This window comes from Henckelia pumila, chromosome 1, assembly GCF_033568475.1.
Source record: "Henckelia pumila isolate YLH828 chromosome 1, ASM3356847v2, whole genome shotgun sequence".
Classification (NCBI taxonomy): domain Eukaryota; kingdom Viridiplantae; phylum Streptophyta; class Magnoliopsida; order Lamiales; family Gesneriaceae; genus Henckelia; species Henckelia pumila.
In genome coordinates, this window is record NC_133120.1 from 73,968,087 (window position 1) to 74,040,175 (window position 72,089).

Sequence of the window (72,089 nt, forward strand, 5' to 3'; positions counted from 1 at the left end):
TTTGGTCTAGTTGGTTAACATCCACTCAAACAGTCAAGTTTTTTTTTAAAAAAAATAAATTCACCCCTTCTACACACGTATTCGATCCCAACAAGTGGCATCAGAGCGAGTTTTCTCGACTTTTGATATCTATACTCTAATCACGACTTCATTCAACAAGATTTATGTGTTTTCTAAGGAAGAATATATGATGACTGAACAATACGTATGCAGACACATCTCTCTGCACAAGATGATGACATGTGGTATGTCACCACAGATGACCCCACGAAGATTTTTGAAGTTAATACTGTCGTTGATATATATCCAATGGTGAGCCTCAAATGTGGAGAAGCACATACGTGGACTATCGAGGACAAAAAAAAAAGGCGAACCTTGACAATTTTGTCAAGGATATCCTGTATCAAGGTTAGAGCCAATGATTTTATTTAGAAACATAAATGAATAGTAATAAAGTGATAGTAGGATATATAAATATTTAATTGGTTGGATATATTGACGAATGTGAGATATTTGAGGGGTGTGATAGTTGATGGATGGATTTGGATCTTCTGATGTTCAAACATAACAGCACTCTGTGTTGTGCAGTGAAACCGTTTCACTGCAATCTTTATTTTATTTTTTTTATGTTTTTGAATTGAGATGTTCGCGTGAACATCTTCCAAGATGTTTCAAGATATTCAGACGTACATCTCAATTCAAAACAAAAAAAATAAGATAACACGAGGTGTTGTTATGTTTGGACAGCAGATGATCCAAATCCTTGATGAATGATGTAGAGCAATAGACTCAAAAATATTATTTCTTAATATTTTGATTTCTCTCTCAAAACATTGTTAATAGTGATTGTAAGGGATAATTGCGGTTTTTCTTTAATATTCCTTTCAGTGATATTTTAAATTTGTTATATACGTGTTCTATCCGTCGTTAGCATTCCAAGAAACCATTGTTGTAACGTTTGGAGTTCGATAGAGCCCAAAAATGAATTGTTTTGGCCTTGCAAAAACAGTTTGATAGTGATTATGATTATAAATTGAAATATAATATTATTAGGTGGAAGCCCCACCGAACTTGGTGCAGCCCAAAACTAGAAGAAGAATTCATGACATCTGGTGAGTACATTTTTCTGCGTAAAATTTTCATTTTTGAATCATTTGCTAGGTCAAATCTCCCATCTTGCCCATTGGCATCGTTTCTCACGATGTGATTTGCTGTTAATTGTTATTTTGAATTTGTATTAGTCTACCTCTAATCCAAGAAATATAAATTAATTTAAGTTTATTATTCATATAACACTCTGTCTTCAATCTGATTTAGTATGAAATTTTTTTTATGTAGTTCATAACACACGTGAGAACTCAATGTATAGTCCTCATCATGATTTTAAAAAAAATCAATTTTTTTTTATGTAGTTCATATCAGTGTTTTCATAACCGGACCGTTGATCGAACCGGTTTACTTAAAAAAATGGTCCAACCGATCGGACCGTTTTAACCGGACGGTCGAACCGGAAAACCGTTTATATAAATTAATATAATAAATAATATATTTTGAAATTTTAAAAACTCAAAAATTATATAAATAGACATAAAATATATATTTAACATAGTTTGAAAGCTAAATAAATATGTAAATATATTTAAAATATCAATTATAGTTATAAATTATTTAAAAAATAAATTATTTATTTTTTAAAAAACCAATAATTATTAAAATATATTTTTCAAATGAAGTAGAAGTTTCAAATAATAATTTATTTATATATAAAAATATTAAATTTAAGGTTTAAAAATAAAAAAAATTAAATTTTCAAAAAAAAAATAAAAAAAATTCGAAAAACCGGTTCAACCGGTTCAACCGATTTTTCGGTTCTTGACCGGTCCAACCGGTTCTTGACCGATTTTGACCGTTTCTGACCGATTGGACCGGTTTTCCGATTTTTGGGGTCGGACCGGACCGGTCCGGCGACCGGTTCCCGGTCGAACCGGCCGGTCCGGTCCGGTTCCAAAAACACTGGTTCATATAAATTCTTTACCTCTATGGATTAAAAATATATATTTATTTGAATATCATCTCTTTATTCGACGAGATCCGAACATTCAGATACCAACATTTGTCGGATACTGGATCAAAAGAAAAAAAATGACTCTCCATTCTTATCGGAGCAGGGCCGGATTGTCTAGAAGGGTTACGGACTGGTCCCTACTGATCAGGGGTGGATCCAGGATTTCGATCATGGAGGGGCGCCCGCCTACAAGCTAGACACAAGATTAAAATAGAAAAGATAAATTACAGTACCGATTATATTCAGCTAATTAGGCATCAAATGTATGTTTCAAACAAAATATTTATACATTAAAGAAATTCGACGTGCATTAGAATTTTTATAGTTTCGATGATAACATCAATACAAATTTTTTTTAGCAATTTCTCTTTCAATACATCCAAAAAAAAATCATCTTCCATGTAATTTACTCATTCTCTTTTTTTTTATTTCAAATATGTTATTTTATTACTTTAATATATATATATATATATATATATATATATCATTTTATTTTATACTCAATCTGTGTCATATATATATATACTTATTTTTTTTTCACACACATATCAACAATTTTTTTTAGAATGTCAATTGAAAATAACTTTTCAAGTTTAATTTAATGAATACGTATATGGTGTAAAAAATTATTGAAAGTAATCTATATATTTAATGAAAGCTTAATTAATTATATGAGCATATTAATGAAAAAAAGAGGAAAAAATATTATTAATTATCGTAGTCTATATATTTTAGAAAAAATATGAAAAGTGATTATATATGAAACAAAGTGTAATTTTAGATGATAAATTTTAAAAATATCAATAAATATATAAATATTTTAGATATTTGGAATTTTTTTTCGATTAATATGATATTTTTTTATTTTACTTGTTATTATAATGTAATTATATTTTACAGAATAAATTTTAAAATTTTCAGTAAATAAATAATTTATTATTAGTTAAATAATAATAATAATTTAGATATATTTTGTGACATAAGGAAGAAGAGGGAAATAAAAAAAAAAGATGTGAGAGAAGAAGGAGTTTAAACAAAAGAGAGAAAATAAAATAAAATTCTGAGAGCAGGAGGATTCGAACCTGGTACATAAAAATAATAAAGGAGCTTTTTACCACTAAGCTACAAAAGCTTTCATTCATTGTTGGAGGAGCCGTTGGTATATATATTTAATTTCATAAAAATAATAGTTATATAATACTAAAAAAAAATTAATTTTTGAGGGAACCGTGACCCCGGGTCCTATGATGGATCCGCCCTTGCTACTGATCCCACCCCTGATGTAAAAGTAGAAGTTGAATTTATTTTTTTATTTTTGAGTGAAGAAGTTGAATTTAATGTTGTGTTGGACAAGAATGATAATTTAGGGTGGTTGTGTTTAACAGTTTGGCATATCTCGAGAATTTTATGGATATTTTCTTTTTTTGATGGGAATTTTATGGGTATTTTCAATTATTCGCGAGATATGTAGATTTCGACATTTCTCAAGGTAGATATATGGCAATGAGGCCTTTTCCATTTCCGTTAGGGTGTAAAAAACTAAATTGAGCCGAATATCAATAAAAAATTAAGGCTCGAAATCGGTTTGAGTTGAGTATATTCGAGTTCGAACTCGATTCAAAAATCGAAAATTATATTTGAAATTTTGGCTCAAAATGAAGTTGGAATTCAAATTCGGCTCGAAATGTTTCGAACTTATTCACTAGTTATTTGAACATTAAGATTTAGAAATGAAGGTCTAGAAGCTCGAAAGACTTGAACGCTCAAAATGTATATAATTATATTATATTCATAAAATACTAAGACACGTGAATTATTGAACAAAATAAATTTGACTCGAGTTTGGCTCGAAAAAAATTCGAACATATTCAAGTTCGGTTTGAGTTCAATAATTTCAAATTCGAATCAAATATGTATCGAGCCAGGTTTAAAAACTCGCGAACTGGCTCAATTCATTTGCGGCGTTATCTTGTCCCAAATCTAAAATACATTCTCATCCCCGCCCCAATCACTGCCTTTTCTAATCGAGGTCTTCCAGTTGTTTAACTGGTAAACGTGTCATTGACGATAACCACTTATGACTTGGGCACACACATTCCTTCATATACTGATGTGAGTGATAAATCCATAGCTTAACCCAGAGATGGAGCTAAAAATTTTAATTAAGAAGGACAAAAATTATTTTTATCTGACGCAGGGTTGGAAGGTACGTAACATATTATAGATGAGACAACGTTGAGGGGAGGCGGTGCAACCACCGGTTCCCCCTTGACTCCGTCCCTGGCGTAACTTCCTTAGCTTCAAATAAAAGCGCTTTTGGCACCATCGGTCTTGTAATGATCACATGGACATAACGTGCTATTCATTGTACCTGTGTTAGCCATCAGGGAGTATTTGGTTGACACGATCATTGCTGGTTTATGGATTTATGCACATAGAACTGGAACTAATGTGAGTCGAGGGAATCCATCACCTCAGACCCAAGCTTAAAAGAGGACCCAAAAAATTTTAGCTATTAGGTATTGCATGTTTGTTACTGCTCCTCAACATTTATGATAAAAATCATTTCAAGTACATTTAAAAAAATTTCTTATGATGATTTTCATGAAATAATATATTGTTTCAGAGTAGTTTTTTGGATATCAAACGGATTTCCTCCCTCTTGTTTGTTTTTGGTAAAAATATGACATCTTAATAATTAATAGTTCGTTGTACACTTGTATTATTTGATTTTGTCAATAATAGCTTGGTGCACAACAACATTATCTATATTTTATATGTTTCAGATCTATTTAGTTACTTTTGAGGGGAAAAAGAAAGCATTTAAAATTGTAGAATATACACAAGAGCGAACAAAAAGAAAATAAAAAACAGGGAGAACAAAATAAAAGAACATGTATACACACAAAATTTTGTCTGGTATATATATAGTTAGGGGTGAGAAAAAATATCGAAATACCGAAATATCGGAAAACTGTATCGAAATTTTTGGTATCGGTATCGGTATGGTAAATTTTTTTTTTCGGTATAACGGTATATACCGAAATATCGAAAAATATTTTTTTTTAAAAAAATATATATATGAAAATTTTCGGTATACCGATTTTTTTTTCGGTATATCGAATTTTTTTTGAATTCGGTATCGGTACACGATATAGATTTTCGCCATACCGAAAATTCGATATATTCGATATACGATACGGTATCGGTATGAAAAAATTACATATCGATTTTTTCGGTATGGTATATGGTATCCGATTTTCGGTACGGTATACCGTACCGACCCACCCCTATATATAGTCAATAAACAACACCCATAAATTATTGATTCTTTAAACTAGTTCAACGCATTATAAATTTAGTTTAAAAATCCTATTTAATCCAAAGGAATTAAAAAATTACTTTATTGTCTTGAGGTTCGATTTTTAATATTCGACTCAGGCCTTGAAAATATCAAGTTTGGCTTTATGATACTGTATGCATATATTGACATCCAAATTTATTTTTCGCATTGTTGATAAGATTTAGTTATCATGTTTTATACATAGTACTTTACAATTTTAATAACTTTTAATCGGGGACGTGACCACGTGCAACTAACAACTTTTTTCCTCTTTTTTTTTTTTTAACGCTCTCATATTCTTTAACAATTGTTCAGACAATCCCACCGCCTAGTATAAATTCCTTTTGAAATTTTGGTCACCCAGAAAGTGCATGCAGTGTGTGGCGGCATGAAAAAGATATCCGAATCCACTTTTTTTTTTTTTTTATTTAAATCCCTTTCTTCCATAATTTTCTTTCGGACATTAGATAGTATTAACATATACAAGCACACGTATTAATGAACCTTTGAAGTTTTTGATGTCTTTATACTTGTTGTGTGATACTTAATTAGTAGGTATTCTGAAAGACGATTTCACGAATATTCTATACCCGTGAGACGTATCGATCTCATCCAGATCGATATAGTGAAAAATATTACTTTTGACATAAAAAGTCAAGTGTAGTTGTCTTGTAATGCGGTCTCACGAATTTATATTTTCTAGACGGGTCGATCGATCTGTCAAAGTAATAAATTTGCTATAAAAAATAATACTTTTTCATAAGTCGGCTCGGGATATGTCTCACAAATGGACTTATTAGAGTTTTTGTGAAAAATAATACTTTTTAATGAGTGGAGTGAAGTCGAATCGGTTTAATATATGTTTCAAAAAATTAACTAGTGAAACGATCTAATATAAGTTTGTGTGATACTTGTTTATCGTCATATTGTCACACGAATACTTATTGAGCAACTTCTCAAATTAATAAGTCATTATGGTTTTTTTTCTTTAGAAATTTGTTAATAATTTATAATAACTTATTTTTATAATTAGAAACACTAAATCTAAAGAATGAAACTCATCTCCAATAAAGTTCGAAAATTATTAAAAAAAATTTGACTTACACATTTAAAATAATGATATTATTATTATGGTTATTACCTTTAATTTTACATTATCCGTGGAGGACATGGTAGCTTACAATTCACGTCGAGGCTGAAAGGCGGTGTATGCATTATTATTAGATCAGTATTCGCAAACGATGTAATGTAGTTCACGGAACTAAATATGGATAAATGCAAAAATAATGAAATCAAGAATTTTCCTTTCTGAGATTGCAGCAAATTCAGGGTTAATTATTGGTTATATTTATAGGAAAAAAATTGTAATTTTGATATACTTTTTGGTACTTATGTTTATGTACTCAGATTTTAGTATTATTCATTTTTTTGATAGACCTACACAGGTTAGAACTATGTTAGGGTTATATCCAAAAAAGACTAAAATTGAAAAATAATACAAGATTCACATTGAAAATTGACGATATAGAAAATCAAAATAGCATAACTATTGTTGATATACAGGCTATAATATTCCTTATTTTTATTTGTAAAAGGCAATGAAAATCTAACGAGTGATTAAGATAAGGGGTTTGAATAGCTAATTAGTATGGCGTGCACCCAATTAAGTAGCAACTAGAATTGGATTTTTAAAATTCTCCGGATATCCATATTCTATAATGCATATTCACGTCTTCGAGTAATCCACAATATTTCATATTTTAATGCGTTTATTTAGTGGGATGAGATTACACGTGAATAAATCATATTAGGATTATTAAAATGATTTTGAACGATTTAAAATAATGATGGATAAACAGTAACATGTTTACTTCGAGTTATTAATTTTGGGATTGAAATAATGATTGAAGGATGAAAGACAGTTTTACCTTCCACTTATGATATACAATCTTATGCTTAATTTTGTATTCATATAATTTGGATTGAGTTATTTTTGAACTAAATTATTATTGATTCACACGGAGTTATTTTTATTTATCAAAATTATTAAGTATAAAAATATATATTTTTTCAAAAATAATAAAATTGATAAATTGAGTTATAAAAAAAATGAGAGACAGAAAGAAATTGAGAGGGAAACAAAATAATTGAAAGAGGGTAGATTATGATTTATAGGTATTTTTTCCACAAATATGGGTTAGGATATGTTATTCCTTGTGTAATTAAGGATGTCTAATACCATGAATTAGGGTTGAATGATGGGACTCGAGATTTGAGATATTTGATTTTTTTTGCAAGTAAACAATGGATGAAATTGGATTAATAAGCTTATCATATTGTTATCAAGCCAAGTAAACACACCCCCTTAACTAAAATATCAAATGTAAATATTTCAAGAGCAGTTCTTTTGTATTACGATCTTATGGATCTACGTTCATGAGAGTGGACAATGATCCGATTTATATATGCAATGAAAACTAATAGCACTTTCGATATAAGAAAACATTATTTTTTTCTTGAGTTGAATTGGGTAGTCTGAGCCATATTTCACAAAATTGACCAATGAGATGATTTCATAAGAGGTTTTTTTTATGATATATCCAGCAATTCATGCATAGATTAGTCACATGCCTAAACTTTCACGAAGTGTAAGAACTAATCTCAATCCATTAATTTTTCTTCATCAACCAAACCTTGAATCCAAAGATAAAAAAATCTCCAACACAAATCTATGTGTGTGTATAAATATATATATACATATACATATACATACATGTATATATATACATACACAAAAAGATCAAAGCATATTCCCCTAACCAACTAAATTGACCCCAAGCTCAATTTGTAGCCTGCCACCACCATTGACGTGTAAAAAGTAAAAATTACCAAACAAAGTGACCAAGTCGCCGCCCAATAATTGGTTTTTCTAGCTCCTTGCTAGTGAAGAAAGAATCCCACAAGCTATTACAAAGTTCATTTAACCAACTTTTATTCACACACACTACACACAATATGTGCGTGTATATATGTGGTGCATCTATATATTTACGTGAGTTGTGTATAGCACTGGATGATATTAATTCGTGTGAAATTATTAGAGATGGGAGTTTCGGGGACATTGGAGTACTTGTCTGAATTGGTTAGCCTCCCAAAGAAGAAGAAGAAGCAATTGAACACAGTAGCTGTTAAGATCAGAATGGATTGTGAAGGATGTGCTCAAAAAGTCAAGTCTGCACTCTCCGCTGTTAAAGGTACGTAACTACTCCATTTATTACACCACCTTTACATATTACATTCGCCAATTCATCGGAACGTATGCATGCATGCAGGAGCAAAATCAGTGGAAATAGATCTGAAAAATCAAAAAGCAACAGTGGATGGGTTTGTGGACGCTAAGAAGGTAATGGAAGCAGCCAAGTCAACCGGTAAGAAAGTCGAGCCATGGCCGTACGTACCTTACACGCTGATTGCGCACCCTTACGCCTCCGGAGTCTATGACAAGAAAGCCCCTCCGAATTTCGTGAGAGGGACTGATGAACCCGGAGTCGCAACGCTTAACCCTGATGAACAACGATACACACAAATGTTTAGTGACGATAACCCACACTCATGTTCTCTCATGTAATCCTCCCAACTTCATGCATGCCTCTGTTTTAAGATAAGTATATATAATAAAAAGAGAGATGTTACTCCAATAAATTTCATATATATATATATATATATATATATATATATATAATTAATATTATCGGAAGTTCTTATATAAAATAACAAAATATGGCCTATTGAAAGGAATAATACTGGAGAGTTTCCTGGCCTTTAGAATATGATCCATAGACCATATTATGATAATTAGGTAGAGGTTGCAAATACTACCTTAGACCAGCACAAGTAGTAGATTGGCAAGCCACACAAGACGCAGAGCGATATTAACGCTCAAACACATCTCCACACCCCAAACCCCAAGAATCAAATATCAGACAAAACTCGATTAGATGGCTAATGCTCAAATATTTATATGATCTTTTGTCTTTGAGAGGAACTAGGGAAAAAAGCTCGAAAACGACTTTCTGTATAATTTTACAATCACAAATTCCGAAACATAGATAATATGAAACCTATATCAGGTTACAATATGAAAGGTCAACGCATAATATGCATCCATGACTACAAGCCTCTTCAGTATTGTTTTTGTGAGGAAGAGTCCCCAATGTCCAGCAAGGCCGCATTCGTCCCTCGCCTTCAAATTTTATATTCTCCCGCAGCATTAATGCTTATTAAAACAGAGGAAGAAGGTTTGCTGTAAATAAAATTTTTCATTATTTAAGATGAAATACTGGGAAGTAAATATTGGGTAAAATACTAAAATAGAGAGAAAAATTAATAATACTTCACCGAAAAGTTTGAAGAAAACCCCTAGCAACCTGACCGTAACATCAAATTGAACAAAATATTACCAGTAATGAGGAATCGGATTAAGGAATTAGAACAGGAAAAATAGGTCGAGCAAAGAAAGGAAGTCTCTAGTGATTTCCCAGATTGGGTTATTTATTTTGCAAAACTTAAACCGATACCAGTCTCATATAAAAATGGGTGAGAGTTACGATCCCTCAAACCAGTATACAAGCACAGATATTCTTCCCTGCTACTTCCAATTTTATTACAGCTCGTCATAAAATTCGCAACAGAACGAACCCCTCTTTTGCAACGTATTACAAAGAAAAAATATCAAACATACATAATGACGATGAAAGAAGCATACCAGACACCTTAAAGATTTGTCATAATCACAAATACATCATTCATACATAATTTACATTGTTCATCCACTTCATGGTTTAAGGATTAGACGATTAGTAGCAAAAACCATAGCTTAAAAGCGGGCATTTAACAAGCTAACCTTAGTAATGTGAATTATCAAACACCCAAGGCTCCTGCTCAAAAAGCTCACGACCATTCATTTGAACCAAGCCTGCAGCTATATCCTCTGCACGCTTTCTTGCTGCTTCAGCTTTTCTGGCATAGGCATCAGCATCCTGTAACAAGTAACATAATGGTTCATCTTTACACACAGTTTCAACTATTGTATCAGAGCCTGCGCTTCATTTCTGACCTTAAGTGCGGGGAAAATTATGATGTTAGAATTCTGATTTTCATAGCAAAAAGTCATAGTTAAAGTTCATATTTGCCTTTAAGTGAAAAAAATAATAATAATTTAACTAAAAAACTGACATAACTTAAGAATAGATACAAATCTCCAATATTCAGAAATCAAAACAGCTAGTCATAGGTCATTTGGTACGTCCTAAAATGCCACTGCATCACATTTTGGAAGCATTGCTGGAATTTTTGCAAATTCATACTAAACCTTATTCCAGAATTATGGGTAACAAACATACGAGTAAAAAATATTCGCATTGAAAATCCAATTTTGCAATTTTCTGATAGAATCACAATCAATGGTTCCTGTTATTTTGATCGACTCCACAGGCACAAGTAACGCGAGTTTTATCATTTATGTGACAACAAAATATTTGAAATTAGAAACACAAGGTATTTTGCATCAAGACCCGCTGTGCTATGTAAAATGGACATAAATGATAAACCCCACATGCTTTTCCAACTTGCTGCTAAATCCCCCGATACAAAGATTTTTTATTTTTTCGTTTTTAAATCACATGTAACTACGCAACTGCGAATCAAAATATCTCAAGTAAGCGTGATTATTTTAATAACACTCAAAATCATATTTTTATTTTTGAGTATCCGAATTTCATAAGAAAAAATTGATGAACATGTACATGTATGCAATTCACACAACAAAAGCAGCTACCAGAACTGTAAAATCCCTGAAAAAGAAATCGAACCAAATGGAAAACCTCACCCGGTTTTCATAAATCACACCAATTACGATTCATATAGATTCTAAAAGAGCTGGAAATCGCGAAGTACCTTTCGGCGTTTCCAGGCGAGGAATTGGGATGCTGTGATGGAATTAGGGCTTGAATTTACGGCAGGGGTTGGATTTGATACACTTGTTTTAGCATCATTCTCAGTTTCCTCGCCCATTTTGGAGTCGTTGGGATTGGAGATATCAATTATCAAATATAAATCTCTGTATTTGTGTGCATGTGCAGAGACCGATGATTGGAGTTGCATATTGGGCTTGGGTTGGCCCAAAATAGTTGGTCCACAACCCAATTTACAGTATCTGGGTTCCCGATCCAAACCTAGATACTTGTTCGAACTCGACCTGTTGATAATTCGAAAGTCGTTTATAGATAATGTTTGGAATTGTTTTCAAAAAGTGTTTTTAAGCTTTTCATTTAAATTTTTTGATATAAAAAAATCTCAAAAGTAATTTTTGGAAGATAATTAGAAAGTGATTGCAAAAAAATATATAATGTTGTAGAAATGATAAAATATATAAATTCTGAAATGTTTGAATAGCGTGTGAAAATAAAAGTGAAAACTTGAAAATCAGAAGTAAGTAGTGCTTGATAAATAATTAAATATTTTTAGTATTAATTTGTTAGGTGAATCCAATGTTCAAAAAATTGCTACACGATAAACGGGTGGCCACCCACCCACCCGCCTAGCGCTTAAGTGGTCGTCTAAGCTTCGCCTATATGTGTTTTTTGTAAATATTTTAAATTAATTACTAAAAAATATTATAATTTTATAATATCTAATATTATTCAAAATATGCATAATTTTTTTTACACTTTCATTAATATTTTTTCAACCTTACTTATTAACATGCATAATTTTTTTATGTGACGTATATATTCAACAACACAAATTTGTTTAACAATTTATAAAGATTTTATTAAAAAAAATTTCAAAAATAAAAATTCATACTGAATAGGCAGTATTTTTACCTGTCTAGGCAAGTTTTGAGCCGCCTAGGCGGTATAATCATATTGCCTAGGAGGTCGATTTTTCCACTCATGCATAGAGATGCCGAGTGATCGTTCACGGCCTAAGCGACAACTTTTAGAATACTGCTAGAATCGAATCAGAATCACCAAGTGCAAACTTAATTTAAACATGAACCTAGTTTAAGAAAAAAAACACAAAGCTCATTTTTAAACTAAAATTAAGAATCATTTTTTCTGATGATTACAAACACTAATTACACAATAACTCAAATGCTTCTTATTATTCGTATATCAAAAGCCTTGTACTCTTTCTTGATTCCAAAAAGAAAAAAGAAAAAGAAAAAGCCTTTTATTCGGATACTCAAAAAATAATTAGTCTTGTACCGAGTCCCATCGAGAAATATTTTCTTGACCAACTAATGAAATAATTAGTCAATCAAGTATTTCATCGAGACAAAGATCGTGGACAGCCATTAGTCTTGCATCCAAAGTAAAGATCCAAACCTCCAAACTCCATGTATATATCTCCAAACATAGCAAATTCTCAAGACAACACCCTAAAATCCAATATACAATTCAATCATTAGCATAAATCCAACAAAAAAAAAAAAAACAGAAGAAGAAAAAAAAACATGCATGTATCAATGAGAAACAATACATGCACATTTAACAATTTGACTCAGTTACTGGTTCGACAGGTCCTGTGCATTTCTCCTTGTACAAGTCCTTTTATTGTGGCCAATTACTTTGCATATGTTGCAAGTGACATGAATGGATCTTTTTTGTTTTTTCGAGGCTTCATTTGGCTCCCTAGCTTCTTCTGCTAATTTGCAATCTACCTTGTTTAAACACTTTATTTGCTTTCTTAAGTATTGGAGGCTTCAGTGGAGGAATCTGAGAGTTCTCTGACCATTTTGATTCATCTGAAATTGCATTGATCATACCACTATAAGTCTTTAGGTATGCCTCGATAGTCAAATATATATGGGTCCACAAACTGTGTTGGATCATATCTCATATACAAAATGCAACTCATAACATGCTTACAAAGCACCCCACATACTTGCCACTCTCTAAATTGACAAATTTTGGTCATTAAGATTAACAATATATTTCATATTATCATACACTTCAAACATAAAGTCAGATGCCGTCATTACCAATAACTTCCTTCCTTCTCTTTGATTTTTTTTCCCACTTTTGCATTGACATTTGGTGGCAATTTGGTTTCCAATTTAAAGCTTTGATATATTGGATAAAAAAACCTCTTCATTATCTTTCTTCTGTACCACAAGAAATTTCAAAACCAGCTGAAAACCTATACACATAAAATAAAACATCATCCACAACACAAAGTCAGAAAATAAAATTTAATTCACATAAATGAGTAGCAATACAATAAACAATAGACATGATCAAAAGAATCCACATCCAAAAATATCTGAAGGCCGCAAGCCAAAGCCTTCATGTCTTTAACAATATTGAAAATAAAAATGCAAAAGTGGTGATATCACAACCTTATTAGGGAAAAAACGGTGATTAAAGTCAAAATACTCAAATGAATAGCAGCATCAAACTCTAAATTTTATGATTAATTCAACATAATTGTTCCTAAATCACATATAAAAAAATCGAAACTATTGTAAAATCATTAAAAATTATCTCAACAAATATTGGTAGAAGAGCAAGAACCTTGCATAGAAATCGTTCAAAGCATGAGAATATTAATCTGTTTAATTTTAGTGCGTGAAGACGTGAAGTGTAGGGTTTTTGCTCTTAATTTTTCTATTTGAATTGAAAATGGGACATTTTAATTTATTATATTATATAAAAATGAGAGTTTTAATTTAATTAAATTGTTTTAATTATTTATGATGAAAAATTACTAATATGACCCTGTTTTGGTAGGAAAGTGAGTTGAGAAGTGGGATCAGGGATGAAATTGAATTAGTTCAAAAGGTGAGGGATGAATTTGAATTCTAAATGAAACGCCAGGGATGAATTTAAATTTTTCCCATCGATTCACGGTATCGAATAACATGTACATATTACTTTCCGGTGATAACAAAGGCTTGAGACTTTATTATGATATTAAGGCCCCGTTTGGATTTGGTAGACATTTTTTAAAAAAAGCACTTTTTTAAGCTATAATTTTTGGCTTTTGAAAAAACTCTAATTTTGACTTAAAAAAGTGCTTATTTAAGCAATTTTTTAGTCAACCAAACACTTTATTAAATGAAAAGCACTTTAAAAAGTGCTTTTTTGGCCTAGCTTTTGAAATCAAAGGGGGCCTAAATAATCGATTCCAAGTTAGGTAATATTTGAAAGAGCTTCAAGGAAGCACTTATCAATTTTTATCTAGAAGCTCTCCCTAACACTATCTTAATTAGGGGTGAGCAAAATATCGGTCAAACCGAGAAAACTGATCGAACCGAAAAAAATCAAAAATTCGATTCGGTTTATTAGGTAGCTCGGTTATTTTTTTTAAAAAATTGGTTATTTTGGTTTATTCGGTTCAGGGCCGGTTTTTCGGAAAAAAATTCGGTTAAACCGAATAAATCGATAATTATTTATATGTATTTTAAAAAACTACAGATTAGGCATAACTTTGATCTCCAAGTCTGGTGTTTATTTCTGTTGGGCTTTAGGGATTATATAGCCAATTCGTCAGTATTTATTTTTGTTGGGCTTTCGGCTTTAGACTTATATATCCAATTTCATTTATTTTAAATATAGCCCAACTAGAATATAGATTTATACTACGAATCATTTTTTTTCATTTCTAGTTTTTCATTTTTTTCAAACGATTTGAGGTTTGTGAGGTTGCGGTGCCCTAATTACCAAAACCTCATAAACTCTTCAATATTCATGGAAATTTGTGGCCAAATCTTGGAAGATTCGAAGTAAAAGCAAGTCTTTCATACACGCACACAACATCAAACATCAACATCGGTAGGTCTTAAACCTTTCAATTTCTCCCTTACGTACGAACCTCAATAACAGTTTCTTGATTTTCTTAAAAGAGTCGATTGAAGAACGAGTCGGTTAGATTTCATAAATCATAAGTTCATTTCCATTTTCTAGATTTTGTGTTTTTCATGTTTACACGAATTTGTGGAGATGTTTCAAAAATTCAAGTCTCGATACAATTGTGCCGAAGTATCTTGAAAGTTGTGTGTTAATGTGATTGATTTTTTGAAATTTTATAGTTCGAAGGAATGCTTTTGATATAAGCTATACACCTAGACATTTGCAATTAGTTTTTTTTAGGAAAAATTGCAAATTTAGTCCTATATGTTTGTCATTTTGCGATTTTGGTTCTCTATGTTTTCACATTTCAGTTTTAGTCCTGCATGTTCTGATTTTTGGCAATTTCGGTCCTTTTCATTCGAAAATGCTTACGTGACACTGTACACATCAGCTCCACATCAGCACTAAATTGGTGCCACGTCAGCGCCACGTCAGGAAAAGAAGTAAAATTGCCAATAAAGATAGCGTACTAAAACTGAAATATGAAAATATAAAGGACTGAAATCGCAAAGTGACGAACATACATGACCAAAAAAGCAATTTTACCTTTTTTATTAATTCTTTATATTGCACTACACAAAAATGGGGCCAATCTATTTCTAAATTTTCATTCAGGAGCTTTTTCATTCAGAATATTTTTTATTCATTTTGTGCTAATTATGTGAAAATAAAATTGTTCTTATATTGTAGATATCAATGGAAGAAAATATATCAAACATAGATGTTGATGGCAGTTGTTCTGTACCACAACTTTCAACTGGAACATGTGCAGATTCAAAATCAAAGGCAACCAAGCGCAAACCTGTCCCATCAAGAAGTGAGGTATGGAATCATTTCAAAAAATTTACCAGTGAAGACAATTGAAAAAAAATCCAGATGCAATTATTGTGAGAAGGAATTTTTTGCTGATCCATACAAGAATAGGACTACAAAATTTACTGGATCTTTAGATGAAAATGAAAGTGTATGTACTTATTGACTCTTGAAGTCTCAGGATGTGGTTTCTGCCTACTTGAGCATGACAACATGAAGACTTGAAACTAGAAGTCTATGTTATTTGACATTTTAACATGTTTAATTATCTTTTGAATAGTTCAAACTTGTATAAAATTAAAGTATAATTCGTATTTGAACTTGTATGATTGTATTTCAGTAGACAGTCTTTTGATTGAAGACATCATGGTTATATTTTAATTCAGTTTCGTTTTTAAAGCAAAGAAGTATTTAACACCCAAAGTGAAAATGCCTTTTAAAATGTTTTTTTTTAAAAAAAATACAAAATCGGTTATAACCGAATATTAATCTGTTTGGTTTAATCGGTCGCGTTGAAAAATTCGATCGGTTCGGTTTTCTCGAAAATGTGATCGGTCGGTTCGATTTTTATAATTTCGGTTCGGTCGGTTCGGTTATAACCGATTGCGCACCCCTAAATTCTTAATTTCATGACATTGAATAATCCCCTTCCAGAAAAATTTATTAATTGTTCTTGCCAAGTTTATTCTCTCAAAATTTGGCAAGTTTGTATTAATGGAAAATTATATCATCTTGACGTGTGTATCATTTAAATTATTTATCATCTTCTCAAGGATCTAAGCTTAATTGGATATAGAGGTTTCCAACTAGCTCAAGGATGCAGCTGGCTATGGGATTCAAACACCTTATTCGCCTCAACTCATAATCAATATACACACACTTCAAATGTATTATCATAGATAATAAATTATTGGGAAAAGTTTACATTTTATATTCTTGACTGAGTTAAGCACACATTAAAACTTATATTACACACACAAACGCATAGATATATAACACAATATTACTAGTTTATTCCAAGATGATTAATGGAATAAAATGAGGGTTTAACTAACAATGATTGAGTGCATTGATCTTGAGGAAGATGGAAGCATCGACGGCATCTCCCACCGATAGGAAAATCCAGCCATCTCCGATTTTATCCACAAACTTTGAAGCCTTCATTTTGGTCATCACTTGCCACTTCGGATTTGTCACAGCCATCTGCCAAATCGATATTTCACACAAATATTTACTAACATAAAAACACGCACGGATGCACACGTACACGCACATGCACGTATATATAAGATGATACCAATTACCATATTTTGCCTATTAACCTTCAACGTTTCTTTAAGTAAATTAATAAAATGAAAATTTAGATCGAAAAATAAGGATAACATGCTTACATCTATCCCTCGGGAGACGAGGTCCCTATGGAGTTCTTCCAAAGCATGAATGGCTGAAGTGTCAATGTTCATCACATCTGCCAAAGTACAAATATAGTGAAATTGGCGCCTTATTTTGAATTGAAGGCTAATTCTGCTATGAATTTATAATAAGCTCTCTTTCTAATCAATGTCATGACGATGAAATTGACAATAAATATTAAGGTCATAAGAATTGCGAAGTGTGATGAGGGGACGAGGTCAAGCTTCAAGCTTTACTAATTTATGCAGATTTAGTACAAGATTAAGCGTGAAAAAACATTTTAATTTTTTACTATAATTTTATAATAGCAAGTAAATCAATAGATTAAAGAGCACATAAACATGTCACCATAGGCGTATCAGAGTTGGTGGAGTAGGTGAGCGTTTGATCAATGATCAGGAGTTCGATTCTCCCTACCAATTCTTCTCATGTAAACCTGTACTGTACAGGACTTGCCCAGTGTGGTTTAGTTAACTTTAAAAAACAAAAACCACCTAGGTGGTGCCTAGATTTTTTCCTTCACTCTTTTTAGAAAGCTGATAAATATCTTGTCATAGACCACAACTCTGAAACTAAAATTTCCATATGAAGACAGTAAGAAAGGCCGATGTCTAAATTAAGTTTGAGAAGACCATCACGACTCACGGAATCTCATCAATCGGATCAAATTAAACGTCTAAGAAGTTAATTAGTCGAGCCCGAGTAAGAGATGGTCCGGAACGACGTCCCTGATAAAGATGGCGGGGGACGATGTCACCAGCCATTGGTAGAGAAGACGATGTTATAAGCAAAGACAAGGGACGAAGACATCTAATTAATGACTGTATAATTTGAATTACTTCATCTAATTTAGTAATTTTATAAGTAAAATATATATAGGGTCTATGAATAAACTTTTTGTACGTACGTGTAACGTTTTCTTAACTAGGGCAAATAACATAACATTACTACTTACTGGTCAAGTCCAGTATCAACACGCGAAGCCCTCTCTTTGTATTTTCTTCTGTTCCGTTTTCCTCCTTCACCAGCTTCATAATTCTAAACACAATCAAAGCCACAAATACTAATTAAACATTAAATTTATATATGATGAGTGTAATTAAATAAGAAGACGATGAATTTGAGTTTCACTAAAACTAGCTCGAACAATATTATATCGGAGCAATGAAGTTAAGTTTTGTATAATTATGCATTGATACCTTTCTCGAATGAAATTAGCATTGGCAAAACAAAAGGTTCCGGAATTGATTCGAACAATTAGAATGCCTGGAATTTTGGTGGCCACAGGATATTGCAGCAGGTTGCAGAATACATTGTCCGCCCCTGGGATTTTTCCTATCTCTTCCACTCGAGGCCTTATGGAATTCAGAATTATCTTGCTAAATGAGATGCCTATCTGCATTAATAAATCTCAAACAATATATATCATGTTAGATTAGATATACATTTATTTTATTTATGCATATATATATATATATATATTTGTATTTTTCGAAATTATAAAACATCTAATAATATAATGTTACAAAGTCGGGAAAAAAAATCTTCTGCAACGTTATTCTTAATTATGATCAAGTCATAAGATCATATCGCGATACAAACTCACGGGATGGGAACCCAACATATATGATATTAGCTCCAAGCATCAATTATATGATTAAGAATATGTATTTATATAAAAAGATATGTTGTTGCCAACAATTAGGATAAATAACATTTTTTTTGTCTTGTAACTCGCATATTTTTCATATTTAATTTTATTAAGGAAAAATAAGTTTTTTGATCCAATAACTTTACCCCTTTTGAGTTTTGGTCCATTAACTTTTTCGATGTGGGTTTTGGTACACTAACTTTGCATTTTCAATGTTTTTTGGTCCAACTGCATACGTGTCAGCTTCTGATTGGTCCACGTCATCATTTTGGACCAATAAAAAATTGACACGTATGCAGTTGGACCAAAAAACACGGAAAATGCAAAGTTAGTGTACCAAAACCCACATCAAAAAAGTTAATGGACCAAAACCAAAACATGAACAAGTTAATGGACCAAAAAACTTATTTTCCCTTTTATTAACTTTCAATTCACGATTTTAGTCCAGTACTAACTTGTATTAAATTTTTTTTTTTCAGTTATAAATTAGAATCTTTTTCATCATAGTGCTGAAGACATGAAATCTTTGGTCATATAATATGCACATATTGTTTTCTTAAAAATAAAATAAAATAAAATCTGCGAATGTAATATTTTTGTCTACATCAAACTTAGACATTTATTCCCCCATCTATCATTTATCATACGATGAATTAAAATTATATGTGAGTCCTACATAAAATTCATGTAACGATTTATACGTAATAAAATTTATTTGGACTATGAAATTTTTTCACTCGAAATAAGATAGTCCATATTCCAAGTGCCAAGCTGGGACCAACAAGAATTAAAAATGTAAGAAGTTTGTATGATATTTATCTTCCTATGCTTTTCACCATCCAAAAGGTTGATTTAGGTTACCTTTATCGTATTCATTGAACATGTCAAAGGTTGATTTTATACTTTTATCAATTATTCATTGAACCTGGACATATATAATGTTAAAGATTCCTGAGTGAAAAGATGAGTTACTTGTCACATGCATGATCATTAATAATTATTATAAAGTTTTAATCTTTGTTGAATTTATTTTCATATCAATTTAACTACCACAAAAACTGTGGCGGTCTTCCAGGAGATCTACTCAATCAAGAAAATAATTATTTGAGTTTTCACTTACACTTTGAACAGAAAATACATGTTGATTGACGCATTGTGCCATGCACGGTTGACTACATGCATGCACCATCTTTAAACTATAATTTTAAACAATTGTATTGTTTTTATCATAAAGTTTTCATCATATGATTAGATTTGAAATTGTAGTAATATAAAAAGATTTAAACTGATCAATAAATCATTTTTTTGGTCTTTTATATTGTCAAATTTAAGTCTCAGTCAATTATTTTTGTTTTTCCAGTAATTATGTTAGACATTTTTGATATGGAGTTGATGTGATGCCGAAATTACATTGACGTGTAATGTCATACAAAACTCCAATAGAAAAAAAAAATAAAATTATCAAAAATCGAAAAATTTAATGTTAAGACTAAAATTTCATAAGATAGATGAAAAAAATATCGACATGAAAATAATTTTATTTACCATATATAACTTTTATGATTTTACAAAAGAGTCAAATATTATTCTTATTCCCATGTTAGACAAAAGTCACAACCCATAGTGAATATGCCTTTAGCTTATAAAGTGGTACTTCCTATTTGCAAGTCTTGGTAACTCCATTATACATGTCACACTCAGCTAGCTTAATTGTCCCAGCACCTTGCCTCCTTATATACATATATACATCAAACTCCACTATAATCATTTTTTTTAAAATGATGGGATCCCAATTCAATTCAAAGTCGGTAAGTCACTACACTTTTTGTATATGAACTTGTTTTGTCGAAAAAAACCATTACCGAACAATGTCCTGATTTGAGTTTCTTGGAACTCGAAATAGTTTAACTTAATTAAATTTTAAAAAAAAAACTATTGTGGGGATGAAATATATGTTAGCACGGGGCTCGTAATTAGGTCCCCATAAAATCACTATTGCATCATATTACCATATGAAAGTGACTGCTCATCCTAAATGCATCACTTGCACTAATGGATTTTGTATCCCACGCCAGTGGTAACAAAGCACATAATATATATCCGTACGTTAAAGACAAAATATGCATGATCACCACACATCAAGTAGACATAAAGCATGTTGCAAAGGCAAAACTAAATATGTATCACAGTAACACGTCGTCTTCGAATGAAAATGACTAAACGTGACAAGATGGACCAACTCATCGGAACGATATATATAGAGTTTCCTAAAACTCGACATATGAAATAATATAATCGCGAGCATTTCGATCTTGACTTAGATGTTATATAGCTTAGACCTTAATCATGCATGATGAAACCATAAAAGTTTTACGCCTTAATTAGGTCTTTCTAAATATCGAATAAATAACAACCAAGTCTTGCTTCTTTTGCATTAATAGGCCTATAAAGGGGTGTCTCAGCTGGACATTCGCTAAAGTAGAAGCTTTAAAGTAGGTTTTTAACTTCACAGTACTCCAAAATTTGCTAGAGGCCAGGTACGTAGTTGCTTTAGTTGGTGCCGTATTAAGTACATTAGACAACATTATTTTTTATCCTCTAAAAAAAGTATATTATACACCACTTAATATTCTCTCCATCTCAAAATGATCAGGACAAGATATAGCGAGAGATCATAGTCTAGATTATTCAGGTTAATTGCAAACACCATTCCAGTGAAACAACGAGATTAATTGTTAAAAACTCTCACGAAAAAACAATAATCTATAAAATCCTTATGTTTTGCAAATCTTGAGCACACGTACATAACGAATAATAAATATACATGCACATGCCATTAAAAATAGCTTATAGTAAAAATACATTTTTCTTTTTTTAACTGAACCTCTAGCAAAGAGAGTAACTTGAAATCATCGCATGCAAAACTGAATATTCAAAAATATTATAATTCACCGGGAATAGTACATTATATAGATTTAAAAAAAAAAGGGGGGGGGGGGGATCGAGGTGGGAAGTGAGATTCATGAATACATACCGCGACTAGGAGGCCGATCTCGACGGAGCCGAAAAGGACGCCGGAGAATGCACCTAGGCAGACCAAGAAATCCAACTTGTCCACCTTCCAAATATTGTAAGCTTCATTGAGATCAATGAGACCGGGGAGTGCAGAAAGGATGATGGAGGCAAGAATGGCAAGTGGGGTGTAATACAAAAGCTTGGTGAAGAGCAAAAGGGATATCAGCACTGTGATTGCCATTACAATATTGGACACTGCTGTTTCACACCCTGCACTGAAATTTACGGCTGTCCTCGAGAACGAACCTGCATGCATGCATGCCCACGGTATCATATCATATATATATGTATATCAGTTAAATTTTTATAAAAGTATATAACTTGGTTTTAGTGATCTTATATATGACTTTGCATTTGGTTAATTGGTTTGTTGTCTTATTTTCAATTTTATTCATTTTTCATCCGAACAAATTACATGACACTGCATGTATGTTTAAGTATCACGTTATTTCATTGTCACGTTGAAAAAATGTCTAAATTACATAATACGTATATACATCACTAAAATTGAAATATGACCAAATACATTATCAAGTTGAATGGCATGTAGTAATGTTGCATGGTTTGATAATATAACTAGTCTGCAAAATGGAAAACCTCCCAAAGAAATTTATTAGTACCTGTAGCCGTATAGCAGGAAGTCAAAGACCCAATTATGTTCATAAATCCCATGGCGGACATTTCTTTGTCCCCATCAAGGTGATACCCTTTAATTGTTGCAAATGATCTGCCAACCGCAATTGCTTCCTGACACAATAAAAAGAATAATTCGCCCATCAAAAACTTATTGGAAAATACCTTTTTTTTTTTTTAGGGGGTGGGTGGGGGGGCAGCTCAAAAAATTAAATAAGAACTTTGATAGCATTATTTTAAAAGAAACAGAACTATTGCACAAAAATTGGCCTGATTAATTTTGACTCGTGACGTGATGATGAAAATAAGAACTTTTAATATAAATTCGATTAATTTTGGTGGCACGCGATGATCAATACAAAATTAATATAGAGTGATGGATTATTTATCACCGTGAGGGCGATGAGTGCACAAATGAGTCCGATCTTTGCGGATTCTCCGAGATGTTCGCCACCAAAATTCAACTGATGAACTGAACTTGGATTGATCCCTCCTTTGAAATGCTTCACGATTTTGACGCCATGCTTCTCAGCTTTCGTCAAGTACACTATCAAAGTGGATAAAACCACTGAAAATAGAGGAGCCATGGCTGGTAACCAGAACAATTTCCGGTTCCTTTTTCCCTGAAATATATTTTTAATAATATTTCTAGAATAAAAACATCTAAAAAAACAACTGTAAATTAATTAGAATTATGTGCATATATACTTACAATGAACCGGGTGCATAGAATGAAGATCAGGAATGAACAGCCAAGGACAAAGTTGGTGGGATACCACTGTTACACAACACCATTAACTTTTTAATTAAAGAAATTATATTTACATGGTACGTAATAACACATAGTATATATAATTTGAAGTAAAAACACTTGACTCCTCTTAATAGTAAAGTTGCAACTATTGATTGCTCCCTAATTTTATTTAGTATAACCCTGTTTTTTTGCACCCCACCCTAAAAAAAAGAAATAATCGATTTCCTTCCCCCAAATATTTACTATAAAAATTGTTACACATATATACTAGTATTTTTAAAAAATAGTAGAAGCTAATTATCAAACTCATGTGAGGGCATGATCGCATGAATAACAAGTCGGCTAATTAAAAAAGTTGTTAAACTGTTGTGTGCAATGATTGTTTTTGTTGAGAGAGATCTTAATTTTATGCTTGATTTATGGTATAGTTTAAAAAATTTGATTTGCATCGTTACCTACCACTAGATGTATAAACTGTTTTAAAGTAATTTGTAATATGAAAATTATAATTTATGCTTTTTATTAATATGATGATAATTTTTAAGACTTTAACACAATTTTTTTTCTTTCGAAACATTCTTATTATTATTCATGTAACATATATATATATATACTTAGTTCAATTTGCTGGTACCTTATACCACATAAATATTTTAAAAGATTGCGTAAAATTAGAACATGTATATGCAAATATTTTGAAAATTTTATTGGAATGGGTACGTATTTCTTTCTAAAGATTTCAAATAAATAAAGGTGCAAATGAAAAATAACATACATGGCAAAATAGAATAATTCCTCGTCCTTATAAAATTAAAATCCAGCTTCATTTCCACGATTGAGAATATTAAACACAAAAAGCATCCGATGGATGAAAAAAATCAAGAAAATCAGTTTAATAATCTCAATCAATCACACACAAAAACATGTGATTAAATAGAAAACCACAAAAATTAAAAAAAAAATGGAATTAAAAAGCTTACTTCTTGACGAAGTGCTTTGACGACAGAGTGAAGCACAGAGACAACATCCGTATGAGAGCTCATATTTTTTATTCCCAATAATCCTTTCAACTGCTGCAGCCCGATAACAATGGCGGCGCCACCCATGAACCCAACTATTGCAGAATGCGACAGGAAATCCACAAGAAAACCCAACCTGAAGTTTTTGAATTAATCATGTTAAGTACATTAATAATTTCTCGAAAAACCCATGTTAGAAATTAAACTTGGATCTAACTCATCTCAAAAGTTAGCTCAAAAGGTGATGATTGCCCTTGTCTATATTAAGGGATCCCACTCTTCAAACGCCCAAAAATAAACATCTGGAACGCGGAGATATTAACGGGTGGCCTAACTATAAGCATTGGTAGGATAGAGTACTGGGATCCCTTAATATAGACAATGACAATCCTCACCTCTTCATCTAGTTTTTGAGTTGAGTTAGGTCCAAGTTTAATTTCTAACATGGTATCAGAGTCAGGTTCCACCGTTATGTGTTGGACGGCCCATAGTTGACTTCACCCGTCCCATAGTTGACCACCCTTTAATATCTTCACGCTCCAGTCGTTTCATTCCTGGGTATGTTGGTGTATTAATTTGTGTCCCACATCGGTTGACTAAATAACCTGGGGTGTGTTTAGTTTGTCCCACATCGGTTGGGTAAATAGTCTGAGAGTTTAATATATAGGCTTGGACAAACCTTCTCTCTTGAGTTAGATTTTGAGGTGAGTTAGATTTTGAGGTGAGTTAGGTCAAGTGTCATTTCTAATAACCCATGTAATGTAATTTCTTGGAGATTTTGATCATATAATTATGAGTAAAAAAATCACCTGAATAATCCAAACAGCGCCTGGAAAACACCGGTGAAGAAGGTGACAGTGAAAACCATTCTTCTGTAAGCTGTAGGATCAGCGGCAGGGTCTACTACTTTAGAGATTGTTGCAGACAAAAGAAGCGAAACCACTGCAACTGGCCCGATCGCTATCTCTCTTGAACTTCCCATTACAGCATATATCACTGGTGGCACCACACTCGTATCTGAAATTAATTAATTATGTTGTTTGAGACGCTGCAACAATATTTATAATACTGTTGATTAATGGTTATTTCGTTCACTTACATAGACCATATTGAGGATCAAGTTTCGCCAGATTAGCATATCCGATACTCTGCAAATTAATAACAATTCGTTTCAGTTTTCACAAGCAAAATTTGAATCTAAAAATTAACGCAGATAATGCACCTGAGGAATGCAGAGACTGGCAAGAGTAAGGCCAGCCATGAAATCGTTCTTGAACTTGGTAGCTTTGTAATTCTTTCCCCATTTTAGAATCGGAAACAGGTTTTGCAAGAAGAGGAAACAGCGATTCGGCCTCCCGGGTTCCTTCGCTTTGGCTCGAGGAAAAAGGGTCTCTTTCATGGAGATGTACAGCTCCTGCCATGGCGGAGGTGGGTTCGGAGAGGTGAGAAGCCATTTCGCTCTTTCCGACCAGCCGGAGACGGCGGCGGGGGCGGCGGTGAAGTCCAACTGCTGTAACTCCAGTGTGGAGTTTGTGGCAGATGGAGTACTGCTCATGGTTAATTCTTTGAAGTGTTTGGGTGAACTCCCGGGGAATTACCTTGTGTTGCGACTCTCGCTATATATATATATATATACAAGCAGAAACACAACTTTTCTGCTAAATTCTTATTGTTTCTTTGTGTAGTGCCTCTAAGGATCGAGAAAATTATAATATTTTCTTCTCATATATAACTTTCATGTTTTCTATTTTTGAGTTTGTCCTTTGTCAATTCCTGCTTTTGGATACTAATTTGTATTATTTTTACGATTTTATTTAATCTTTTTCTGCTAATTACTAACTTGATATTAGAACAGTCAAAAGTTGATTACGTGACATTTACCATTGTTGATACGTGTCAATACTAGTGAAAATTAAAGAACTTAAATTTAAAATGGTACAAATTCGTCGACTTATATATATATATAATTCTAAACTGGCAGAAAACAAGATAAAAACGGAAAATATGTAAGTTTAGCTAGATGACCAAAACTATATAATATTCTACTTTGCATGAAAATTAATTATATATATTTAATATTTTTATATTAAACAATTGTTTCGAAAAATATGTAAAGATCATGTTGAGAATTAAGTTTTGGTCTTTATAAGAGATAAACTGATGAGATAAACTAATTACGTGTTTTTTGCTAAACTGATCGGATTCAGTCTAGTGGTGCGACGTCAAACTGGCACGAGCTAAACTGAAGTGAGCTAAGCTGAAGATAAATTATAGGGCTACAATGTCTACAGTAGTGCGATTTTATGAGTAAATTCCTCTAACCGAGCCTTCAGGGAAAAGATCGATTTTATTAAGAAAAGAGTTAAACTGAAAAGCACGATTTGAATTGAATAAGGTTTTCTGTACCCTGCAGCGTAGTGCCGCGATCCAAGAGAATGTCGGCCTCAAAGTAATGTCGGTGAAAAAGACGAAGCAACGGGTATATTTCAAATTCTATCAGAGACATTTTAAATTAATGTCTGTTGAAATCCGAAGCCTATAAATAGGCATCTTGATCAGACGAAGAACAACTTTTGGCCAAACTCTTACTTTTGTGAATATTTAAACATTCAAGCCTTCAAGTCTGTGAAGTGTTTTGATCAAGAAACTCGAAGCACAACACTTAAACTGATACTTTGATCATTCAATGATCATTTTTGTGCAAGATAAAATCGAGTATTAAAATTTGTATTTTATGAGTCTAGGACTGAAACTGAGTTGTAAATAGGAGTTCTGAGATAGGCTGTCGTGTGTAAACATCTCACTGTGTTTTTCATCAGTTTACATACATGATACTATCAATCTTGCATACACATTTACATAAAGTGTTTAGAATCTTTATCTTGACATTTCCGCACATATATTGTTTGTCAACCTGCATTAGACATCAAGATAAATCTAGAATTCAATCACCAAACCAATTGAATTCTCTATCATCGCATTGAAACAATTTTAGAGTGTATTCACCCCTCTCTACACTTTAAACCAATCCTAACAGATCATATTAAAATTATGGATTACAATTATTTACTTTTTAATTGCTATATAATTATATAACTGGGATGATTTTTTTTTTATTTCTAAAAATTTACATTTTTTATAATAAATAATTATTTGATTTTTCAATATATATATATATATATATATATATATTTATATTGAGAAATCAAATAGTTATAGAGTTATTTGCATCAAATATCTATGTGAAATATTAAAAATTCACAATTCTCTCATGTGAAATTTTAATAAAAATATTTAACCTTACCTTTTATAAAATTAGCACACCCCTTCATATGAGAGATTGTTGCGCACGCATCCCTCATGCGACTGGAGAAACATTTTGATTTTTTTGGCATCAAATACCCCTATGAAATATTAAAATTACATATTTGACCCCTTGAAAATATAATTTTTAAATTTATTCAACCCATAAAATCCAATTATAAAATATTTATCAAACATTTACATTTTATTAATTTTTATTCTCATAATAAATTTATTATTATTAATTAATTTGTTTCTAAAAAAAATATTATTATTTTATCTTGATATCATTATTTTATTAAACTCGCTTTGTGCTTCCAACTTTTTCATTAAATATGAATTTATAAACAAGGATTTAAATACGTAAAAGTACCAAAATATTGAACTAATTAAAATGATAAGTTCAAACATATTACTTTTTCGATTTAGGACTATATAGTATTGAACCAAAATCTAAATTTTTTGAAAGATGCATTACACAATTTGCAATAAATAATGAAAAAAATAAAATGGTTAGATAGTGATAAAATTTACTATTAATTCTATATTTAATTGAATAAAATAACTCCCCGAGCCCAGGCCCGCGCCTGCGCGACTGCACACAATGGGCGCCTATAGCAACTACTTCGTATTCGTCCTCGCTTTACGAAAATGATTAACCCAAATTGTTATACAAGTCCATTGTAGCCCATTTTAAATTCATTTTAACCTTTCGTTTTTTCCATGTGGAACAGGGGCCTCACAATCACCTCTCCTTCAGAACGCGACGTCCTCGTCGCGACCTGACCTCTCGATCCACCAACACCGAGAATCTAGAGGTGGCTCCTACGGGTTCAAGAGGTGGCTCCCGTCATGTAGCACTTTGCCCTGCAGGTTCAAGTGATGGCTCCCACGCACGTAGCACTTTGTCCCGCATAGCACTTATTTCACGGGGTCTGCCGGCTGATGACCGTCTCTGATACCATGTTGTCACACCCCGTGCCCAGGCCCGCGCCTGCGCGACTGCACACAATGGGCGCCTATAGCAACTACTTCGTATCCGTCCTCGCTTCACTAAAAATATTAACCCAAGTTGCTATAGAAGTCCATTGTAGCCCATTTTAAATCCATTTTTAAACCTTTCATTTTTCTCATGTGGAAATATTTTTAATTAAATAAATATGAAAAATATTTGTTATTTTATCTTAGTATTAGTTATACGAAAAATATATTTTAATAGTAAATTTTATCATTATATAATCATTTTATTTTTTTTTTATTATTTACTACAAATTGTGCAATACATATTCTTGAACATTTTAGATTTTAGTTCAATACTATATAGTTTTAAATTGAAAAAGTAATATGTCTGAACTTATCATTTTGGTTCAATATTTTGGTACTTTTAGGTATTCAAATCCTTATTTATGAATAAATATTTAATGGAGAAGTTTGAAACACGAAGTGATTTAATAAAATAATGATAGTGAGATAAAATAATAATATATTATTTGTAGAAACAAATTAATTAAGCACAATAAATTTAAAATAAAAAAATTTAATAAAATTAAAAATGTTTGATAAATATTTTATAATTGAATCTTTATAAAAATTGTGTATTATCAGTTGAATAGATTTAAAAATTATACTCTCAACTAGTGTTTTAAAAAACTTGATTAAACCTCGTTTAATCTTGTTTAAGCTTGAAACTTCTTCAAAACGCCTTGTTTCGGGTAAAAAGGGTAAAAAAAACCTCGTTTCGGCTAAAAACGATCACACACATGTTGATCATATTAAGTGTCATTAAATACGCTTAAGTGAAATTTTTTAAAATACAAAAAATGATTAATAACACGAAGAAAGAACATGAATTATCAAATTTATTAGTAAGTAATGCTAGCAATGTAAAAATTGTACAATCTTGGATAGTTAAGTGTACCAATGATGAGTATATGCAGTACATATTGAAGAATATTAATACTAATATTTTAAAACAGTCAAGTTAAATTGAGTTTGTATTTAATCATAATTGATATAAAATGAATGATATAATAAATTGAATTAGACTTTGGCAAAAAATCAACGCATTCTAGTTAAATTTATTATATTTAGGAATTATTTACTCCATTAATTTGTGTTAGATATTTAAAATTTTATGTTTAAGCTCGTATTAATACCGCATACGTTTAATTACTTTCACGCTTCGATGTGTTTCGCTCTTTTTAGAACATATTATTAATTGATAATGAGTTTATTTTTATTATATTATTTTTTAGATGTGTAGAAAACTATTAATTAATATAATTTTAATACTTTTATGTTTTTAAGAACCTGAAATTTATTTATTTAATATTAAATTTATGGTAATTTTATCATTTTATTTATTATTTGAATTAATATAATTAAAGTTTTAATAAAAGTTGAATACGTTTTTTTGCGTTTAAACTCGTAGTAATCTCGTTTAAACTTGAAAAACTTGAAACTTGACCTTCACGTTTCGACGTGTTTTGCGTTTTCAGAACCTTGCTCTCAAGGGGTAAAATATGTATTTTTAATATTTCTCAGAGGGTATTTGGTGCCAAAAAAATCAGAATGTTTTCTCAGTCGAATGAGGGACGCGTGCGAAACAATCGCTCATATGAAAGGACACGCGTGCTAATTTTATAAAATTTCAGTGTTGAAGATGCCTATTAAAATTTCATAGTGGAAAATTGTACATTTTCAATATTTTACAGGGGTAATTGGTGGAAATAAATAAATAAATATATATATATATATATGAGTGATGTGATTGATAATTAATAATTTGTGAGCTTTTCATGACTGCGAAGTGGATTGTTACGCAACTTATTTGTATATTATAGTATAAATTATTATTGTTAATAATTATATATTATATTGTATTATTATTATTGGATAAAAGTTAAATCAAGGGTAATTTGCTCAAAAATCCCCAAATGCAAACATGGTTTGTTTTGGGGTCCCTAGTCATAATATGTGGTACAAAACAATACAAGATGTGGTACAAAACCATACAAGATGTGGTACAAATTAACAAAAAATATAGTACAAAAAAGTGGCTAGGGAGTGCAGAGCAAAACATGTTTGCATTGAGAATTTTTGAGCAATTTGCACTTAAATAAATCAATTGTTTCAAGTGAGTTGTCCATTTCAAAAAGAGCAAAGTGGGTTGTGAATGGAACCCTAAAAATGAATCCAATCCAATAAATACTTTTCTCTCGCCTAAATTCAAGCCGATGGTCAACTCACAACTTGGCAACAGGATTATTTGTAATCTTCATATTTTTCTTCGTTTTATTCTGATTTTTTTTCCCCCAGTTTCTTCCTAGCTACTTTATCTCAAAACTCACATTTATTATAAATATTTTAATAATATTTATTTCTTCAAATAATGAGATTATGATATATGAATTTATGTTTTATTCACTATTCTCACGCATTTTGTTGGATTTTTTTTTTAAAAATAAATAAAAGAACTCTGGACAAAATTATTCTGTTGTACTTCTATGTTAAATAATATGAAATATATCGATTATTAATTATAGAATTATGCGATGTTTTATATAAATTTTACATGAATTTAATAATTTCAAGAAGTGTGTTATTATAACTCTCAAGATTTAATAATTACGGTAGGTCTCCCGTGAGACGACGGTAAACTCGATTAATATATAGAATGAAAATTAATATTTTTAGCATAAAAAATAATATTTTTTTGTAGATTAATCGAGTAAGAGATTTATCTCATAAAATTAATACACGAAACTATCTCAAAAGGGTTTTTATGGATTTAATAATGTGCATCACATGAGATAAGACATCACTATATGTGACATACAAGGTAGAGTCACATGAGATTATATTCCAGTTACTTTTTTACTTTTTTTGGTTGGAAATCACGGTTGGTTCGATCCTTCGAATTTGTTTATTAGCTACTCTTGTTATAATTTCCATCTTATAATTCGATCGTTTTTCATTCTCTCGTCTTAAATTCAGTAATAATCCATTGGGCAATTTGCTAAAAAATTCCCAAATGCAAACATGTTTTGCTTTGGGGTCCCTAGTCATAAAATGTGGTACAAAACAATACAAGATGTGGTACAAAACCATACAAGATGTGGTATAAATTAACAAAAAATGTGGTACAAAAAAATGGCTAGGGAGTGCAGAGCAAAACATGTTTGTATTGGGGATTTTTGAGCAATTTGCACTAATCCATGGGCATTCATCAAACTAAACTAAGTTATAGAATTACATTGGTCACAGTTCATCTATTTGTAGACTGCTGTATCGAGTAATGAAAATTTGAATTATTTTAATTTCTTTGTCTTATTTGTTTATTATTAATTATAATAATGTACTAATATTAATAAAATATTAATAAATGTTTTTTAAATAAAATATATATTTGAGACGCTTATTTAAATATCGTAGCAAACTTTACAATGATTTAAGATAAACCGTCGCAAAAATTGCGACTTGCAAAGTTTGCAACGAAATTTTAATAAGCGTCGCAATATTTGCGACGATGTATAATAAAACGTCGCAATAATTTGCGACGTTTTGTTTTAAAAGCGTCGCAAAAAATGCAACGGTTTACAAATAACCGTCGCAATGGGTTGCGGGGATAGAAAATGCGACGCTATGACCAACCGTCGTAAAAGCGTTGCAAATACCAATTTGCGACGGTTGTTGCAATGCTACAACTGTCGCAAAAGCCAAAAATTTTTGTAGTGTTAGACGATCTCACGGATTTGTATCTCGTAAAGTGAATCGAATTGATCCATATTTGCAGTAAAAATTAGAGTAAATCTTCTGTGAAATGGTTTCACATATTTATGTTCATGAGATAGGTTGATCCAACTCATATATATCTACAATGAAAATTAAGTAATACTTTTTGCATAAGTAATATTTTTTATGGGTCATATCAAATAAGATATTTGCCTCACCAAAATTGGCACGTGAAACTATCTCATAAGATTTTTTTGTAATATATAATATTTTTTCATGAATTAAGTTCAGATCAGATATTCAACTCATAAAATTGACACGTGAGAAGGTCTCATTGAGATTTTTTTGTGTTATTTGAGTCAGATGTGAGGTAGAGTTGCACAGTTGTAGACTTGTAGTGGCTCAGCGAACTATTCAAAAATTTGCCATGAAATTCACTAATAGTACATGTGGTATTGTTAGGATACACCAAAATTTAAATTATCATTATTTTCAATCACACGTTAAGTTTAATTAGTTAAATAAATTTTTTATATATAAAACAATATTACAAATCAATTTTGTGAGACAAATCTTCTATTCACCAAATACCTATTCTTAGTTAAATTCGATGAATTGGTTTTACCCATAAAGCACTTAAGTATAGTAACTTGAAATATTATTATGATCGGTTCAATCAAAGAATTAAAATCAAAATTTTTTTATGCTAATTAATTATCATGTTATTTTAACTACTAACATGATGAATTAAATTTTTTTGTAATTTTCATTTAGTTTTCACCAAATTAATTGAAAATTAATTAGTATGACAATATACAGATTTATCTATATATATTGAAAAAATTCAAATTACAATCACGGGTGACTCCTAAAGTTGGGCTAAAATCTCGAATTCAAGACCATACAAAATTCTCTTCCCCAAATTCCAAAATTATAGTAACAATCATACCCATAAATTAAGCTCCCAAATCCCCACCTCAGCACCTAGTCCGACGTGACTACCACCAGTTTCGTGCGCTAGCTCCTTCGTGCAACACATCTTCTCAATAGTATAAACGTTCTGTTTGAGATTGTTTCTATATATAAAAAACACTTTTGAGCTTTTTGTTTACAAAATTTTGAAAATGTCGTGAAAACTAAAAAGCTTTTTTTAGAAGCAATCTCAGACCCTACCTAATTTTACAAACGATTCTAATTGTAACAATATTTATTTGAAAGTTGTTCTCCTAATCTTCCGCCTAGGCGGCTGACAAAACTCCTCCTAGGCAGACAAAAATTCGCCTAGACGGTTACTATTTTTTGTAAAAAAAAAATAATAATAAAAAACTAAAAGAGAGAGTGGCGACGCGAGAAACAAACATGGAAAGAAAGAAGAAGCGCAAAAAAAAAAGTCAAGCAAAAAATTAAATCTCATATTACATATGAAGACTTGATTTTTATTAATATTTATGTAATTGGTATTGTTGTTATTATTATTATTATTAATAAAATTTTATAAGAGTTTCGTACAAAAAATGAAAAACATAAGACATAAAATTTATATTTTATAGTAAAACTCATGAATATTTCAAATTATTTATTATTTAGGTTTAAAAATAAAAATCGTCTAGGCGACTAGGCGTTGGGTCGCCGCCCGCCTACTGCCTAGCGTTTTTTAGAACATTGGAATTAATGAACGTTCTTGATCGATCTTTGCGCGCGTTCGAAAATCATTGATGGAAGCCACACGTACGTATCGCCAAATCGAAAATTTTTTAGCTACTAGCTTCATCAACTCATGAGACGTTACACCAAGAACTCCATCACACATGGATGGTGGTTACGAGACCCAGTCAAAAAATGTCTCTCGCGTGTGTGCATAGGTCACTAGTAGTCGACATATTCCCCGTTGATAAGTCAGACTCCTAAAAGGAAAAAAAAAAGGAGAAGGAAAAGGCATACGCCACTAGTAAACACAACATGGGGGTGGGGATCTCTTCGTTTTGACGGGCCACACATTCCATCCGACGGTCCACGTTGCACAGATCATACATATCTTCTTTATTTCTGGTACACATACATAATCGGTAGGAAATTGGACTCGTTTTTTTTTTTCCCCTTTCATTTAATTAATTTTAAATGTGTACGTTTTGCGAAATTTGCAAACAATGCCAATTTGCTACAGCTTTGACTTATGATCCATCTATTTTAACTAGTTCGATACACTTTTTTTTTTTTTTTTTTTAAAATCCATGATGTGAACAACTTGATTTAATGCTAGCTTATCCGCAGCATATCGATTGCATTTAGGCGTGACCATATATAGTTCTAAAGTCGATAGTTTTGGTGCTGAAATTGCCGGTTTCGGCTGTAGTGGAAGGGTTTTTTATATATATATATAAAAAAAAAATTACGACCAAACTTGAAAATTTATTGAGTGAAATCGTTTGCTGTGACATTTATCAAACGTGAGAGAAACTTACCATTCACCCGTAAAGAATGAAGTATAGTAAGAAGCAAAACGAGCAATACCATGAGTTATAGTATTTAGGGGTGGGTTTGCGGTATATCGTACCAAAAATACCGGTATAAAAAAAATTCATACCGGTACCGATACCGAAATTCCGAAATTTTGGTATGGAAAAAATTCATAATGATACCGTACAGATACCGAAAAAATGTTTGTTTATTGAAAAGTTTCGGTACGGTATCCCGATAATTCGGTATTTTGGTACGGTATGTCATCCAATAAATAATATACCGTGATTGAGGAAAAAATTATTGTCCAATGAATTGGTAGAAACTAGATTTTGGTCATTTGATTAGTTAAAATTAGGCTATATTGCATTTAGTATTGATTTTGTTAGAGTGCTGATGAAGTTATACATATCTAACAATGATAGACGTTGTAGTAGCAATATCTGGCGTTATGTCTGAGTTCTAGCAAAGAAAGAGTAAAAGCGCAAAGGATCCAAATTATTGCATTTAAAACTATTGTTTTTGTAGAACATTAAAAAAAATAATTTTGACTAATTAATTAATTAACCAAATTCCTTTTTATGCTAACTTACTAGACCAACTTTATATGTTTGATTTTAAAACTTGCATCGTTTTTAAATTTTACTTCAATATTCATTTGTAAATGGTCTTTATATAAACACATTAGATTTGGTTCAACTTCTTTATATATATGTTACTAAAAAGTATGAGCCACATTACTGAAATTTAGTTCATAGTTGATATTTTATCTTATGCACATAGTATATATCCAGGTTATTGTTTTATTATGTTAAAATATATATGATAAATAAGTTAAATCTTATATATAAAAAACAAAAATGGGAATTCAAACCAATATCGAAAGATGCTAGCTATCTCTTATATATTTTGTGCTCGAAGATTTGACCTGATCCTATCTATCTCTGAAACCTTTTTTGAATAATAAATTGGCAACCATCCATCCACATCAAATGCCTTTTTCAGGACGAATATAATCAAATGATGAATTGATGGAACGAGAGAATGAGTGATATGATATTGTACATTTTTAGGGGTGAAAAAAGAATACACAAACTTGGATTTTTATTTCATCGCAAGGGCTTAAAAAATTTTGATATCAAGCAAGGAAGCGGATATAAGACACACACACATATATTTATCTATATATAATATATATTAGTAACTGTAGTAGTTAAATGCCTCGGTTTTCTTTATTGTTTCCTTACTGTTTCGATTGCTTAATGTTATATTATCGTATTGTTTCAAACACGTTAATCGTATACTGTTTCAATTCATTATATTGTATTATTCATTGTTTTACTTCTGTTTTTTTTAATCATTTTGGCTAACAAACTTAAAACAGATTCGTACTCATTAATTACATGAATTGTTTCAAAAATGTTTTCTGCTTCAAGTGAGACTACTTCTGTTGCCTCTCATGTCAATGTTCTACATCGTGTCGTTCCTCCTGTTTCCCCACGTGGTGCTGTTGTTCCATTGCTGAATTATTACCGTTGGTAATTATGGAGAAGTCATTCAGTTAGGATATGATGAGTTTGTTTATGGCAGAATATTACCATTTGAGGTGTTTTATCTTGTGTATAAATATTTGCCTAGCTTTTTATCTTTTTATCTTCTCATTATCCCTTCTAAATTTTTTTTGGGCTTCGTTTTTCTCTGTAAACCCTAACTCTCTCCACTCTCCAAATTTATTCTCAATGGCAGGTTTTAATCCTCAAGATATCTGAAGCGAGATGGGTTAAAAGGACCCCGAATAATGTTGCCCCAGTATTGCAACACCGAAAGTCCAATTTTCACCATCCACTCTGGCTATCGTTCCAATACTCGAAGAACCCATTACACTTGATGTTGTTTCTCTTGGTGAACCAGGGAGCGAGATTGATGTAGAGAATATTCCTGATTTTTCTGTTTTGAACCGGGTTCATCCTGCTCCGGTTATTGCTCGTCGATCAAAGAGGCAAGAAGGGTATAACCCTGATTTTACTCCATCAAAGATTTTTCGCAGAGGTGCTCGCCCTTATCTAGCCGATGACGATCACACCTCTGGTGATGATTCCGATGATGGGGATTACGAGCTGGTGGCTCGGAAGAAGCCCACTAACACTACTGTTCCCTCTGCATTCGCACCTGTTTTTGAATCTGCCTCTGAGAGCAGTGATTCAAGCTCCTTTGAAGAGGTTCCTCCTACTGCTAGAACCAAGAAGACAGATCCTGAGGATCTTGCTTTTTCTGACGAGGATGATACTTCATTGGCTCAAATCTTGGAGAGCCTCAAGCAAGGGAAGGGCACAACTTCTATACCTTCCTCTGCTCTCTCCAATGATGAGCCTGATGCTGAGATGATGGAATAATTTGCTACTAGTAGAGCACCAACATCTGATAGCTCATCCTATACATCCTCTGATGACAACTCCTCTGATAAAAGTGTTGAGATAGATGATGAGGACGATTTAGAAGGAGATTCGAGCAATGATGCTAATGATGAACCACTTAAGGACCAAGACACTCCTTCTATTGAAGCTGGTGTTGCGGTTGATGTTACCAACTGTAGTGACCCGCACCGTGATCACCTAGTAATAAGAAGCTTAAGCATGCAAAGAAACAATAAATAAACTTAATCAGAGAAACTGCGGAATTGAAAGGAACCATATACCAGCAAGTAAAGCCTAGTGGTCAACTCTGCCATCCAGCCTTGGTCACTACCTAAACTCCCTGACTTGAGGAATAACAACCTGCATATGCCCCATTGAATGGGGTAACCAGATAATATAAAATAACCGGAAGTGAGCCTAACACGCTCAGTACGAGAGTATTATTATACAATATTATATGCCCATTAATGCAAATGAACTGGGTACCAAGACACTCAGGTCAAGAAACTAGCTCATAGGCCGGGCCCAGAGTATATAGCACGCTGCGACGTTGCATCAGGAGGTGGCTCCTATACCCAGTGGATATGGTGACCTAATACTAGTACAAGTGTCCAACCATAATGGTGACCTGACACAAGACTTAAGTATCCAACCATCCACAAACTCGTAGGGTGAGCGCCCTACTACATGATACCTCTAAGGTAAAGGCTCAATATGCTCATGTATGCAACATATAGTCGTGACATGCTATATATAAAGACATATAAAACATGAAATCACATAATCCATCTAAACACATAATACATGCATACTCAATCTGGATATCTCAAATAATACTTTAGTGTCTTACTAAGGCAGATCCTATAAGCTCCTCTCTAGGTCCAAGCCTATCATGCAGCATTACAATGCATAAATACCATGCATTACTTAGCATTCCAAACATCACCTAACATGCTCTAAGGGTCTTAATTAAACCATAGTCTACTCCTTATTTACTATAGGGAACCAAAGCCATACATTCGTCCGTCGTCAGCCCGCTGATGTTGAATGCCCCAAAGCTTGGGCATAGCCTAGCTACAACCCCTGGACGTCTCGCCAGAGCTCCGCCACTCGACCGCTACTACGAACACTGTCCATTATATAAAAACTACTAACTACTCCAACTCTTAAAATAAGAGTACCCAAAGACTCTTAAAATTGAGCTAACATGGGCCAAGGAGAGGTGAAATGAGCATTTGAAAATGAGGCCTCAGACCCCTATTTATAGACGACGATCGGAAGCTCCAATCGCCTAATCGAAAGTTTTAACTTTGCATGCATGCAACGTGTCCATCGGCTACGATCGGAAGCTCCGATCTGCACTTCGGAGGTTCCGATCGTAGCCGATGGACACAAGTTTTAACTTTGCATGCATGCAACGTGTCCATCGGCTACGATCGGAAGCTCCGATCTGCACTTCGGAGGTTCCGATCTCCTGCATGCAGGGATTGATGTGTCTTCGTCTTCTTCCCAAAATCTTCCGCCTTCCGGTGTTCTCAAGCATTCCTCCTAGTTCCACCCGCCGTCCCTCATGATAAAAAATACGAAGACACATCAATCCGAGCGGCCATGCCAATGTCACGTGTGTGAATGTGATTAGTTGGATTCAATTTTGAAGCACCTATCAGTCAACACATTCTATCAACTTGTCACTTTTTTTTTTGCCAAAGTTTATTTGGTAAAATATTATTATAAGTATATGGTCCAGCCTAGACTTACTTCGAAAGACGGAAGATTTTGGGAAGAAGACGAAGACACATCAATCCGAGAACACCCGGAATCTAGAGTGTGCTGCGAGGATTATATGGACGTATGTTTCCCAGGATACAACATAGAAATCTTGTAGAAGCCTAGCACGAAGGAACTACACTGGCGAACAAAGATTGTACCTGAATTTTATCACTTCCACGAACTGGAAAATAGAAAAAAATAGAGTGCCAAAAAGAGAGGAGCTCGAATATTTTTTTTGTGTTTCTTGAAGGACCGGAGACTGCCTCTATTTATAGGCACTCAGGCTCCAATAGAGTAGTCACAGTCTGCTATCTGAAAGCCCAAAATTCTGGCCAGTAGAAGCACCAACAGTTTGGGAAGATGGAGCATGAACAGTCAGGCTGGAGCACTAGCAGTCTGGCAGGTGGAAGGTCATATCCAGAATGATCCATTTGAAATTAAAGGAATAATTTCAAAAATTAATAAAAGAAAATAGCAAAAGGTGGCCAACACTAGGTAGACAATTTTTGCCTTGATCGGTCCGACATTCGACGCACGTAGGTCGCGCTCGTATACTTGCACACAAGTCAAGCCTTTTTCTGTGAAAACCGGGCGCTTGATTTGCACCCCCCTGCGTAGGCTCGGGCGCGAGAGAGTCTCTTGACCATTCATTCTTATATCTTCATAAAGTGTAAAATAATATAAGCTCATCCATACCATGTTTTTTTTTCAATGTGGGACACTTTATTTACCCACTTAACCATCCACTTAACAAGCTCAATTGCTTGTCCAATTTTTCACTTACATTAAAGCCCAATTAAGCCTAAAGTTCAACAATTTCAAACCAGTTTGACTCAATGGATGAAGAAAAAAGGTCGTAAGAAGTTAGAGTTGATCTCCAAACTTATACTCTATAAGTTTGGTTGCAGGTCAGTTAGGCTTGTCATCCTGGCTGACTGAGAGTGCTGATAGTCCTAGCTAAGAGTGTCACTTCAGTTAGATTATATTTGTACAAGAAGATTATATAAATCAAAGTTTTCTAGTATTGAAAAATTCTGAAAATATAGGAAGGAAAGGCTACATATTTGGCCATTAAACAACTTTGTGAAACAAACTTTTACATTCGTTTATCTACGTTCATAACTAGTTTTGACGGACACTTACATACACACACATAATATCTTTTTCATGCTTTTTATATATCAGCTTGACCACAGTATTCGATGTATCAATTCGAATTATTTTCACTCTTAATAGCAATGATTGTCCCCACTATATAAGTGAGAGCAATTCAAATGTGGTTCTTGTTGCTATAAAAGTTTAAAATATATGAATTGTATGGTTAACACCAACAATAAATTTGGCTAAAACGATAAACATTTTGTTACTACAGTTTGTGTCAGATCCAACATCACATTTTTTTTTTATTTCAATGAGTTGCATGTGGAGCCATGGGCGGAGCCACCCCAAAGGCTGGGGTGGGGTTCAGCAGATTTTAAATTTTTTTTTTCGGTATTAGTAGTAATATATATATATATATATATATATATGTGTGTGTGTGTGTGTGTGTAATTGTTTAGGCCCAAAAATGATCATTAGCTCAGATTAAATTTTTATTTAGCCCAAGATTTGTTCAATCTAGGGGTGCAATCGAGTCGAGCCGATCATCATACTACTCGAGCTCGAGCTCGACTCATATTTGACTACTCGAACTCGAGCTCGATCGAGTAATTAATTTTGTACTCGAGCTCGAGCTCGACTATAGTTCGAGTTACTCGAGCTCGAAAAAAATAAATTTATATATATATAATATATGAATAAATAAATAAAATATTATATATATATATTAAATTATATTATATATATGATCGAGTAGCTCGCGAGCTACTCGATCACATACATTGAAAGCTCGAGCTTGAGCTCGATGTATGTTCGATCTACTCGAGCTCGAGTCGAGTTTTGACCGAGCTACTCGCGAGCTACTCACGAGTAGCTCGGCTCGTTTGCACCCCTAATCAATCTCATTTTTTAAAATATATTTATGTAGATTTGGTCGAGCTTATTTTCAGAAATATATTTGTGATCTTTCATTTAAAAAATTGGTTTTGAAAGAAAATAAAAGCAGATGAAGCACATCCCCTTCTTCACGTAATATTTCTATTTAGGTTACTTCTCATTCCCTCCAAAATTTCAAATTTTAACTGGATTTGTGTGTTTCTTTATTTTTTTTTAACCGCTTGATTTCATTTATGTGTGCCCTAGTGGGTTTCTTAAAATAATTGTGAAGTGACTTTCTGATAATTTTTTAAATTATTTTGTTTAGTTTCTATAATTTTTTATGAAAATTTTGGATTTCTCTTATTGAAAAATGTAAATAATATGTGTTTTTTGAGTGATTCTTTTGTATGGTTTATAAATATTACAAGTGATTCACTTGTATGGTTTTTGAGTGATTCACTTGTATGGTTTATAAATATGAAAATAGAAATTTTTGGATTTTAAAGTTCATTCACTTCTTTTATCAGAAATGAGGTGTTTTTTGAGTGACTCTCGTGTAATTTTTTTTATGAATGTGTTTTATTACTTGTAAAATATATATACATTTTTTACGTCATTGTTATAAAGATATATATTTAGCTATATAAGGATAAAATTTATATATTATATATGAAAAACTTATATTTTCTTACAACTATCGAGATTTTTCGAATTTAGCTCATGTGAAATATTATATCTTAAGTATTTATATTTTTTTCATGTCAGAATGTCATTTTATAGTTACCATTAAACGTTTTGCAAGTGATTATTGATTATAAATTAGTGTTATATTATATTTAAATTTTAAATATTTATTTTACATCATTTAATTTTTTTAACGGGATCAATCAACCCAGGGTTAAATTTTTTTCTGGCTATGTCTTGGAGTGTGGAGCTATTGTTGAGAGAGAGAGAGAGAGTGTGTGTGTGTGTGTGTTGCACAATATATAACAATCACCTCCTTCGTAAGACTGGTAAAAAGTGTGTCGCGAGGCTGATGTGAGGTTTAAAAAATTGGAAAAATATATTTTTTTGTCCATTAACTTGTACATGTTTTGGTTTTGGTCCATTAACATTTCAAAATTTGGTTTTGGTACACTAAATATTAAATTTCAGTTATTTTGGTCCAACAGCATACGTGTCAGCTAGACATTGGCACACGTCAGCATTTTCCAGGTGACGTGTGCCAATGTCTAGCTGACACGTATGCTGTCAGACCAAAATCACTGAAAATTAAAAGTTAGTGTATTGATAAGTGCATTTTGTATGCATTATTTTATGTTATTTTTATGTTTATTTTTTATACATTCGTATCATCTCATTGTGTTTTTATGTGTTTTATGTGATTTATTGCATATGTGTGCATTTCACTCTCCGGGTTAATTTTGTAGGAAAATGGATTTTTGAAAGAATGAATTACGGAGCAGCAATGGTCAAAAATTTATTTTTAACCATAAGAAACACCAAATCCGATCTTTACTGTTAAAATAAAGTTCAAGATGTTTTGAAATTTCTGTCCAAATTTCAGCTCCATCCGACGGTTAGATCTCAAGATATGAATTTTTCAAAAACACTGCGCGAGCTGGACACAAGCTAAAGCGCCCAAGCGCCTAAATCTAAGCGCTCCAATGCCCGACGTCTTTTTTTTCCAAGAAATTTTGATGTCGAGAAGCGCCCCAGCGCCTAAAGAGAAGCGCTCCAGCGCTGCCTGTACGAGAAACCAATAGAAGTTTTGGGAATTAAAAATCTTAACTTTTCGGGATTTATTTCGTGGGCTTTCAAAGACATATAAATAGGAGAGTTGAGATCAGATTAAGGGGTTCCAATCGCACGACATCAGAGAGAGGTGGCTACAGGCTCCAAGCTTGGGAGAAGATTTCTACACTTTTTCTTCTTCTGTTCTTTTTTATTTTTATTTATTGAATTATAATTTCAACTATTGAGTAGTTTTTCTTCAATCAAAACGGCGTGATTGAGCCGAACAAATTCATGTAGAAAACTTGGATATTTATTTGTGAGTTTTCAGGCTTGATTTTATTTTATTGATTGTTAGATCCATATTTATCTTGTGGATAGTCTGATCAATTGTTTGCTTGCACGTTAATCGGTTTCAATTCGATAGAGGAGGGATTGATTTTGATCACTTTAATAATCAACACAAGGTAAAACCGACTAGAAATAGAATTCGATTTTAGTGTGCGGTTTTAGGTGAAAACTGAATTTTTACAAATATTTAATGCACTCAAATTTGATTAGAATTACGAAAAATTAATCCGTCAATATTTAAGTAGGTTTGATTGTTCTAGAAATAGACCTTTGAAAAAGTTAGGAGAATTCCCGTACTTTAAGATTAAATCTGAATCTCGAATCGACTACATGTTACATGATTTTTTCGGTACCTACATGTGTCTTGATTGTTTCGTTTTAATTAAATTTTTCTTTCAACTATTTTAATTCTTATTTCTTAAGCAGTTTTTATTTTAAATTCTTATTTTATTTAAATCAAATTGATTTTTATGATTTTGTCTAGATTAAGTAAAATAATTAATTCTTGAGAATTGACAACAGTCCATGTGGGATCAATACTTAGACTCTCTGTTCACTTACTATTACTTGACCTAGTGCACTTACTAGTAAATACCGAATTAAGCGGTCAAGTTTTTGGCATCGTTGCCGGGGACTGTTTAGTTAATATTAGGATAGATTATTTGCTTGAGACTAGACATTTTTTTTTCTATCTTTTCGTTCCTTTGCTTAATTTTTAATTTTAATTTTATTCTCTTTTGCTTGTGAGGTTCTTGGAGATGGATCATCGACGGGTATTCACAAGTTTTGGCCAACAATACTCGGAGCCATTCTATGTTATTTGGGAGAGATTCAATTATTTGGCAGATAGATTTTGGTACCATGATTTTTCAAACTATACGCTAACTCAGATTTTTTATGGTGGTTTGGATGCGCCAACAATACATTTGGTAGATTATGGAGCTTTGGTCACTGGCAGCCACTTGTTTCAAAGAGATTACGATAGTGCTATGCACTTGTTAAATAATATGGCAGATTTCGAATACCATTGGCATTGTGATCCTTCATTGCAGGGTTGGAGTCACCAATATCCTCCAGATATCAACTCTAAAAATTTTGTGAATCAACCACCTGAGCATCAAGAAGAGTGTATAAGGCGTTCGGAAGATTATGTGGCTCAGTTGGAGAACATTGTGCGAAAACAAGCAGAGATAAATAAGTTCTTGGAAAGCCGCATCAACTTTTTGAGTTTCTTAGATGAGCGGATTGAGTGTTTTATAGAACCACTTTCTAAAATCTGTCCATAGAATGAAGTAATTGCGCCAAATCATGAAGAAATAGTTTTAGAAGAATTTTTAATTGAAGATGAGTCAAACGTGACAGTGGAGGAGGAAGAATATACAAGGTGACAGATTTGACCTCATCAATGATCTTTACATGCACACCATTAGAAGATCCTTTCTTGCCATTGTAAGGCCTGGGATTAATTAATATTAATCCGAATTTATTTAATTTTAATCCGCGTATATTTAATTTGGAAATATTTAGAGTTTTGATTTAAATTCTAATATTCTTAAATTATTTTAAATTGAAATTGAAGTAGAATGAAGGCCGAGGACTGAATTGCAAATTATGATGTTGCCAGGGGTTAAATTGCAAATATTTATGAAGCTATCCGAATTACTATTATTAGATAGCATGTGATACGTGTAATATGTTAGAGGAAATCAGAATTTCTGAAGCAGAGTCGTTCTTCTTCATTTTGCCATTTGAAGTTATGAATTTGATTTGTCATAACTTTGGCTACGGTTGTCCGATTTCGATTCCGTAAATTGTTCTGGAATCCTTACGATGAGGGCTTCGATCTCGTGTAAGTTTTATGATGTTTTATATGGGTTTCAAAATCAGTTATTGAGCAGAGATCAGATTTTATGTTCTTGTTATATTCTTAACATGCTATCGATTGTATATGCGCTACCAGATCGAAGTTGGATGGTTGAATGTTTTGGTTATGACTTCTAGCATGTATATCGATGCGTATAGCTGCTGATATGATGTTTTGTTACTGAGTTTTATAAGATATATGCTGATATATGAATTTGAGTTACAAGTTTCGAAGTCGGGGTTTACGTCGATTACCGATTTTGAGTCGCTACGTTGTTTAATCAAGTTTTGGAACTGTTTTGATTGCCGATTTCTGAGTTTAAGGTGTTGTTGAGATGTTATGAATGTTATGGTATTTTTCTTATTCAGTTTCAGTTAAGTTTGAAGGCTAAACGACACAAGACGCCGACTTGAACTAACGAAAAAAGAGTTGAGGTTTGAAATGCGATTGATTGATGAATTCTTGATGGTTTTGACTCATTTCTGAAATGATAGATTGATATGGAGTTTGATATATGTATTTTGATTATATCTTACAGATTTGAAGAGTTCAGAACCTTAATAAAAGAAGGTATAATGACGACATCGCGAAGTAGGGACTTTGAAACTCAAGAATGACTAACCTTGCGTTGGCCCGCATAAACCACATACTTGTTTATGTTTTTGATTTGATTGTGGTGTTGTCGATCCATCTCAGGTAGTGGATCTTTATATTCGAGTTGATATGATGCTATATTGAATTGATTCTATGCCAAGGTTGCGGTTAACCTTATTTTCGAGTCGTTTACGAACTCGTTAGATGGATATCCATGTCAAGATCAGTTATGAATCTTGATGGCTTTGAAGTTATGTGAATCAATTCGTATGTAAAGCGTTTACGTACTCTATTTGTTGAGTCGAGTTTAAATAGATTCAAGATGATTTATTTAACGCTTTCTATATGTTGGTTATACTGAGAATTGTATCTCACCGGAGTTTATCCGGCTGTTGTCTTGTTTTGTATGTGTGCATGACAACAGAAGGGGCAGGAGCTAGTCATCGACATCATTGATAGCTGGGAGAGAGTCTAGCACGTAAGGACTCGGGTTGTAGATGATGTCTTGAACTTTAGAAGCATGAAACTTTGGTCTAGTTTGTTTGGATTACATGTATAAAGTTTGAGATAATTGTTGTCGTTTACCGATCTTTAGCGACTTGTGGATGTAATAAAATGCATGTATAAATGCTTGTGACTTTGTTTATATGTATATGCATGTTTTGGAATTGATATATCATGTATTGGACCATGTTTGTTGATTTAGAATGGAAGGAATCGAGTTTGACAGCAAAACTAGTTCTGCAGTTTTTTTGGAATTTGGAGGCCGCTCGATCCGCAGAAGTTGACGGATCGAGCGAGGCTTGTAATTTTGCAAACAAAGGATTTTAGTTTTTGGCTTGCTCGATCCGCAGAAGTTGACGGATCGAGCGATGCCAAATTATATTTCCATCCGAGTGCTGAGCAATTGTGCTCGCTCGATCGGGTGTTTTTCACCAGATCGAGCGAGACACTGAATTTTTAAATTTTTTTTTTTTTTTTACTTGGCTCTTGCTTTATTCAATTGATGTTTAATGAATGTTATTTGTTTAGTAATTGCCCTAAATGAGATTAGCAACCCGAGGTCCCCACAACAGGTGGTATCAGAGCCTTAAGTTTCTCGGACTAGGAATAGATGAGCGGGGTAGATCGAGTCGTCTATTCTGATTTATTTAATATTGAAGCCTGTTTATTATTTGAAATGATTTACAGCTTTAAGAATTGCATGTTATCTATTTATTTGATGTGATTGGAAGCATGTCTTGATTGTCACTGAATCAGAACTCGATCTTTTGAGAAGTCATTGTGTGCTTATCAGAGGAGGGACTGAAACAGAATTGTGTTATGATGTAATGATGACTTGTACACTAATCTGTTTGATTATCAGATATGCCTCCCCGACCAGCACCGAGAGTTAGACAGACGTTGGCTACGAATCAGCCTGAACAGACGAATGCTGCACAGGTCCTAGTGACAGTGTCTGAACATGGACAGGGTAGTACTTCTACTGATGAGTTCAGTGATGCTAATCCGATGGAGAAACTTCTGAAATGATTCCAATCATTCAAACCACCAAAGTTGCAAGGAACTGAGAATGCTATAGAGTGCGAGAACTGGTTGGAAGATATTGAGCAGTTATTCGAGTCTATTGATTATACAGATGATCGTCGTGTGAGACTGGTAATTCATCAACTGCATGGTCTTACCAAGAGTTGGTGGATAACGACGAAGAGAGCATTGGAAAACCAAGGTACTGTTATTACCTGGTCTGTATTTTGAACTGCTTTCTATCAGCGTTTCTTTCCTGTGTCTTATCGCAAGGATAAAGGAGCAGAGTTTGCAAGTCTACTACAGGGACAGTTAAATATCGAGTAATATATTGCAAAGTTCACTAGCTTGTTGAAGTTTGCTCCACATATTGCTGTTAGTGATGAAGCTCAAGCCGATCAATTCATCAATGGCTTGAACCCTGATGTGTTTACACTTGTGAATTCGGGAAGACCAAATACCTTTGCCGATGCTCTGAATCGAGAAAAGGGTGCGGAAGCAGGGATATTGAAACAACGAGGAGCACAGTTTGTGTCACAGCCAGTGAGACAGTCCCAAGAACAGCCACAGATTCCACCGCCACCTCGATTTGAAGCTGGAGGTAGTAGTAGTGGAAAGAAAAGTTTCTTCAAGGGCAAGAGCAAACAATTCAAGAGATCTGGTGGTAGTAGCTCTTCAAGTTCAGGTAGCTCCCGACAGTCTAGAGCTGGACAGAGGTCTAATGTGTATTGCACCAAGTGTGGTGGTCTCCATACCAATGAACAATGCCGAGGTGTATTTTGAAGCTGCCACATTTGCAACAAGATGGGACACTTTGCGAGGGTATGTCCACAACTAGGATCTGAGGGTGCACAGGGTACTGGATCATCGAGACCGGTGGGTCAATCTGCATCTTCTGTTCATTCATTTCAACCACAACCAGCAGTACAGAGTAGAGCAGGAGGAAGAGGAGGTCAGTCAGTGAATCAACCTCTGAGGCAACAAGCACGAGTGTTTGCATTGACAGAAGAGCAAGCACAAGCAGCACCGGACGATGTGATTGCAGGTAAATATTTTATTTCTGGTTATCCTGCCTATGTCTTATTCGATACTGGTGCGTCACATACCTTCATATCTGAACAATTTGTTACGTTGTATTCATTGCCTGTTGAGTCATTAACTACTGTAGTGTCTAAATCTTCACCGTTGGGAAAAGGTATAGTATCAGTGAAGTCTGTTAAAAATTGTGTACTATAGTACGAAGGTAATGAAGTTGAGCTTGACTGTATCGTTCTTGGTTTATCTGATTTTGACTGTATAATCGGTATCGATATGCTAACCAAGTACAGAGTAACAGTTGACTGCTTTCAGAAGATTGTGAAGTTCAGACCTGATATGACTGATGAATGGAAATTCTATGGTAAGGGATCATGTAGCGACCCTACCCGGATCCGCTAGCTAATCAGAGTTAAGAGCATAATTAAACATGCATTAAATAAATCGCTGCGAAAGACTTAAATAAAAACAGACCGGCAGAATACAACCGGTTAAATAAATTCGATTATACAACCCAATCGAATAAATAAACCCTAAAGACAAAACCTACAGCTAATCCTGCTGTCTTCACTGGTCACTGGCTACTCCAAGCTCCTGGTGCTCAATCCTGCACCTACACCTGCCCCATCGAATGGGGTGTCCAGATACACATAAAAGACTGGACGTGAGCTCTAAGCTCAATACGAAAGCACTGGGTAAAACATACAAATATGATGCATGCAAATGATAGGATATCCATATCTGGGATAACTGTATATAACTGCTCAGTAATGGCGCCTAGGACATGAGTGGTAAAACCCAGGAAGCAAAACCTGTCGACACTGCTCATTCCTATAGGACGTGGACTGTGTCCCCAGATGCTAATCACTCATGACCCGTCAGTCACTGAGTGCTAGACATCAACCGTCCAGACAGGGCTGAGCGGCCCTACATGGTTCATCTCACAAGATGGACAGACACAATATGATATGCACATGCTGCATAATAAATGACATACAAAATGCAACATATAAGCATGCAAAACCCGCTAGCAATCTCAGTCTGTACTTGCGTACCTTACTACAGGCAGTTCCTAGCAGTCCCACTCTAGGTTCCAAGCCTATATTAGCTCTACAATGCAAATACCCATGCATCAATATTTAAGCTCTAAAAGTCTTAACTAAGCTAGTGCATACTCCTAAATAATTTAAGGAGACCATAGCTATACCTGCGTTCGTCGTCAGCCCACTGATGACAATTGCCTCAAAACTAGGCCACAGCTCCGCCTCGACGCCTGGATCGCTATGCCACTTCCGGATTCCCAATAGGATGCCTAGAACTCCCTAGATCTGAGTTAGAAGGCTTAGGAATCAGAGAGAAGAGAGGGAAAGGTGCACTTTGAAATGAAATCTCGGCCCCCTATTTATAGACGGAGTTCGGAGCCTCCGAACCCAGTTCAGAACGTTTGAACACGATCGGATCCTCCGATCCCATCTTCGGAGCATCTGATTGCCCCAATATTACGTCAGCCATGACGTCACCTTGCTGACGTAAGCGATGACTTGTGCCCTGGTCCCGATCGGAATGTCCGATCTTACCGACAGAGCCTCCGATCGACTTCGGAGCTTCCGATCTTGAGTTCGGATCCTCCGATCCAGTTCGGAGCCTCCTGACTTGGTTCGGAGCTTCCGAACCCTCCTGACCTTCGGGACCTTCCCGGCTATTTTGAGTGTCCTGAATCCATTTCTGGACTCCGTTAACTCTTTTGGAGTTTCCCTAATCATGTTTTACTTAATTTAAACATGATTACATGATTAATATACTCATTAATCGCTAATTCTGGATACGGGTCACTACATTCTCCCCCCCTTAAAAGATTTCGTCCTCGAAATCTAAGGTAAAACCTCGAGAACGTACAAGAAACCCTTGTTCGAGTGTCTGGTCGAAATATTCTCCGACACACTCAGACTCCCGTCGAATTCTCTGCAAGCTTCATTAATGCTGAACCGCATTAACATTTTCCCAACTAAAAATTACTGCGCTACTGGTCGACAATCGAACTTCCCTTACGCTAGCGTATCGTAACACTGATACCTCTTTCCCTCGGACCACGATCTTCCTGACCACGAAGGATACAATACCCGCTTGATCAAGTTTATCGTCTCAAAGGAAATCTTATACTGACAAGGACCAAGTCATAACTTGACTGGCTTATGACAATCGTCGAATCACTAATCAAACTAACCATCTAATGGTTCCAAAAGTTCCCGGTGTTCAACACCTCTAGTTAGGAAAACACTGATCCCCAACATTGTGCTGACACATTCTAACGTGAATCTCGCTTTAAGATAATCCAGTTGACTCAAGTATATACTCCAAAGTAACTGTTCGCAATGTTCCCTAGACTGGTTATCCTCCCCACTCTCCCTAAAACACAACCGGCTTCCCAAGGAATACTGGGAACTTAAACCATCATGTCTAGTACATTCTGCTGTCCACGTTTCTTAGTATAACTTCAACACTGTGCCCTGATGATAACTATCATCACTTTCAATTCATGACGCTACGTCATCTCCTAGCCATTGGCCTGAAAAATCACGCATACATTGCAATAGAAGTTATTACATCTATGATGATCTTCATCATCTCGATCATAGGTTATTCACCTCATGAATTTCAATCGATAGACATCCTCCTGATTGTTATACATACTCGCAATCACTGTATGCTCATCAAGACTAAGGCAAGCTCTCACCAATATGCTCGACTGGGACTTTCCACAGTGCACAGACATATGGAAATGCTTCCTATTCCGTCTCGAAACTCGACAGTCATTGAACCTTGTATAACTCAACTCAGAGTCTCTGATAATACCATCAGCTCATACCAATCTCCCAAGGTTGAACATACTGCTCCTGGAACTAAATCCCAATGGATTCTCAATAGTCAAATCGCTCCCTTGCCGAACGCATCAGTCTCAGCACTGAACGATATAATTCGTCGATTCCCTAGTCAATCCTGGGAAACACTTGTGCTCGAAGTAACTTACCACACAATGCGTCTCTGATTGTCGTTTATTGTTACAATGCCATATTCTTGACAAACAGCTTGCATCGACGTGACTCACTGACTCGAAAGAACAATCTTGATCCGTCACGATCTTGCGAAATCTTCGACCCCAAAGGCAAACCTCGTTGGCTACTAAGTCGATCCTTAACTATCTCAGTCATACATTGCACATCACTAGCTGGAAGATTAGTGACACAACCTACTAGATCTCGAGGATCAGATCCTAGCTAATGTCACACAGATCAGACAACTGATGTTTCCTTGCTAATGTCCATTAGCATTCCCAACTATTTGTCGGATCCAACCACAACGGTACACATAGATGCCCTCACTTAACCGAAATGTCCGGTCAACAATTTTTACTATTGTTGTTCAATGGAAAACTCTCACATGAAACAACAACATGATCCTTTCCTGGTCTATTGCTATCACTAAGCAATTGATTGAGTCAATATCAGCTTCTTTCTTAACAAGAATTCACTATACTGGAAACTACCAACTCACTTGCTTGTCTCCACTGTCAAGTTAGCACCTAACTTGATCATACAAGTCCACTTGCAATCGTTTCCGATTACAGCAATCCCAGAAGAGTCATCTCTGGCGATCATTGAGACTAAATAACTCAAATCTCCGGTTTCTCTGAGATGGTATTCAGTACTCATCCCATAAGCATTACTCGACAAAATACTATCCCAAGTATTTCTTAATTGCTACATCCTGATCAAACCTGATTGGCTCAACCAATCGAATTCGTCGATCTACTTAAGCTCACACTTATCATATCAGACCACCACTGATCATCCAACCTACATGGCTCGGTCAATAACCATGACTCAGCTGCCACGAAGAACTATTTCCAAACGGTGTCAGATCACGGTACATAAGTAGTTTACTTGGCACAAGTCCTGCGCCTTTTTAGCACTACTAACCGCTGCTTCGTATTCTGAACTTAATCATCCTAACTCTGACAGAGTTAGCCAATAACCACTAGTAGTCACTAGCACAGATCCCGTGCCACCTTAGCACTACTATTTGTTGTCTTGTTCACCCAAGGCAAACATCAAGATAAACTAAGCCCATTCCATCCCATGGAAAATCCTACGCTCAATCTCTGAAAATATCAGACAGTACTTAGCGCAAACACTGCACTAAATATCCTTGCTTCGTTCATATAGGATGAATATCACGATTCGTCAAATTCAGAATCATAACTAACGAATTTTCAAGATTCTTACAATCTTAGAATACTCTCCTGATTATATCCCTTGTTAAGATTGTGCAACAGTTCAAGACTAAGGTAGCTTACCTCAATAACCCACCTGGACAACCACCAAGGTTTCACGGTCATAGGCCATGCTTCCCTCACATCTTAAATAGTCATGTGCAATCCTCAACGTCTGATATAATCCAATACTGATGAAGCCAATCATCAAGGAGTAGTCCTCGTATTCGAGTCTATGTCTTAGAACAACATCCCATCCAGTATCTTGGATAATTCCTATCACAAGGAGATTCTAACCACAACTCTGATGACAACCCCTAGTCATTGCTGGTAGAAATCCGTCCACCTACTAGATCCTCACGTCTAGCAGTAACTTAAAGGTTAAAATCTAACTGCTCAGAATACACACTTATCAAGGAAATCCCTCCAAGACCGGTTCCCACAGCAGAACACAATCAATATCTCTGGCACACCAGACGATATCTAACCATCGATGTCATACCTGATATCTAATCCAAGGTCATACCCTGTCGTGACTGCTACCAAATCCCTAGACTGAACAGCCTTCCCACCGCCAATCCTGAAGCACCAAGGCTCCCAGATAACCTCTGAAGTACAAAGACTCCCAGAGTAACACTGGCATAGGGTCACGCTCCATCACATCTAGTCATGGTCATAGTCCACAACTCTCGGCATATACTGGACCTAGTATCCCGATGAAAAACCCATCATCACAAGCCTCAACCTAACGAAGGTCAGACAACCTACTATTCTCAAGGAAACAACCTAGAACAAAGTCCAAATGTTCTAAACCGAACAATACCCTTAATGCTTCTAGATGAGTCCACTCATCGCTGGCACTAAATTAGTCCACCGACCAACTAGGTCAATCCTAGGAAAACGCCTAGACTAACCACAAGTCAAACAGTCACAGTTGGCTCACTCAAATCCCATGAGCTACAGCAGTTGAACACTAATCAACTAAAATCAAGCCAACCTCAGCAAAATCATGCAATCATCCACGAATTGCTGGATAAATAAAACATGTATCACTTATTTCAAGTTATGTACAATTTCTTTATTACAAACCCATGTAATACATACAGTATTCAAAATACAATGAAATGTACAATCGAACTGGAAATGATACAACCAAAGTATGATGATTCATTACAACTGAAATACTGTTTACAACTACATCAATACAGTATTTAAATCATCGTACTAGTCTTCGTTTCTTGAGCATGAAGCTTCTAATCGACACACGCATCGATACAAGCATACTCCCGACCAAGTCTCTCTACATGTCCTCCTACGAAGAACTCCAGAGAAATGGCTCGTGATAGCTAACCAGCTATGCTCTGCGTCAATGCATGTCATTCGACCCCTCCTGCTCACGATCTATCATCAGCGTTCTTCTTGTATTCATATCATGCTTTTGAACATGAAGTTTTCCGTGTGCCTATCGAACGCATCGATATCAGCATACCAGAAAAACCATGTTCTGCATGAGGTTAAAGACCTCACGCCCGAAACCTGTCATGCTTTAGGCACTCGAGGCATTCTCTGGTGAAGGTCTATCTGACAATCTCTCCAACTACTAGTGGAGAATCTTCAAAGTTGTGTCATCATGGTATGGACGATACAGATGCAAGCATCAAGTGCATCCCATCCAATGCTCTGCCAATGCCTCTGGCATCCGGTACTCGATCCAAAACTAGGATCCACATGAGTAGAAATCTTGAAAACTTGGACACGATCCATCACTCCTGTCCGCACTTGCTGGAATCCCATTAGCCAAATCTTCAGAAATCCTGCCGATGATGATAATCTTCGGGCAACTTAATCGCCGCATCATCACCTCTTCCAAGGTCTCATCCATCATATAAGGATAACCCAAAGTCTCATTACTATATCCCAAGTCTCTTGCATGCATATGCTCTGATACCAATAAATGTAGCGACCCTACCCGGATCCGCTAGCTAATCAGAGTTAAGAGCATAATTAAACATGCATTAAATAAATCGCTGCGGAAGACTTAAATAAAAACAGACTGGCAGAATACAACCATTTAAATAAATTCGATTATACAACCCAATCGAATAAATAAAACCTAAAGGCAAAACCTACAGCTAATCCTGCTGTCTTCACTGGTCACTGGCTACTCCAAGCTCCTGGTGCTCAATCCTGCACCTACACCTGCACCATCGAATGGGGTGTCCAGATATACAGAAAAGACTGGATGTGAGCTCTAAGCTCAATACGAAAGCACTGGGTAAAACATACAAATATGATGCATGCAAATGATAGGGTATCCATATCTGGGATAACTGTATATAACTGTTCAGTAATGGCGCCTAGGACATGAGTGGTACAACCCAGGGAGCAAACCCTGTCGACACTGATCATTCCTATAGGACGTGGACTGTGTCCCCAGATGCTAATCACTCATGACCCGTCAGTCACTGAGTGCTAGACATCAACCGTCCAGACAGGGCTGAGCGGCCCTACATGGTTCATCTCACAAGATGGACAGAAACAATATGATATGCACATGCTACATAATAAATGACATACAAAATGCAACATATAAGCATGAAAAACCCGCTGGAAATCTCAGTCTGTACTTGCGTACCTTACTACAGGCAGTTAGTTCCTAGCAGTCCCACTCTAGGTTCCAAGCCTATATCAGCTCTACAATGCAAATACACATGCATCAATATTTAAGCTCTAAAAGCCTTAACTAAGCTAGTGCATACTCCTAAATAATTTAAGGAGACCATAGCTATACTTGCGTCCGTCATCAACCCGCTGATGACAATTGCCTCAAAACTAGGCCACAGCTCCGCCTCAATGCCTGGATCGCTATGCCACTTTCGGATTCCCAATAGGATGCCTAGAACTCCCTAGATCTGAGTTAGAAGGCTTAGGAATCAGAGAGAAGAGAGGGAAAGGTGCACTTTGAAATGAAATCTCGGCCCCTTATTTATAGACGGAGTTCGGAGCCTCTGAACCCGATTCGGAACGTCCGAACACGATCGAATCCTCCGATCCCATCTTCGGAGCATCCGATCGCCCCAATATTACGTTAGCCATGACGTCACCTTGCTAAAGTAAGCGATGACATGTGCCCTGGTCTCGATCAGAACATTCGATCTTACCGACGGAGCCTCTGATCCACTTCGGAGCTTCCGATCCTGAGTTCGGATCCTCCGATCCAGTTTGGAGCCTCCTGACTTGGTTCAGAGCTTCCGAACCCTCCTGACCTTCGGGACCTTCCCGGCTATTTTGAGTGTCCTGAATCCATTTCTGGACTCCGTTAACTCTTTTGGAGTTTCCCTAATCATGTTTTATTTAATTTAAACATGATTACATGATTAATATACTCATTAATCGCTAATTCTGGATACGGGTCACTACAGATCACGAGCCAGAATTCCTTTGATATCTGTTATTGCTATGACTGATTTGTTACAGAAGGGAGCAAAGGGATTTTTGATCTATGCAGTTGATATGCTGAAGTCTAGTCCGAAATTGACTGATATACCGGTGGTAAGTGAGTTTGCAGATGTATTCCCTGATGAGATTCCAGGATTGCCACCGTACAGAGAGGTAGATTTCGGTATTGAATTAATGCCAGGTACACAACCGATATCGAAAGCACCTTATCGTATGGCACCAATCAAACTGAAAGAATTGAAGGACCAACTTGAAGATTTGTTGGCCAAAGGATATATCAGACCGAGTGTATCCCCATGGGGTGCTCCGGTATTATTTGTTAGAAAGAAGGACAGATCGATGAGATTGTGTATTGACTACCGGCAATTGAACAAAGCAACGGTAAAGAATCGCTATCCTTTACCTCGTATCGATGATTTATTTGATCAATTGCAGGGATCGTCAGTATATTCGAAGATTGACTTACGATCCGGATATCATCAACTGAGGGTTAGAGACGAAGACATTCCTAAGACTGCATTTAGAACCAGGTATGGCCATTACGAATTCATAGTCATGCCTTTTGGTCTAACGAATGCACCAGCAGTTTTTATGGGATTGATGAATAGAGTATTTCAAAGATATTTAGATGACTTTGTGATCATATTTATTGATGATATTTTGATTTAGTCAAAGAATTTGTGTGATCATGCTGATCATCTCCGTACTGTGTTGAGAACATTGCGAGAAGAAAAATTGTATGCCAAGTTGTCTAAATGTGAATTCTGGTTGCAACGAGTTGTATTTCTTGGGCATATAATTTCAGGAGATGGCATTTCTGTTGATCCGAGTAAGGTAGAAGCTGTGATCAGTTGGCAGAGACCGACATCTGTTCCAAAAATTCGAAGTTTTATGGGCTTAGTTGGTTATTACCGTCGATTCATTCGAGATTTTTCATCAATAGCAAAGCCTATTACACAACTTACACAGAAGAATGCACCATTTATTTGGTCTGAAGCATGTGAAAGGAGTTTTATCGAACTTAAGAAGAGATTGACTACAGCGCCGATTTTGAAAATTCCTACAGGTACTGGTGATTTTATTGTTTATTGTGATGCTTCTCACCAGGGTTTGGGATGTATTTTAATGCAGAAAGGACATGTTGTCGCTTATGCTTCTTGACAACTGAAACCACATGAAGTCAGGTATCCGATTCATGATCTTGAATTGGCTGCAATTGTTTTTGCATTGAAGATCTGGAGACATTACTTATATGGCGAGAAGTTTGAAATCTTTTCTGATCACAAAAGTCTGAAGTATCTGTTCTCACAATCTGAATTGAATATGAGACAACGACGATGGCTTGATTTGTTGAAAGATTTTGATTGTGAAATCAAATACTATCCGGGAAAATCTAATGCAGCAGCGGATGCCCTGAGTAGAAAGGTATGTGCTTTATCCTTGTCTACGGTAGGTGTATCTACTTTGATTGAAGATTGTTGTAGTTCTGGATATGTATTTGAGACAGATAGAAGGCCGATGAGAGTGTATGCAATCAGTGCTGAGCCAGAGTTATTGATTCGTATCAAAGAAGCACAGAAAACCGATCAAAATGTGCATAAATCGATTGAAATTATCCGATCAGGACATCAGTCTGAGTACAAGGTTAGTGACGATGATATCTTGTATGTGAATAATCGAATAGTTATTCTGGATATTGCAGACTTGAGACAGAATATTTTGAAAGAAGCCCATTGCAGTCGCTATAGTGTTCACCCTGGAGGCAGAAAGATGTACAACGACTTGACGAGTCAGTACTGGTGGAAACAAATGAAGTCTGATGTGACTGAATTTGTATCTAAATGTTTGAATTGCCAACAGGTGAAGGCTGAAAGAAAGAAATCAGGTGGCTTATTACAGAGTTTATCGATTCCTGAATGGAAATGGGACCACATTTCCATGGACTTTGTAACGAAGTTGCCACGATCATCTCGAGGATGCGATGCTGTTTGGGTGATCATCGAAAGATTAACGAAATCTGCGTGCTTTATTCCTTACCGAATGACTTATCTTCATGATCAAATGGCGGATCTCTATATTCGAGAAGTGGTAAGACTACACGGTGTGCCAAAGTTGATTGTATCTGATCGAGATCCGAGGTTTACTTCGCACTTTTGGCATAGCCTACAGGAAGCTCTAGGTACGCGCTTACATTTGAGTACCGCTTGTCATCCTCAAACTGACGGTCAATCTGAACGAACTATTCAGACGCTTGAGGATATGCTCAGAGCTGTAGTACTTGATTTTGGCGTTACATGGCAAAATTTTATACCACTCGTGCAATTTTCTTATAACAACAGTTATCAGACGAGTATAGAGATGGCACCATTTGAAGCATTATATAGGAAGAAGTGTCGATTGCCTTTGTATTGGGATGATGTTTTTGAGGTACCTGAGTTAGGGCCGGATATGATTGGACAAATGACTGAGAAGGTGAAATTGATACAGCGGAGAATGAGAACAGTGCAACACAGACAGACCAGATATGCGAATGTACGATGACGGCCATTATCTTTTGATCAGGGAGATAGAGTGTTTCTGAAGATTTCACCGTTCAGAGGCACCGTTCGATTTGGCAAATGAGAAAAATTATCTCCGAGGTATATTGGGCCGTATGAGATTCTCGAGAAGATAGGAAATCTTGCTAATCGACTCGCTCTTCTTATGTCTTTATCTGGAATACATGACGTCTTTCATGTAACGATGTTGAGGAAGTACATATCTGATGCATCTCATGTGATTTGCTCCGATGAAGCTGAGTTGGATGACACTCTTAGCTATTTCGAGCAACCTATTCAGATTCTTGATAGGAAGACAAAGCAACTCCGAACGAAGACCATTCCATTGGTGAAGATTCAATGGAGTAGACACGGAGTTGAAGAAGCAACGTGGGAAGTCGAAGAAGATATGAAGCAACGATTTTCTTATCTATTTCACTGATGTGAGTTCTTATTTATTTTTCAGTATTCTTTATTCTTATGAGCATGCGGACTGCATATCTATACTGTTTATGAATTCGAGGACGAACTCATGTCTTAGTGGGGGAGAAATGTAAGGCCTAGGATTAATTAATATTAATCCGACTTTATTTAATTTTAATCCGCGTATATTTAATTTGGGAATATTTAGAGTTTTGATTTAAATTCTAATATTCTTAAATTATTTTGGATTGAAATTGAAGTAGATGAAGGCCGAGGACTGAATTGCAAATTATGATGTTGCCAGGGGTTAAATTGTAAATATTTATGAAGCTATCCGAATTACTATTATTAGATAGCATGTGATACGTGTAATATGTTAGAGGAAATCAGAATTTCTGAAGCAGAGTCGTTCTTCTTCATTTTTCCATTTGAAGTTATGAATTTGATTTGTCATAACTTTGGCCGGTTGTCCGATTTCGATTCCGTAAATTGTTCTGGAATCCTTACGACGAGGGCTTCGATCTCGTGTAAGTTTTATGATGTTTTATATGGGTTTCAGAATCAGTTATTGAGCAGAGATCAGATTTTATGTTCTTGTTATATTCTTAACATGCTATCGATTGTATATGCGCTACCGGATCGAAGTTGGATGGTTGAATGTTTTGGTTATGACTTCTATCATGTATATCGATGCGTATAGCTGCTGATATGATGTTTTGTTACTGAGTTTTATAAGATATATGCTGATATATGAATTTGAGTTACAAGTTTTGAAGTCGGGGTTTACGTCGGTTACCGATTTTGAGTCGCTACGTCGTTTAATCGAGTTTTGGAACTATTTTGATAGCCGATTTCTGAGTTGAAGGTGTTGTTGAGATTTTATGAATGTTATAGTATTTTTCTTATTCAGTTTCAGTTAAGTTTGAAGGCTAAACGACACAAGACGCCGACTTGAACTAACGAAGAAAGAGTTGAGGTTTGAAATGCGATTGATTGATGAATTCTTGATGGTTTTGACTCATTTCTGAAAAGATAGATTGATATGGAGTTTGATATATGTATTTTGATTATATCTTACATATTTGAAGAGTTTAGAACCTCAATAAAAGAAGGTATAATGACGACATCGCGAAGTAGGGACTTTGAAACTCAAGAACGACTAACCTTGAGTTGGCCCGCATAAACCACATACTTGTTTATGTTTTTGATTTGATTGTGGTGTTGTCGATCCATCTCAGGTAGTGGATCTTTATATTCGAGTTGATATGATGCTATATTGAATTGATTCTATGCCAAGGTTGCGGTTAACCTTATTTTCGAGTCGTTTACGAACTCGTTAGATGGATATCCATGTCAAGATCAGTTATGAATCTTGATGGCTTTGAAGTTATGTGAATCAATTTGTATGTAAAGAGTTTACGTACTCTATTTGTTGAGTCGAGTTTAAATAGAGTCAAGATGATTTATTTAACGCTTTCTATATGTTGGTTATATTGAGAATTGTATCTCACTGGAGTTTATCCGGCTGTTGTCTTGTTTTGTATGTGTGCATGACAACAGAAGGGGCATGAGCTAGTCATCGACGTCATTGACAGTTGGGAGAGAGTCTAGCACGTGAGGACTCGGGTTGTAGATGATGTCTTGAACTTTAGAAGCATGAAACTTTGGTCTAGTTTGTTTGGATTACATGATAAAGTTTGAGATAATTGTTGTCGTTTATCGATCTTTAGCGACTTGTGGATGTAATAAAATGCATGTATAAATGCTTGTGACTTTGTTTATATGTATATGCATGTTTTGGAATTGATATATCATGTATTGGACCATGTTTGTTGATTTAGAATGGAAGGAATCGAGTTTGACAGCAAAACTAATTCTGCAGTTTTTCTGGAATTTGGAGGCCGCTCGATCCGCAGAAGTTGACGGATCGAGCGAGCCTTGTAATTTTGCAAACAGAGGATTTTAGTTTTTGGCTCGCTCGATCCGCAGAAGTTGACGGATCGAGCGAGGCCAAATTATATTTCCATCCGAGAGCTGAGCAATTGTGCTCGCTCGATCGGGTGTTTTTCACCGATCGAGCGAGACACTGAATTTTTTAAATATATTTTTTTTTTACTTGGCTCTTGCTTTATTCAATTGATATTTAATGAATGTTATTTGTTTATTAATTGCCCTAAATGAGATTAGCAACCCGAGGTATCCACAGCCATTGACGCCAACTCTACAGTATTCCATCCTTTATGAGCTTCAGACAAGATTTGGAGACTCTTCCCAAAATAATCAGTTCATGAAGAGTATTTGTAGTAACCCAGATTCCATTTTAAGATAATAATATGTTAAACATGATTAAGGGTTGGTAATTAATTAATTTCGGAGTATTATTGGACTTCGAAAGAGAATTTGGGCTTTTGACTTTGGGCCGGATCAAAAGCTCCGATACCAGCCACTTCGGAAGCTCAGCGGAAGCACCGAGATCGGAAGCTCCAATCCAGGAACGGAGTTCCGATCTCCGGCCTCCAGCTTTGCCCGATGACTCAGCTGCGTGTTTTGACAAGTGTTGATCGGGGGTGAGATCGGAAGCTCCGATCGACGGATCGGAAGTTCCGATCCTGGCGTGTCTTTCATGCACGCAATGAGCTGGATCGAAAGCTCCGATCCTAAAATCGGAAGTTCCGATCCTGGCCGGGAATTTTGCCTATAAATAGGGCTTCTCAGATTCATTTATGAATTACGAATTCCCGAGTTTCTTTCTTCAGTTATATAGTGTGAGATATACACTTGAGGGCCCTATCGGTTATAATAGAGGTTCTGGAATAACCAAGGTGTGGTTATAGTCATCCGGGACTAGCGACTCCAAAGGGCTAACTACGGACGAAGGTATGGTCCGGGAATCTATTTAAGTTTTGGGAGTACTTATTAGCTTAGTTAAGACTTATAGAATTTATGTAGTGATACGATGAACTTTTGAATATACGCTTGGAACCTAGGATCTTACTATACTTGAACTAGCCTAGAGGTACGTACACATTGACTGAGATTGCCAGCGAGTATACATGTTTATATGTTGCATTTATTTGGCATTATTATATGGCATGATACATGATTTACCGCTTTCTATATTCATATGTGATGTGTATATACACGTTGAGCCTATACCTTGTTATACCTGACTATAGAGCCGCTCAGCTCTATATTCGATAGTCTATCACTGAGAGTACCGCGACGGCGGAGGCATTTATGTTTGTCTACTCTGGTGTACTAGACGAGTGTGGTTGCACCCAGAGGTTGATCCGTGCGGTGGCAGCACTCATGTGGCGCCGGTTCTGAGCATGACTTTTCAGATGACCCTGTACCAGTCATCATGTTGCATGCATTATATACATATGTTTACTCATGTCTATGTACTGGGCGTTAGCGCTCACGTCCTAGTTGTTATCTTGGACACCCTATTCCATGGGGCAGGTCGCAGGATGGACGGAGCTGGTAGTTCAAGGCAGGACTAGGGCGCAGGAGCCTTAAGGATTTTATACAGCAGGATTCGATATATCTATATAATGTTTACTGTTTCGATTTGGTTGTATCACTACAGATTTAAGCCTGGATTATGTTACTAAGCTGATATGTAAATTATGGTTTTGTTTCCGCATGTTTTACTTTGTTAAGTTATTTTGCTGTATTAAGTTTAATGCATGCTATTAGTTGCCAGTTAGTAGGTGATACCATGAAGGGTCACTACATTTTTTGGTATCAGAGCATGCTTAGATTTTGGGATTAGTACTTGGGAATTAGAATTAGTTTTGAGTAATTCTTGCGCATTTGGGATTTTAATGTGCAATTCGTTTCAGGATATGGCTGACGAGAGTCACGGTAGTGTTGGCCAGGGAGATGGTCATCATCATCGTCGCCATCATCATCATGATGATCAACATCGTCATCATGAGGGTAGACGTAGCTACTCTATCAATAAGTTCATGCAAGTAGGACCGAAACCTTTGGTGGGAGGCGAGAATCCTGAACAGGCGAGGAGTTGGATGTCTAAACTCGAGAGTACTTTTCGTGCTTTCGATTGTACTGAGGATCAGAAATTGGAAGTTCTAGAATTTGTTCTAGAGGATCGAGCACGTTTTTGGTGGGATGCCAAGGCTGCTCAGGCACGTACTGAGAGAGGACAGGTGACTTAGGGGGATTTCTGTCGGGAGTTCCAGAAATTGTATTTTCCTCCGGCTGTTCGCCAAGCACGATCTATGGAGTTGCTTACTCTGAGGCAAGGATCAATGACTATTGATCAATATCAGCAACGATTTCTTGATCTGCTACCTTTCAGTCCTCATATCAATGAGAGTGATGCGTCGAAGTATGATATCTTTCTACAAGGTTTGAACCAAGATATCTACTCACAGGTTGTCGTCTGTGATGACCCGGTATCTTTTGAGACTTTGGTGAACCGTTGCCGTCTTGTGGAGACTAGCAACAGGCGGGCACAGTTGATGATGTCAGCACAGCCTAGTGGATCTTTTGAGCCTCGAGCTCAATCTGTTGTGCAATCTGTACCTACATCTTCTTCTACTCCTACTACTTCATCTGGATCTCATGGTTCACGAGGTATGTTCCGTTTTGGAAAGAAGAAGAAGAAGGAGGAATTTTGTAGCCATTGTGGAGGGAAGCATCCTGCAGCTTCATGTCGGAGAGCTACTGGTGCTTGTTATATTTGCAGTCAGCAGGCACATCTACGGAGAGATTGTCCTCAGCGCATGGGTTCTGCTAGTAGATCGGGATCACAGGTTGGATCTCAGGCTTATATTGTTCCACGTCAGCAGCCAGCACCACAGAGTTCTTCTGGTTATCGTCCCCAGACTCAAGGGCAGGTGTTTGCTCTGTCTCAGGAGCAGGCTACTGAGGGAAGCGATCGCATGTTGGCAGGTACCTTTTTGTTATGTGGTATTCCTGCACTTGTATTAATTGATACTGGAGCATCGCATTCCTTTATTTCTAGTCGCTTTGTTAAGAGACATAGATTACCTTATGTATCATTAGATATGGATTTAGTTGTATCTACTCCGTTGGAGCAAGAGATAGTAACTAAGCGTCTAGTGATGGGTTGCGTTCTGGAGTTTGAGGGTAATGTGTTAGCAGCTAATTTGATGATATTAGCGATGGCAGATTTTGACTGTATCTTGGGAATAGATATGCTGACTTTGTATCATGCTACTGTGGATTGTTATCAGCGTCTGGTACAGTTTCATCTGGTTGAGGGTGATAGCTGGTATTTTTATGGTGAGGGTGCGCGACCTCCGATGCCACTTTTTTTGGCTTTGAAGTCATGTCATGTCTTGGAGTCAGGTGGGGAGGGCTACCTCATTTATGCAGTTGATATGTCCACGAGTAGTACGGGTATTGATCAGTTACCGGTTGTCAGCGAGTTTCCTGATGTATTCCCTGATGAGATTCCTGGTTTTCCTCCGGTGTGAGAGGTTGAATTTGGTATTGATTTAGTACCAGGAACTACGCCTATATCCCGAGTGCCTTATCGTATGGCACCGTCAGAGATGAGGGAATTGAAACAACAGTTACAGGATCTGCTTGATAAGGGATATATTCGTCCGAGTGTTTCTCCGTGGGGAGCACCTGTTTTGTTTGTCAAGAAGAAGGATGGATCGATGCGATTATGTATTGATTACAGGCAGTTGAATCGTGTCACCATCAAGAATAAGTATCCTTTGCCGCAGATTGATGATCTGTTTGATCAACTACAGGGTACTTCTGTTTACTCGAAGATAGATCTGAGATCTGGATACCATCAGATGCGGGTACGAGACTCAGATATATCTACGACTGCTTTCAGGACCAGATATGGGCATTATGAATTTCTGGTGATGCCATTCGGTTTGACGAATGCACCGAAAGTCTTTATGAATCTGATGAATCAGATATTTTGAGAATATCTGGATAGATTTGTCATCGTCTTCATTGATGATATTCTTGTCTATTCTCATGACAAGGATGAGCATGCACAATATCTAAGGATTGTTTTACAGACGTTACGAGATAAGCAGCTGTATGCGAAATTGAGCAAGTGTGAATTCTGGCTTGATCGGGTAGTGTTTCTCGGTCATGTGATTTCTAATGAAGGAATATATGTTGATCCTAGTAAGATAGAGGCAGTGCTGAACTGGTCTCGACCGACGACGGTTGCTGAGATTCGTAGTTTCTTGGGTCTAGCTGGATATTACCGTCGGTTCATCGAGAATTTTGCACAGTTGGCAAGGCCTTTGACACAGCTTACACGGAAAGATGTTGCCTTCATATGGTCCTCGGATTGTGAGGAGTCATTTCACGAGCTGCGTAGACGTCTTACTATTGCACCTGTGCTAGCTCTACCTTCTGGATCAGGAGGTTTTGTTGTCTATACTGATGCCTCTGTTCAGGGGTTACGATGTGTTCTGACACAGCATGGACATGTTATTGCCTATGCTTCTCGACAGTTGAAGATGCATGAGAGTAATTATCCAGTACATGATCTCGAGTTAGCCGCCATTGTATTTGCGCTCAAGATTTGGAGGCATTACCTTTATGGCGAGAAATTTGAGATATTCACGGATCACAAGAGTTTGAAGTATTTATTCACTCAGGCGGAGTTGAATATGCGACAGAGACGCTGGATGGATCTTCTGAAAGATTATGATTGTGAAATCAAATATCATCCAGGTTCTGCCAATCTTACTGCTGATGCCTTGAGTCGGCAGGTAAGACTTTCTGTACTTCAGACTAGTGAAGTATCTCATATGATTCAAGAGTGCTGTTCATTGAGTTTTACGCTCAAGCACAAGAAAGGGAGAAATGGGATTCGGTTGTATACTATTTTGTCTGAGCCAGCATTGTATTCTCGGATCAGAGATGCTCAGATATCTGATGTTAAGACTCAGCGTTTGGCACGTCTGGCCAATGGAGTTAATACATCTAGATTTCATTTTCAGGCAGATGGTTTATTGTGCTTATCTAATCGAGTGGTTGTACCTAATGTTGCGGAGCTCAGGAACGATATTCTTTCTCAAGCTCACAGGAGTCGATTATCAGTTCATCCTGGTAGCATGAAAATGTATAAGGACTTGCGAACTAGATTCTGGTGGAAAGGGATGAAGAGGAGTGTGTATCAATTTGTTTCTAGATGTTTGGTTTGTCAACAGGTCAAGGATGAACATCGACGACCAGGTGGATTACTGCAGAATCTTGAGATTCCCGAATGGAAGTGGGAGCACGTAACTATGGATTTTGTTACCCACTTGCCTATGACTATACGTCAGTGTGATGATATCTGGGTTGTCGTTGATCGTTTGACAAAATCAGCACACTTTATTCCTTATAACCGGGAGTATTCTTATGATCGCATGGCACGCTTATATATCCAGGAGATAGTGCGATTACATGGGATTCCAGTGAGCATAGTCAGTGATAGAGACCCGCGATTTACCTCACGTTTTTGGGGTAGTTTTCAAGAGGCGTTGGGTACCACTCTGAGTTTGAGCACTGCATATCATCCGGAGACTGACGGGCAGTCAGAACGGACGATTCGTACGCTGGAGGATATGCTACGTTCTTCTGTCATGGATTTTGGCTTATCTTGGCAGGATCAGTTACCTTTGATAGAATTTTCCTACAATAATAGTTATCATCGTAGTATCGATATGGCACCTTTAGAGGCATTGTACGGTCGACGGTGTCGTACTCCGTTATTCTGGGATGAATTCGGGGAACGACAAGTCGAGGGTCCTGAATTGGTGCAGCAGATTGTAGACAAGGTAGATTTGATCAAACATAGGATCAAAGTTGCTCAAGATAGACAAGCCAGTTATGTTAATATTCATCGCAGACCACTTCAGTTTGAGCCTGGTGAATATGTGTTCTTACGAGTATCACCTTTCAGGAAGGTGATGAGATTCGGCGTGAAAGGCAAGTTGTCTCCTCGTTTCATTGGGCCTTTCCAGATACTGGAGAAGATCGGAGATGTTGCATATCGTCTGGCTTTACCGCCAAATCTTTCCAGTATACATAATGTTTTTCATGTGTCATTACTTCGACAGTACATAGCTGATGAATCTCATGTGATTCAGTCTACTGATATTCAGCTAGAGCCAGATCTGTCTTTTGTTGAACGACCAATCCGTATCCTAGACAGGAAGGAGAAAGTTCTTCGAAACAAGACTATACCACTTGTGATGGTACAGTGGCAGCGCCGAGGCGTTGAAGAAGCAACTTGGGAAACTGAGAGTCGTATGCAAGCGGAATATCCTGAGTTGTTTGCTTTGTACTTTTGATTTACCATGTAAGATGTAATTACAGTTGTTATAATAAAACATGGTTTGATGTTTCATATTGTTATCTTGATTTTGTCTTTAGATGTTATTTCGCGGACGAAATATCTAAAGGTGGGGAGAATGTAGTAACCCAGATTCCATTTTAAGATAATAATATGTTAAACATGATTAAGGATTGGTAATTAATCAATTTCGGAGTATTATTGGACTTCGGAAGAGAATTTGGGCTTTTGACTTTGGGCCGGATCTGAAGCTCCGATCCCAGCCACTTCGGAAGCTCAGCGGAAGCACCGAGATCGGAAGCTCCGATCCAGGAACGGAAGTTCCGATCTCCGGCTGCCAGCTTTGCCCGATGACTCAGCCGCGTGTTTTGACAAGTGTTGATCGGGGGTGATATCGGAAGCTCCGATCGACGGATCGGAAGTTCCGATCCTCGCGTATTTTTCATGCACGCAATGAGCTGGATCGGAAGCTCCGATCCTAAAATCGGAAGTTCCGATCCTGACCGGGAATTTTGCCTATAAATAGGGCTTCTCAGATTTATTTCTGAATTACGAATTCACGAGTTTCTTTCTTCAGTTATATAGTGTGAGATATACACTTGAGGGCCCTATCGGTTATAATAGAGGTTCTGGAATAACCAACGTGTGGTTATAGTCATCCGGGACTAGCGACTCCAAAGGGCTAACTACGGACGAAGGTATGGTCCGGGAATCTATTTAAGTTTTGGGAGTACTTATTAGCTTAGTTAAGGCTTATAGAATTTATGTAGTGATACGGTGAACTTTTGAATATAGGCTTGGAACCTAGGATCTTACTATACTTGAACTAGCCTAGAGGTACGTACACATTGACTGAGATTTCCAGCGAGTATACATGTTTATATGTTGCATTTATTTGGCATTATTATATGGCATGATATATGATTTACCGCTTTCTATATTCATATGTCATGTGCATATACACGTTGAGCCTATACCTTGTTATACCTGACTATAGAGCCGCTCAGCTCTATATTCGATAGTCTGTCACTGAGAGTACCGCGACGGCGGGGGATTTTATGTCTGTCTACTCTGGTGTACTAGACGAGTGTGGTTGCACCCAGAGGTTGATCCGTGCGGTGGCAGCACTCATGTGGCGCCGGTTCTGAGCATGAATTTTCAGATGACCCTGTACAAGTCATCATGTTGCATGCATTATATACATATGTTTACTCATGTCTATGTACTGGGCGTTAGCGCTCACGTCCTAGTTGTTATCTTGGACACCCTATTCCATGGGGCAGGTCGCAGGATGGACGGAGCTGGTAGTTCAAGGCAGGACTAGGGCGCAGGAGCCTTGAGGATTTTATACAGCAGGATTCGATATATCTGTATAATATTTACTGTTTCGATTTGGTTGTATCACTACAGATTTAAGCCTGTATTATGTTACTAAGCTGATATGTAAATTATGGTTTTGTTTCTGCATGTTTTACCCTGTTAAGTTATTTTGCTGTATTAAGTTTAATGCATGCTATTAGTTGCCAGTTAGTAGGTGATACCATGAAGGGTCACTACATATTGTTAGACCAACAAGCTTCTCATGTCAATATCACACCAAGCTTAAGGGCGTAGGAAATCAAAACCCATACGTAGAGTCGTATGATTCTTACTATGGGCGGCAGCTGCTCTTTGATGGTTGCTTCTGCATAGTCTGGCTGTAGACTATAAACTTAGCGCTAATTGGGAGGCAACCCAGTGTTTTCTTTCCTTTAATTTTTTATTATTGTTCTTGTTTTGTTTTTTTTTATTATTTTTTGCAATCCAATGCCTTACCCGTCGCCTTTATATGTGCAGTATGTTGCCCCGTTCACTGAAGTTGCTGTTGGAGTTCTACAGCTGGAGAAAGACGCAGAAGAATAAACCAGGGGAGTGTTATTTTGTTTTGTTCATCTTGCATTTGTTTGTCGTTTATGCATTCTGTTTATTGTTTCTAGAGCATTGATGACAATGCTTTGGATAAGTATGGGGGGGAGGGGGGGTAGACTAACGTTTATTTCATTGTGTTTTGTGTTTGTGTTGCATATAGTTCGTTCCTTGTCTGTTTGCATTTTTGTAGTTTGTTGCATGTGTTGAGTAGGATGATAATTGGGAGTCAATGATGATATGAAGTTAAAAAAATAATTTTTGGTAAAATTTTTTGCTCTTGATTAGACATGAGAAACTGTAGGTTGAACCGTGAATATTTTTACACACACATGTTAAACCAGTGAAATGTAGAGATATCATTGATGATGTTTTTGTCTGTTTGAACATTGCACGACAATAGGTGTTTGTTGATCTTGATTGTGTTCTTTGAGTTTCAATGAGTTTCTAACATTGCACTTACGATCTTGGGCGCACCAAATAAATTTTTATGAAAATTTTTGTGAATCAAATAACTCCATCCGGGTTGTGAGCAAGGGATTGAAACCCTAATCATCTTGTTTTTGACTAAGTATGCGGATTAAATGGGGTTAAGAATTTGAAATTTTAAAAATTTTGAAATAAAATCAATAACAATTCCATCCAGACCTGGAAAGGGATTGAAATCCTAATCACCGATCCATGGCTAAGTTTGCGGGTTCAATGGGATTGTAGCTCCATCCGGGCTATAGACGAGGGGATTGAAATTCTAATCCTATCATAATTATAGCTAAGTTTGCGGATAATTATTGGGGCTTAAAAAATCGGGTGTAAAATTTGGAGGTGTGTAAAATATCTCAAGGGAGTTGTGCTTGTTAGAAATTTTTGGGATGAAAGGGCACTTGATTGTGACACTTGCACTGATTTGTCATAGGTCGCTAAACAGTCGTAGGACGGATTCTTTTTGAGTTGCATGTAGCTGAAATAACATGACACACACACACACGTTCATGCTAGACCGATGGTGTATTATGGAAACTCGAGAGCATATTTGTGATTCTGTTTTGTTGGTGTTGAAACTTCTCTGAGGCTTTTTATCCCATGAATTTTTCCTACTTTGTTTTTGTTGTGTGTTCGTTGCATTGTCTGTCTTGCTCGAAGACGAGCAAGATTTAAGTATAAGGGTGTTGATAAGTGCATTTTGTATGCATTATTTTATGTTATTTTTATGTTTATTTTGCATACATTCGTATCATCTCATTGTGTTTTTATGGATTTTTATGTGATTTATTGCATATGTGTGCATTTCACTCTCCGGGTTAATTTTTAAGGAAAATGAATTTTTGAAAGAAATAATTACGGAGCAGTAATGGTCAAAAATTCATTTTTAATAATAGGAGCACCAAATTTGATCTCCACCGTTCCAAATGAATTCAAGATGTTTTGAAGCTGCTGTCCAAATTTCAGCTCGATCCGACAGCTAGATTTTGAGATATGAATTTTTCAAAAATGCTGCGCGAGCTGGACACAAGCTGAAATGCCCCAGCGCCTAAAGCTAAGCCCTCCAGCGCCCGACGTCTTTTTTTTCAAGAAGTTTTGATGTGACACCTAAAATCCAATTTACTAAATTACATGCATTAATTTAATAAATATTATGATTATTATTTTTTTTACGTTTAATTGATTTAAATTCTTTATTAGAAATTATGTGCTAATAAAATATTTTATTATTTGTTCAAATGATTTTATTTTACTAATTATTTAATTAATATTTTTAATTGTTTAAGTTTATTTATCAAAATGATTTTTGATATGCAATTTAATTGTTTTAATATTTTAAAGGTTTAATCTTGCATAATTAAATGATTTTAATTAATTGTTTAGTTTATTCTTTTAAATAATTTTAACTGTTTAGCTTATTTGTTTAAATATTTTTGAGTGTCCAACTTATTTATTTTAAATAGCCTTTGTTTAGCAGTTAGTTATTTTAAATTATTTTAAATTATTTTAAATGTCTAACTTATTTATTTAAATCTTTTTTAATTGTCCAAATCATTTTAAAGATTTTTATTTTCACTTGTGTATTTATTTAAATTGCTTTTAAACGTTTGTCTAATTTTTTTAAATTATTTTAAATCGCTCTGCTTGATATTTAAATATTTTACTCGTTGCCGTGACATCGAAATATTTAAAGAGTTTAATTCTTGATTTTTCAAGCTTGTGTTTTATTTAGTGCGATTTATTTTTTAGCCCTAATCGCTTTTATGGTTTAGCACTTTTTAAAAGTGTGTAGCATTTTTTTCTAAAATGCATACACTCACATTTCCTATAGATACACCTATACTTACATGCTTGGAATTAAATTTAACCCTTGCCCCTAAAATCTCCCTCATTTCTCACGCAAGACGCACACACACATACAGACTCTCGTTTCTTTCCCTGCTCTTCCATAATCCATCGGCTTCTCGAGTCACGCCGCCTCCATCTTCATTTCGTCTCCGGCAAATCCCTTCAAAGCAAGCTGGTCAAGATTCCCAGTACCTTTGAGCTTGATTTCAGCTCATCTCCAGCTCGATTCCAACATTTGTTTCCCAAGATTCGATCGGCCATAGCTCGCCCCATTTCTTTTGTTCTTCTAGCTTAAGGCAATGATATGATCCCTTCTTTTCTTTTCACCATGTAGATTAGAGCGCTTGCATTTCTTGAAATTTCGAAAATGTATATACATAGATGTGCCCTGTTTTGTTCGAAAATTTCTATGC

General features: G+C 35.3%; 3 protein-coding genes across 6 annotated transcripts; 1 reads left to right on the forward strand and 2 right to left on the reverse strand.

Moving 5' to 3' along the window:
* The first annotated feature begins 8,481 nt into the window (after positions 1-8,481).
* On the forward strand, positions 8,482-9,127 carry LOC140891902 (heavy metal-associated isoprenylated plant protein 24-like). The gene is made up of 2 exons (XM_073300575.1): positions 8,482-8,662; positions 8,741-9,127. Exons 1-2 carry the CDS (start codon positions 8,482-8,484, stop codon positions 9,034-9,036), a joined length of 477 nt encoding a protein of 158 aa, XP_073156676.1. The 3' UTR covers positions 9,037-9,127.
* Positions 8,625-11,504, reverse strand: LOC140891907 (uncharacterized). 4 transcript variants are annotated; one of them, XR_012152660.1, is made up of 4 exons: positions 11,364-11,504; positions 10,312-10,447; positions 8,867-8,971; positions 8,625-8,763 (listed from the first exon to the last, which is right to left on the reverse strand). XR_012152660.1 is itself a non-coding variant. In XM_073300602.1 (4 exons), exons 1-2 carry the CDS (start codon positions 11,478-11,480, stop codon positions 10,313-10,315), a joined length of 252 nt encoding a protein of 83 aa, XP_073156703.1. In that variant the 5' UTR covers positions 11,481-11,504; the 3' UTR covers positions 9,452-9,711; positions 9,807-9,835; position 10,312. The 4 variants fall into 4 exon arrangements, 3 of the variants coding, with proteins under 3 accessions (XP_073156710.1, XP_073156703.1, XP_073156691.1); XM_073300602.1 differs by lacking the exons at positions 8,625-8,763; positions 8,867-8,971 and adding exons at positions 9,452-9,711; positions 9,807-9,835; XM_073300609.1 differs by lacking the exon at positions 8,625-8,763 and having other exon boundaries at positions 8,862-8,971.
* A 5,517-nt stretch (positions 11,505-17,021) lies between these two features.
* LOC140880020 (low affinity sulfate transporter 3-like) lies at positions 17,022-26,370 on the reverse strand. The gene is made up of 12 exons (XM_073284067.1): positions 25,903-26,370; positions 25,780-25,828; positions 25,490-25,697; positions 24,642-24,816; positions 23,620-23,685; positions 23,300-23,530; positions 22,895-23,021; positions 22,234-22,520; positions 18,748-18,944; positions 18,504-18,586; positions 17,527-17,603; positions 17,022-17,338 (listed from the first exon to the last, which is right to left on the reverse strand). Exons 1-12 carry the CDS (start codon positions 26,233-26,235, stop codon positions 17,186-17,188), a joined length of 1,986 nt encoding a protein of 661 aa, XP_073140168.1. The 5' UTR covers positions 26,236-26,370; the 3' UTR covers positions 17,022-17,185.
* Positions 26,371-72,089: the final 45,719 nt, after the last annotated feature.

Coding starts and splice junctions, on each gene's coding strand:
- LOC140891907 (XM_073300609.1), bottom strand. CDS start 11,480: ATGGGCGAGGAAACTGAGAATGATGCTAAAACAAGTGTATCAAATCCA. Junction 10,448..11,363: donor TCGCCTGGAAACGCCGAAAG/GTACTTCGCGAT, acceptor TACTTGTTACAG/GATGCTGATGCCTATGCCAG.
- LOC140891902 (XM_073300575.1), top strand. CDS start 8,482: ATGATATTAATTCGTGTGAAATTATTAGAGATGGGAGTTTCGGGGACA. Junction 8,663..8,740: donor TGCACTCTCCGCTGTTAAAG/GTACGTAACTAC, acceptor GCATGCATGCAG/GAGCAAAATCAGTGGAAATA.
- LOC140880020 (XM_073284067.1), bottom strand. CDS start 26,235: ATGAGCAGTACTCCATCTGCCACAAACTCCACACTGGAGTTACAGCAG. Junction 23,531..23,619: donor TTCTATGCACCCGGTTCATT/GTAAGTATATAT, acceptor AATATATTTCAG/GGAAAAAGGAACCGGAAATT. Junction 17,604..18,503: donor GTTGATACTGGACTTGACCA/GTAAGTAGTAAT, acceptor GTACTTTGGCAG/ATGTGATGAACATTGACACT.